Source organism: Phoenix dactylifera, chromosome 5 (genome assembly GCF_051530095.1).
Source record: "Phoenix dactylifera cultivar Ajwa chromosome 5, Ajwa_hap1_PhDact_Kaust_v1.1, whole genome shotgun sequence".
Classification (NCBI taxonomy): domain Eukaryota; kingdom Viridiplantae; phylum Streptophyta; class Magnoliopsida; order Arecales; family Arecaceae; genus Phoenix; species Phoenix dactylifera.
Window position 1 is genome coordinate 16,814,062 of NC_143194.1, and position 65,608 is coordinate 16,879,669.

The window sequence follows — 65,608 nt, forward strand, 5'->3', positions numbered from 1 at the left end:
TTATAAATTAATTTGGGGTCATAAAATTTAAAAAATCCCATTCACCCTCCCTCTTGGGTTGTCACCTTGGGCAACAATGGTGAAGAAGGCAAATAGGAAGTGCAAAATCTTCATTGACTTCACCAACCTCAAAAAGGCCTGCCTAAAGAATGGCAACAAGCCATAATCAAGAGGTGGTTAAGCTTCTTCGAGCTAGCTTATCTGGGAGGTTTACTACCTAGACTAGCTGGCCAACATGGTGATGGTGAAGAAGGCAAATGAGAAGTGTAAAATCTGCATTAACTTCACCGATCTCAACAAAACCTGCCTAAAGGACAACTCTCTGCTCTAGAGGATAGATCAACTAGTGGATGCTACCTCAGGGCACGAGCTGCTCAGTTTCATGGATGCCTTCTCTAAATATAATCAAATCAAGATGCACCAGAGGATGAGGAGAAAACATCTTTCATCATGGAGGGAGTGTTGTATTGTTATAAGGTTACCCTTTAGCTTGGGAGACATCAGACAGACTGGTTTCAGTGGCCACAGGAAGGGCCAGGGTGCGTGCCACGGACCTACAGGCGGTGATGGGATAGGAAGTTGTTCGGCAGATGGACAGTGGTTGGATTTGGAGGATGCAGGTTTACCCTCGTGTTGCCTTGTTCATATGGAATGTGGCTTAGGGCTGTCTACCAACCAGGAGCATGTTGGCTAGTAGGAGTGTTAGGATCACCCCGATCTATGGTAGGTGTCTTGACATAGAGGAGTCCATTAGCCATGTTCTGCTTAGGTGCCCACAGGCAGCACAGATCTAGAGGAGGGCCTCATTTCTCTTGCCTCGGTCCATCTGATCTGCTGATGATCTGCTACGCCAGATGAGGAAAGTCATGTGGAGCCCAAGGATGATTGAGTGGAGCATCACCTGTGCCTATTTGGCGTATCATATATAGTTGGACAGGAACACTTAGGTCTTTGAAGACAAGTGGGCTCCTTTGAGGAGTGTAGTGGAGAGAGCTCTTCTTCAGGCTGTTGAAATCACTAAGGCTACCATGATGACCACATCTAAAATGGCCAGGGATATCGAGGACCCCTACTTTGCTATAATAGCGCCCAGGATCGTTTTCGTTTCTTGAGAGCCTCCACCCCCGGCCATCTTAAGGTGAACTTCAACGGTAGCGCTTCCGATAATGGAGACAAAGATGTTATGGACTTTGTGATCAGGAGTCATGACTCAGGCTAATTGCTGCTGAAGGGTGATACATCGTTGGATTGACAGCCATAGGGGTTGAGATCAGGGCAGCATAGGAGAGTATTACCTATGCGAGAGAAGTACTGAGGGCTGAGCGCATCCTCCTTAAAGGGCACTCAACCATGGTGATCAAGTGGATACGGGATGAGGGGCAGAGGGGAGATAGAAACCCTCTACTCTACGGCATTCATTGGATGATGGGGGATTGTAGCGCCTTTCAGGCCGTACATATATACCGGAAGATGATAGTCAACTTTAAAGACCACGCAATAGCACGTATCTGGTAGGATAGTGATTACGGGTATCGATCCACAGGGATTGGGGTATAGTTGTTTTTCTTAAAATAAAAATATTTAAAATGATGAATTTGTGAAGACTATTGAACTAAACAATTCAATAAAAGAAAATGCAATTAAAGGGATATCAGTTTAGGAGAACCTAGGGCAAGGAATTCACCACTAACATCAGAACAAGGGTTATTTATATTTTATTTTATTCTTGGATTATCATGCAAATTGGCTACAAGCCTAATAAGCATTTAAGTAAAAATTCACAAAAGTAATTTGGGCATAATCCATCTTCAGTTTAGCATGAAATGTCTACCCTAATCTAAGGTGGTAGCACATCGCATCTTCCTTAAGCATGGATTATCTTATTTTTACTTAGTGATCATGAAGAACAGTTGTATAAACTTAATATTTAAAATCACAGAAATTAAATATGAGATGAAATAAAATATTCATTAGAAGCAGAATAAGGTTTATACAACTCCAAGAATAGAAATTAAAAATATAAAAACCCTTGGCCCTTTGTTAGGGCTACATCCAGCCCTAGAGAGGAGATCAAGCTTCCATGGAGTTGTGGATGGCAGTAGCAGCACAGCAGCGGGCTCCCATTTGCATCATGATCAGCTTCCTTTCTTCCTCCCTCAGCACTACATTCTTATTTTTTTGTATACATGGGAAGTTATTCCCAAAATATCCAAAATGTTTCTCTCTCCCTCTATTTTTTATTTCTTCTTCTCCCGTGGGACTTGCCTCCCAGAGCTAGGAATGATGGGAGAAGCCTCCCTCCCCCGGTGGGGGAAGAGGAGGAATCAGTCCAAGAGAAGAGAACTCCCCTCCTTTTATAGCTTCAGCATCCCCTCTCTCTCTTCCTCTCTAGTTGTTCCGATAAGGATGAAGACGTGAGCTGATCCGTTGTCGATGGAGGAGGCTTTGGAGAGGATCTCGGACGGTTGCTGGCTTCCAGAAGCTCGGAATGGTTGTTGTAGAGCTGTGGATGCTGCGGATGTGAAGCAGGGGAAGTGCACCAGACGCGTACGGTTGCTTTCGGAATGGATACGGGAGCTGGGAGATCCGAAAGAAGGTTCTGGTTTTCATCCGATGAAACAGGGGATTTGATGTGGTCATGGGGTGTTTCCGTGAAGTCTGGGAAGTAGCTGAACCGAGGAAGCAGGGGGGTTCAGGTGAGAGAAATCCGGAAGAATGGGGAGATGGAGTGCGGAATGGGATGAAGTTAATCTCGGACGGGAGGAATCCGGAAGAAGACGTGGCTTACAGGCGCGAGGGGGGAGCTGAGAAGATCTCGGATGAGAGAAATCTGGAAGGGCTTCAACGTGGAGAAGATCTTGAACGGGATACTCGGGAGGAGATGTTCCGGAAGCCTTGGAGATGAAGACGTGTGAAACAGGGAAGGAATGGATTCGGTTGGTTTTGTTTTGAAACTAAAACAGGGGATGTGGAACTGTGAACGCGACGTTTGAGTTCATCCCGTGAAGATGGAGGAGATACAGTTGGTTCGGTCGCTGGGACTTGGCTGGGAGATCTTTGGAAGAATCCCTTCGCTGGGGATTTAGTGGGAGGATTGAATGGTTGAGATGCTCACGGGATGAGGATGAAGAAGCTGGGAGGTCGTCCTTGAATCGCGGACGGGAGAGAAGCTGGAAGACGTGATGAAGATGGCCTGAGCTTATGGGTGGTTAGCTGGGTTCGGAAGAGGGATGAGCGTGGGATTTGTGTTCATCCCACGGGCAAAAAGGAGGGGAGATAAGCTGGGGTGGACTTGGAGCTCGGATGACGGATTTAGAGGGAGTTTGGTGGAACCGTGGAGCTCGGAAAATCTGGTATGTTGGCAGTTGGGATATAACGGAGGGTAAGCTCGGTATGGGATGCAGGGGATTGCATACGGAAGAATTGGAATGTTGGCACCTGGGCTTAAGATGCAGAAGAAGCTGGGATTGATTTGGGAGAAAAGATTTTGAGACATGACGGTCGGCTGGGAAGTCTTGGGACGACCCTGTTCTTTGGTCATGAAACAGGGGAGATTAGGACTGGACCTGGGTGCGTGTTATTCGGGTTCAGGGATCATCCCAAATAAGTTTGACTTGACCTGCATTCATTAGGCTTAATCATTAAATAATCAAATCAAACTTGAATTACCTTTGATATTAAAATGCACTGGTAAAGGTAATACATTTTTTAGTTGAATTTACAAAATATATGAATTAAAATAATGATAAGTGCTATGAATAAAAGGTTAATTTATGCATTATTTAGCACTTATCACACCCCCCAACCTACATTTTGCTAGTCCTCAAGCAAAATAAAAGCTAACTCACTTTCGCAGGAATCGCGATTGCATTTACCGTATGCAATAAGGCTTTAAACCCCTAGGTGGCCCTAGTGGACGAGTTTTGTCTCGTGAGGGTTTCCGGCTCAGATACCCACAAACTGTGTCGAAAAAAATTTATTTTATTGTTTTATAAAATCTAATTTCAAATGCATTAATGCCAAGAATTTCAAAAGCACACAAAGTTTTAATTACTAAGTCAGCCCGAATTCTAAGTTAGTATGCAACTTAAGTTGAAATTATTAAGCTTCCGTTAGAGAGTTGTAAGATTTATTTATACTTGGGTGCTTGGTGATATATGGACCATACACAAGCTAAGGTTTTAGATTTTCCAAAATACTGCTAAAGCTAGTAGTTTCCAAGAATTGGTCAAATAAGACCTATTCGCTGATTCAAAATCATCCTACCTTGCAGGATTTTGAGAGTTGTGGATATTTACTTTAATACCTTATGGGCTTTATCTGTAATATTCCAGTTTACTCGAATTTTTACAACGACGGCTTTCACACTATCATCTTTTTCAAGGTCAATATTATTTTATTATTTTTTTTCTTTTTCTCTTTTTTTATTGTTTTTTTTTGTTTTTTTTTTTTTTTGAGATTTATAAATTACGCACTTTTACTCTTGTAATGATTCCTCCATGTAGCGAGCACTCAGTCAACACTCCCACACCAGATGACGTAAGGTGTTGGGCATCAAGACTCCCCTACGGACCTATGCTCGGATTCATCATTGCAAGCCCGCTGACCTTTGACAATAGGTAGCCCTTTTCGATGTACCTGACTAAATTCACTTTTTTTTTTTTTTTAAATAGTGAATTAGATAGGTATGATTCATCAGGACTCAAGGTTGCTACCAGACTTAACAACATAATGTTGAACCTAACCCTTAGAAGTGCAGGCCATGTGTGTTGTGAAATTTCAAAGTAAAAATTATCTTACAACTCGCTAAAAGAATATTTAATAAAAAGAACCCAAATTGACTTACTCCTGACTAGTTATTGGGCTTTTTAGATTTTATATACTTTGTGTGATTATCATTTCAGCACTAAGGCATAGAAATTAGGTTTTTTTTTTTTTTTTTTTTTAATATGAGATGAAATACTTATTCCCAAAATCAAAAATTTCGAAACAAAAATTTTTTTTCAAAAATTCGAATCTTATACCCCCCAACCTAGACCAGACATTGTCCTCAATGTTTTTTTTTTTTTTTTTGATGAATTTTTTTTTTTGAATATTATATTATTATTTTTATTGTTTATATATTTTTTTTTATTTTGGACGAAAATATGATGCATATGGAGGATAGAAGCATTTTACCGTAGTTGCATCAATAATATGAGGACTCCTAAAAAATGCGATAAATAAATGTGCAAAAATATCATATGAGAATTGGGTTGCCTCCCAACAAGCGCTAAGTTTAACGTCTTCAGCCAGACGCATCAGGTGCAGTTAAGCATGCATTAAAAGAAAAACACATCAATTCCTCATGTTTGCCCTAAAATCACTAGACAGCTCCTAACTGGTTTGAAGAGGGCACCTAAGCCTCCAATCCGGTCTAATGAACTGAGTTGACCAGGTAAGCTCCCAGGTAAGTGGAGGGATCACGATGCGTTTGCAAAGGTCCCACTTAAAACTCACTTGCCTCGAACAGATGAACTGTCTCCCTTAAAGGGACAAAGCTTGCCTAGACATCAACTGAGCCATAGAGCGAAATTGGTGCAACTTTCGGTGATCTTCGTCCTATTGAGCTCGAATGTCCCTAGGGGCCAACGTCTAATTGATTTTATTTAACGTGATAGCTATGTGAGAATTGATTCACCTAATTTGGGCAAGAATCTGGTGATGAAATCCAGTTCTTATCTTGTTGGGGTGATTGCCCTTACTATGTGCGGATTAATTGTGTATGTGTATCAGGCATGCATTCACACTTTTGCTGAATTTAAAATCAAACAATCACCACAATTTTTTTTTTTTTTTTTTTTTTTTGCTAATTGGGAATCAATCTAAATAAGAAAGGTTTAGAGGTTACCAAAGAGACTTTTTCCAGCAATTTTTTTTAAAAGCAAACCTCTACAGCATTCCTTTTCCAGCAATTCCCTGTTTGATCGTCCCAGACTTTTTTTCTTTGATTCCTGATCAAATAATATCAAAAGAAAAATCAAAAATTAGTGAGAGGTAAAAGAGATAAGGAAAGTAAAAATAGAAACTATATATTTTTTTTTATTTCTTTTTTTTTTATTTTTCGATTTTTTTTTTTTGAAAATTTTTTTAATAAAAAGAAAAACAACTATGCTACCAATCCCCGGCAACGGCGCCAAAAATTGATAGTCAACTTTAAAGACCACGCAATAGTACGTATCTGGTAGGATAGTGATTACGGGTATCGATCCACAGAGATTGGGGTATAGTTGTTTTTCTTAAAATAAAAATATTTAAAATGATGAATTTGTGAAGACTATTGAACTAAACAATTCAATAAAAGAAAATGCAATTAAAGGGATATCAGTTTAGGAGAACCTAGGGCAAGGAATTCACCACTAACATCAGAACAAGGGTTATTTATATTTTATTTTATTCTTGGATTATCATGCAAATTGGCTACAAGCCTAATAAGCATTTAAGTAAAAATTCACAAAAGTAATTTGGGCATAATCCATCTTCAGTTTAGCATGAAATGTCTACCCTAATCTAAGGTGGTAGCACATCGCATCTTCCTTAAGCATGGACTATCTTATTTTTACTTAGTGATCATGAAGAACAGTTGTATAAACTTAATATTTAAAATCACAGAAATTAAATATGAGATGAAATAAAATATTCATTAGAAGCAGAATAAGGTTTATACAACTCGAAGAATAGAAATTAAAAATATAAAAACCCTTGGCCCTTTGTTAGGGCTACATCCAGCCCTAGAGAGGAGATCAAGCTTCCATGGAGTTGTGGATGGCAGTAGCAGCACAGCAGCGGGCTCCCATTTGCATCATGATCAGCTTCCTTTCTTCCTCCCTCAGCACTACATTCTTATTTTTTTGTATACATGGGAAGTTATTCCCAAAATATCCAAAATGTTTCTCTCTCCCTCTATTTTTTATTTCTTCTTCTCCCGTGGGACTTGCCTCCCAGAGCTAGGAATGATGGGAGAAGCCTCCCTCCCCCGGTGGGGGAAGAGGAGGAATCAGTCCAAGAGAAGAGAACTCCCCTCCTTTTATAGCTTCAGCATCCCCTCTCTCTCTTCCTCTCTAGTTGTTCCGATAAGGATGAAGACGTGAGCTGATCCGTTGTCGATGGAGGAGGCTTTGGAGAGGATCTCGGACGGTTGCTGGCTTCCAGAAGCTCGGAATGGTTGTTGTAGAGCTGTGGATGCTGCGGATGTGAAGCAGGGGAAGTGCACCAGACGCGTACGGTTGCTTTCGGAATGGGATACGGGAGCTGGGAGATCCGAAAGAAGGTTCTGGTTTTCATCCGATGAAACAGGGGATTTGATGTGGTCATGGGGTGTTTCCGTGAAGTCTGGGAAGTAGCTGAACCGAGGAAGCAGGGGGGTTCAGGTGAGAGAAATCCGGAAGAATGGGGAGATGGAGTGCGGAATGGGATGAAGTTAATCTCGGACGGGAGGAATCCGGAAGAAGACGTGGCTTACAGGCGCGAGGGGGGAGCTGAGAAGATCTCGGATGAGAGAAATCTGGAAGGGCTTCAACGTGGAGAAGATCTTGAACGGGATACTCGGGAGGAGATGTTCCGGAAGCCTTGGAGATGAAGACGTGTGAAACAGGGAAGGAATGGATTCGGTTGGTTTTGTTTTGAAACTAAAACAGGGGATGTGGAACTGTGAACGCGACGTTTGAGTTCATCCCGTGAAGATGGAGGAGATACAGTTGGTTCGGTCGCTGGGACTTGGCTGGGAGATCTTTGGAAGAATCCCTTCGCTGGGGATTTAGTGGGAGGATTGAATGGTTGAGATGCTCACGGGATGAGGATGAAGAAGCTGGGAGGTCGTCCTTGAATCGCGGACGGGAGAGAAGCTGGAAGACGTGATGAAGATGGCCTGAGCTTATGGGTGGTTAGCTGGGTTCGGAAGAGGGATGAGCGTGGGATTTGTGTTCATCCCACGGGCAAAAAGGAGGGGAGATAAGCTGGGGTGGACTTGGAGCTCGGATGACGGATTTAGAGGGAGTTTGGTGGAACCGTGGAGCTCGGAAAATCTGGTATGTTGGCAGTTGGGATATAACGGAGGATAAGCTCGGTATGGGATGCAGGGGATTGCATACGGAAGAATTGGAATGTTGGCACCTGGGCTTAAGATGCAGAAGAAGCTGGGATTGATTTGGGAGAAAAGATTTTGAGACATGACGGTCGGCTGGGAAGTCTTGGGACGACCCTGTTCTTTGGTCATGAAACAGGGGAGATTGGGACTGGACCTGGGTGCGTGTTATTCGGGTTCAGGGATCATCCCAAATAAGTTTGACTTGACCTGCATTCATTAGGCTTAATCATTAAATAATCAAATCAAACTTGAATTACCTTTGATATTAAAATGCACTGGTAAAGGTAATACATTTTTTAGTTGAATTTACAAAATATATGAATTAAAATAATGATAAGTGCTATGAATAAAAGGTTAATTTATGCATTATTTAGCACTTATCAGAAGACGAACAGGATTGCCGACTAGGTTGCCTTCTTTGCTGCCCAACACTCCAGAAAGGTCCTCTAGACTCACCAGGGGGCCGCTCCTCCACCTCTTCGTCATTTTTTTCTCTTGATTATGCTGGCTGTACCCACACTAGAGTAGTGGGAGCAGCTATTGTACCAAAAAAAAAAAAAAAAAAAATGACACGGAAAGGTTGAAATCTTCAATGCTCAATTAGTAGCAATAGGTTATAAGCATATCTAGGTTTCGACTACACCGAAACCTTGTCGACTTTTACTATGATAAAGTCCACTAGGATTCAATTTGCCATTGTAGCTTACTATGACTATGATATTTAATATATGGATATCAAGACTACATTTCTTAATAAGATAATATAGGAAGATATTTACATGGTTCAAATGGAGGGTTTCATCTCTTAAAGGCAAGAACATATATACAAGCTAGTATATATCATTTCTTAAGTAAATATTATGATCTAGCTGACCTGAAGTAAATTATATCATTTCTTAATCTTACTCTGTTGCGTCAAATATTATATCATTAAAGTAAGCTAGTATTCTTAAATCCTTGACATTTTTCCATCTTTTTCTCAATGTTTTTCTGTTAATCTTTTAAAATCTTTCTGAACAGCCTTGGAGAGGGTTGAATGGGTATGGCGTTCGGAAGAAAAGCCAGTACCAATGCAAGTATGTCAATTTCATGACTTAACAATGGGAAAAGAAGATTGAATTATTTTGTGGTTATTAAGAATGCAACTTTTGTCACCCAAAAGTCAAAAACAATCAATGTAATGATGTTTTTTTTTTGTTTGTTTTTTTAATGAAGTATCTTGGTTCTTGTTGGGGGAAAACCCAAGTCGTGCCAGTCCGAAGGCGCTCGGCCAGGGAGCGCCGACCAGAGAGGCGCTCGACCAAAGAGCGCCGACCAGAGAGGCGCTCGACCAAAGAGCGCCGACCAGAAAGGCGCTCGGCCAGGGAGCGCCGACCATAGAGGCGCTCGGCCAGGGAGCGCCGACCAGAGAGGCGCTCGGCCAGGGAGCGCCGACCAGAGAGGCGCTCGACCAAAGAGCGCCGACCAGAGAGGCGCTCGACCAAAGAGCACCGACCAGCGGTCAACCAGAAAAACGCCCGACCCCACAACGAGACACCCCGCCGAGCAACCGGCTCGGCTCGGCACCCGTGCCGAGCCCGTGCCTTAGCCAAATATCCAACCTCCGCCTAATCCTCTAGAGGATCTGACAACCAAATACACGACTCCACCGTACTCTGTTACCATCCTTAAGCCATTAAGGCACGTGACCTCCGCAGGCCTTCGGCACGCCCTATCATTAATGTGTGTGACCCCTGCGGGCCTCTGATGCACTCAACCATTAAATGAACACGGCTCAAGATGATCTCCGGATCACTGGACCATCAAAGCATATGGCTCTCCCTGATCACCGGTTCACTCAGCAATCAATGCACTTGCCATCTACGAACCCCAGGCCCACCACGGCCGGCGGTTCAACCACTCCAACAGGTCCGATCAACCATGACAGTTCGCTGACTCCGGTCTGATCCGGTCTTATTCTCCACAACGCCATTAATGAGCATGGTCGTGCCCAATTATCACGAAAAAGACAATTTGCCCTGTCACCTCCCAGGTAACATAATATCTTTCTATAAAAGAGAACCTGGGGGGAGAAAAAGAGGGGAGGGACAAGAGCAAACACTCTCCTCCTTTACTCCACCCATATACTAGCCCCCTCTGACTTAAGCTTCGGAGGGCCGGCGCCGGAGAATCCGGCCACCGGCTTTCTTGCAGGATTCTCTACGAGGACGCCACCAGCCGACGCGCCGCCACCTACTATTCCAGCAGCGAAGCTCCTCCCCTCCTCGGTTCGCGGCCGCCCCCGGGTCCAATTTCCAGCAACAGTTGGTGCTAGAGGAAGGGCCCGAGTTGCGGCCATGAAACTGAGAAGTAAGGGGGCCTCCAATACCTCTCGACGTCCTCCACCCAGTCCTGGACACTCTGTCCAGAACTCGCCGCCTCCGGCCGAGTCAACTCCTCAAGTTCGGCTGGAACAGTTCGATACCCTGGTGCAACAGGTGCAGGCCTTGGCCACCGCTGTCCAAGGCTTGCAACCCAGGGGCATCCCGACGGTACCGCTCCCTCCGGCCCCAGTTCAACCGGTGCCTCCTACAAGCGGACTTTCCCTTCGAGGTCAGGACTCTCAAGTCCAGGCCTCCCTCTGGAGAGAACATCCAATTAGAGGCCCTGGTGGCTGGCCACAGCCCTCGGAGGCTGAGTCAGTTCCAGGGCAACCTGCACCGGAGCGAACCGCTGCGGCGATCCCCCAGAATGATGAGCTCGACAAGAAGGTCGAGAAGCTGGAGCGCCAGATTCAGGCACTCCACGGAAGGAAATCGGGACGTGACGGTGACTTCGAGTTCACCATGAAGTCCCCCTTCTCCCAGCAGATTGAAGACGAGCCAGTCCCGCCACGGTTCAAGATGCCCCAGGTGGAGCCTTACAACGGCAGGACTGACCCCCTTGACCACCTGGAAAGTTATCGGGCCTTAATGGCCCTACAAGGAGCCTCGGAGGCCATGCTGTGCAAAGCTTTTCCAGCAACGCTCCGAGGACCAGCCCGGCTTTGGTTTACCGGGCTGAAGCCGAGTGCTGTTTCCTCCTTTGAGCAGCTCGGCAGGCAGTTTGCCAGTAACTTTGCCGCTAGCCAGCCCCAGCGGCGGACATCGGACTCCCTCCTTGATATCAAACAAAAGGAGGGAGAGTCCCTCAGGGAGTATTTGGACCGATTTACCGCCGCGACATGGAAAGTCCGGGAGCTTGACCAGTCAATTGCCATGTCAGCACTAAAGACTGGAGCCCGGTCTTACAGGTTCCTCTTCTCCATCGAGAAGAATTTCCCTGCGGACCTCACTGAAATGCTTGTGCGGGCGCGGAAGTACGCCAAGGCTGAGGAAGCCGTGGCTGTTAGGCGGAGCGGGGCCGAGCAGACTCCCAAGAAACAGAAAAGACGCCGCGAGGAGCGTGGCCAGCCCAGAAGCCCGTCCCCGCGCCGAGCCAAAAATCCGCCCCGCCTGAAGAGTCCACCCCGATTACGGGGACCGCCCCAGCAGAGGCCACCACTCCGCTCGAGGTTTCCACCACGGGCCCATGCGCCCGAAGGGAGGTATGAAAACTACACTCCCCTTACTGCTCATCGGGCCGAAATCCTCATGGAAATTGAGGGTCGGGATTATTTCCGGCTCCCACCCCCGAAACGAGATTCCGGAGCCCGCCGTGATCCCCGAAAGTACTGCCGTTTCCATCGGGATCATGGCCATGATACTGAGGACTGCTACCAGCTCCGGAACGAGATCGAAGCGCTCATCCGCCGAGGGGTGCTCGATCGATTTGTGCGAGGCCGGCGTGAAGAAAAGAGGCCAGCAGAGGGAGCCGCACAGCTTGAAGGTTCAAACGCCAACAAGCCCATTGCCGGCACCATCAACACCATCCGAGGCGGGCCCTCGGTTGGAGAAGCTCCAGGAGAAGGAACCTCCTCGAAGCGCCTACGCGCCTCGGAAGCCATCTCGTTCTCAGATGATGATTTGGAGGGAGTCGAAACTCCCCACGATGATGCTGTGGTCATCTCCATGGTTATAAATAAATTTGATGTAAAACGCATCTTAATCGATAATGGAAGCTCGGCGAACGTTTTGTATTTTGATGCCTATTGTAAAATGGGGATGACAGAAGAGCAACTACGGAGGATGAATGCTCCGTTGGTCGGATTTACTGGGGATTCGGTCCCAGTAGAGGGCGAGGTCGACCTCCTGGTCACGGTCGGGCTCGCCCCCCGCGAAAGTACTGTGAGGATGAGCTTTCTTGTGATACGCCTGCTCTCGGCCTATAATGCCATCCTTGGAAGACCAGGTCTCAACGCCCTTCGAGCAGTGGTCTCAACTCGCCACCTGCTCATGCGATTCCCCACCAGCCAAGGAGTTGGCAAAGTTCGTGGGGACCAGGCGGTAGCAAGACGATGCTACATGGCGACCCATGAGGCGAAGCAACCAGCCAAGGCGCCGGTCCCAGCAATCGACCAGCCTTCAGCTAAAATCCTGGAGGCACGGGTCGGCCCTCAGAAGAAGCGGGTAGAGCCTGGTGAGCTACTAATCCAAGTTCCTTTGCGCGAAAACTTTTCCGAGCTAACCGTACAGGTCGGCTCTGGCCTCAATGAGCGCGAAAGGGATCGCCTCGTCAACTTCTTGCGAGACAACATGGATGTCTTCGCATGGTCGCCCGCGGATATGCCGGGGATAGACCCAGAGATCATGGTCCACCGGCTCCAAGTAAAGCCAACCTGCAAGCCCGTGCGACAAAAGAAGCGAGGCGCCGCCCCTGAACGACAACGAGCAGCAGCCGAGGAGGTTCACAAGCTTCTTGAGGCTGGCTTCATTCGGAAGATATCCTACCCGGAGTGGCTCGCCAACGTGGTCCTCGTCAAAAAAGCTAGCGGGAAATGGCGTATGTGCGTGGACTACACCGACCTGAATAAAGCTTGCCCAAAGGATAGCTTCCCACTCCCCAGCATCGACCAGCTCGTGGACTCCACCTCGGGGCACGAGCTGTTGGCATTCATGGACGCCTTCTCCGGATACAACCAGATCCGTATGGCGCCAGAAGATGAAGAAAAGACGGCCTTCATCACTGACGAGGGTACCTACTGCTATAAAGTAATGCCATTCGGCTTAAAGAATGCCGGGGCAACTTATCAGAGGCTGGTCAGCCGGATCTTTAAAAACCAAATAGGCCGAAACATGGAGGTCTATGTTGATGACATGCTGGTGAAAAGCAAGGTGGCGCAAGACCATGTGACCGACCTTGATGAAGCATTCTCCACACTCCGAAGGTACCAAATGAAGCTCAACCCGGCCAAATGTGCATTCGGGGTCACCTCGGGCAAATTCCTCGGCTTCATCATTACACAGCGAGGAATCGAGGCCAATCCCGAAAAGATCCGAGCGCTCCAGGAGATGACGCCACCGAAGACAGTCAAGGAGGTACAACGGCTTACGGGCCGAGTTGCAGCTCTCGGGAGATTCATCTCCCGCTCAGCCGAGCGCTGCCGTCCATTTTTTGCGACTCTTAAGAAGCCAAAAAACTTCCTATGGTCGGACGAGTGCCAACAGTCTTTTGAAGAGCTCAAACACCTTCTTGCTTCCCCTCCCCTGCTCACAAAGCCTCAACAGGGTGAACTCCTCTACCTTTATTTAGCTGTTTCCCCTGTAGCAGTGAGCTCGGTCCTGGTCCGGGAGGAGGGTAAGCTCCAAAAACCAGTATACTATACTAGCCGGGTCTTGAGGAATGCTGAGACCCGATACTCCAAGCTGGAGAAGACTGTTTATGCCTTGGTCATCTCAGCTCGGAGGCTCCGACCTTATTTTCAAGCCCACACAATGGCCGTGCTGACCGACCAGCCAGTAAAGCAGATCCTGCAAAGATCAGACCGCGCGGGCCGGATTACTAAATGGGCCGTCGAGCTCGGAGAATTTGACCTCGAGTACCAACCCAGACCGGCGATCAAAGCGCAAGCACTCGCCGACTTCATAGTCGAGTGCACCATACCGGACGAGGTCAAGCCCGAACCTGAGCCTACGTCAACAGAGCAGACCCCGAGTTTGGCGTGGACTTTACATGTCGATGGCTCTTCAAACTCGGGGGGTAGCGGAGCAGGTCTCATCCTCACCAGCCCGGAAGGGGTGGTTGCTGAACAAGCCTTACGCCTCGAGTTTCCTGCTTCCAACAACATGGCGGAATACGAAGCACTCGTCGCCGGGCTCAAGTTAGCCAGAGAGCTAGAAGTGAAGGACCTGAAGGCCTTCAGCGATTCTCAGCTCATCGTCAACCAAATCCTGGGTGACTTCGAAGCCCGAGACCCCACAATGCAGGAATATCTCCGGAAGGTACTGGATCTCACCTCGACCTTGAATTCTTTCCACATCCAACATGTTGCCAGGTCAGAGAATCTTAGGGCCGACCAGCTGTCAAAGCTGGCGTCCTCTTGCATGAGCGAGCTCCCCAAAACGGCGGCACTGGAGTATCTCCAAAAGCCCAGTACGGAGGAGCCCGAGCAGGCCCTTTGCATTGAGTTCGAGCCAAGCTGGATGGACGAGCTCATCGACTATCTGCAAGACGAAGTCCTCCCCAGTGAGGAACGTGCGGCTCGCCGAGTAAAGCGTTCCGCCATCTGGTACAACTGCATGAGGGAAAGCTTTATCGGAGATCTTTCACCTCTCCCCTCCTCAGATGTCTCCGCCCGACAGAGGCTGACTATGCAATGCGTGAAGTCCATGAAGGAATTTGTGAAAATCATCTGGGAGGACGAGCATTGGCCCATAAGATTTTGCGCCAAGGGTACTACTTGCCAACACTCCAGAAGGATGCTGTGGACTTCGTCCGAAGATGTGACCGATGCCAGAGAAACGCCAATATTCAACGCCGACCCTCAGTTCCGTTAACTTCTATCAGCTCCCCTTGGCCTTTTGCCCAGTGGGGAATTGACATTCTGGGACCATTCCCTCTGGCTACCGGGCAAAGGAAATTCCTGGTCGTCTCCATCGACTATTTCACTAAGTGGGTGGAAGCCGAGCCACTTGCCCGGATCACTGAGCAGAAGATGCGGGATTTTGTCTGGAAGTCAATAATCTGCAGATTTGGGCTCCCCCGCATCCTCATATCAGATAACGGCCGCCAGTTCGACAACCTCCGCTTTAGGGAATTCTGCTCCGAGCTTGGCATCGACCACCGCTTCACCTCGGTCGCGCACCCTCAGACGAACGGAGAAACCGAGGTAACAAATCGTACTATTTTGCAGGGGCTCAAAGCCAGGCTCGATAAATCCAAAGGACAGTGGGTCGAAGACCTATACAATGTCCTGTGGGCTTACCGGACTACATTCTGTATCCCCACCGGCGAGACTCCCTTCAATTTAACGTATGGAAAGGAAGTTGTCATCCCGTTGGAAATTGGACTCCCTTCTCCGAAGGTAGAGCATCATGATGCCAGCTCCAACTCCTCACAGCTCAGGAACAACCTCGACCTGATCGAGGAAACAAGGGAGGCCGCCCGAGTTCGCATGGCGAGATACCAGCAAAAGACAGCACAATACTTCAACGCCAGGGTCAAAGTTAAATCCTTCAAAGCAGGGGACCTCGTCCTCAGAAGAGCCGAGGCCTCCCGACCAACTGAGCAAGGAAAACTGGCTCCAAATTGGGAAGGACCCTACCGAGTCACACGCATCCGGCAGCCCGGAACTTACAAGCTGGAGTCTCTCGATGGGACTCCCATTCCACGAAGCTGGAGTTCTGAAAATCTCCGCGTGTACTACCAGTAGAACCCCGAGGGGTTCCCCACTCTTTAATCATCAATTTCATTTTATAACAGCTTATATACACTTGTTCAAACTTATCAATTCTCCTAATTATCTCATGGTACCAGACTTCGTTCGGCTCGTTCTCCATCGGCCAACGAGCTCGGCTCGTTCTCCATCGGCCAACCGAGCTCGGCTCGTTCTCCATCGACCAATGAGCTCGGCTCGTTCTCCATCAACCAACGAGCTCGGCTCGTTCTCCTACCCCGACCACGGTCGGGATGCCCCGATACTTCGGGATGACGGAGTACCTACGTGGTCTCCCTGAAGATGTTCGTGAGTTTGTGATGCGGTCTCCACCAAACGAGCTCGGCTCGTTCTCCATCGGCCAACGAGCTCGGCTCGTTCTCCATCGGCCAACGAGCTCGGCTCGTTCTCCATCGGCCAACGAGCTCGGCTCGTTCTCCATCGACCAAACGAGCTCGGCTCGTTCTCCATCGACCAACGAGCTCGGCTCGTTCTCCTACCCCGACCACGGTCGGGATGCCCCGATACTTCAGGATGACGGAGTACCTACGTGGTCTCCCTGAAGATGTTCGTGAGTTTGTGATGCGGTCTCCATCGACCAACGAGCTCGGCTCGTTCTCCATCGACCAACGAGCTCGGCTCGTTCTCCTACCCCGACCACGGTCGGGATGCCCCGATACTTCGGGATGACGGAGTACCTACGTGGTCTCCCTGAAGATGTTCGTGAGTTCGTGATGCGGTCTCCACCAAACGAGCTCGGCTCGTTCTCCATCGGCCAACGAGCTCGGCTCGTTCTCCATCGGCCAACGAGCTCGGCTCGTTCTCCTACCCCGATCACGGTCGGGATGCCCCGATACTTCGGGATGACGGAGTACCTACGTGGTCTCCCTGAAGATGTTCGTGAGTTCGTGATGCGGTCTCCACCAAACGAGCTCGGCTCGTTCTCCATCGACCAACGAGCTCGGCTCGTTCTCCATCGACCAACGAGCTCGGCTCGTTCTCCTACCCCGACCATGGTCGGGATGCCCCGATACTTCGGGATGACGGAGTACCTACGTGGTCTCCCTGAAGATGTTCGTGAGTTCGTGATGCGGTCTCCACCAAACGAGCTCGGCTCGTTCTCCATCGACCAACGAGCTCGGCTCGTTCTCCATCGACCAACGAGCTCGGCTCGTTCTTCATCGACCAACGAGCTCGGCTCGTTCTCCTACCCCGACCACGGTCGGGATGCCCCGATACTTCGGGATGACGGAGTACCTACGTGGTCTCCCTGAAGATGTTCGTGAGTTTGTGATGCGGTCTCCACCGAACATCAAGCTCGGCTCGATCTCCATCGACCATCGAGCTCGGCTCGGTCTCCTGTTCGTGATCAGCGAAACGTCCATGGTTGGCGACAAACGTCTTTAACGATAACTAGATTCTTCTATTATGCTGGCGTCCCCAAAGAACGGACCCCGAGCAGAAGAGCGTCCTCAAAATCGCCAGGCAAAGTTCACAGCCTCGGCGTAAGATGCTCATGGTACCAGGTACCCATTCAATTAATGTCTTTACATTATTTCATTTATTTTCATTCTTGGTTAATTAATTACCTGAATGAAACCCCGACCAGCGTTGAGGTACCTGGTCGGGCCAATCATTGCTCGGCCTCACCCGTCCAACATGCACCGTTCAATAGCGAGCTATAGCCTAGTTTATACCGGCAGCTCGATGAATCCCCATCACGAGCTGCCGGACATCTAACCCGGTTGTCGGAAGAAGTCCAATCATCCGCCTCGGCAACCTAAGGTCCAGGTTCGAAGTCTGACTAAAAGTTCGAGTCTAGTGACCCTCGGTCCTAGGGCTCGGCCGAATTCTGAGCTAAGCTCGAAAAGACCTCCCGAGCCTAAGCGTATTCTAGACATAAGCATCGCGATATCACTGGTCGAAGGTCCGAGCAACGGAAACTCGGACCTAAGCTCGGACCGGATAAATACGCCGAGCCTAAACTCAAGTCTAACCATGTAGCGAACGAAGTTGGGACCGCAGAGCCCAAGTCCTTGGAACCTAAAGCGGACCAAGTGAAGAAACCTAGGTCTACCGAAAATCAAAGCGCAAGTCAGTTGCAGATTACAAAAAATATATATTCATTTAAAGAAGCCCGTAGGCTAAGTACAAAGCTCGGGCTCGGCCTTAACAGTATGGAGGCCATCCCGATTTACAAAAAGAAAAAAAAAAAAGAAGAGAGGGACCTGTGAAGGACGCCGGAGATAAGAAACTTCGGACTGAGAAAAGCTGGAGAAAGGAGACAATAAGAAAGTAGCAGGAGGCCAGGTGAGGATTTATATAAATCCCTCCAACGGCCCAGATCAGCGAGGAAAAACGCTGCTCCTCGTCCAGATCACGACGCGTATTGGCCCGAAAGACGGAGCGCCACATTCAATTCGGGCTGACGCCTCGAACACAGAAGCGCCTCGTCGGATCGTGCGGCCCTATCATGAGCCCACGACGCGAGGACGCTTCGGAGAAGGTACCCTAATAATGAGACGTTTCGGGAAAGAAGAGACGCCGCCTATTAAAAGCACCTCGAAACGCGCGATAATTCGAAACGCGCGATAATTCAAAATTTCCTTTAACTCATAATGGCCCGACTAAAACTACTTCCCGCGCTCAAGCTGGTGGCCAGCTGGAACTCGGAAGTCGGAGGGTAGTGTTGGGGGGAAAACCCAAGTCGTGCCAGTCCGAAGGCGCTCGGCCAGGGAGCGCCGACCAGAGAGGCGCTCGGCCAGGGAGCGCCGACCAGAGAGGCGCTCGACCAAAGAGCGCCGACCAGAAAGGCACCCAACCAAGGAGCACCGACCAGCGGTCAACCAGAAAAACGCCCGACCCCACAACGAGACACCCCGCCGAGCAACCGGCTCGGCTCGGCACCCGTGCCGAGCCCGTGCCTTAGCCAGATATCCAACCTCCGCCTAATCCTCTAGAGGATCTGACAACCAAATACACGACTCCACCGTACTCTGTTACCATCCTTAAGCCATTAAGGCACGTGACCTCCGCAGGCCTTCGGCACGCCCTATCATTAATGTGTGTGACCCCTGCGGGCCTCCGATGCACTCAACCATTAAATGAACACGGCTCAAGATGATCTCCGGATCACTGGACCATCAAAGCATATGGCTCTCCCTGATCACCGGTTCACTCAGCAATCAATGCACTTGCCATCTACGAACCCCAGGCCCACCACAGCCGGCGGTTCAACCACTCCAACAGGTCCGATCAACCATGACAGTTCGCTGACTCCGGTCTGATCCGGTCTTATTCTCCACAACGCCATTAATGAGCATGGTCGTGCCCAATTATCACGAAAAAGACAATTTGCCCTGTCACCTCCCAGGTAACATAATATCTTTCTATAAAAGAGAACCTGGGGGGAGAAAAAGAGGGGAGGGACAAGAGCAAACACTCTCCTCCTTTACTCCACCCATATACTAGCCCCCTCTGACTTAAGCTTCGGAGGGCCGGCGCCGGGGAATCCGGCCACCGGCTTTCTTGCAGGATTCTCTAGGAGGACGCCACCAGCCGACGCGCCGCCACCTACTGTTCCAGCAGCGGAGCTCCTCCCCTCCTCGGTTCGCGGCCGCCCCCGGGTCCAATTTCCAGCAACAGTTCTTATCTTCTACGTATGTCTAAATTATACTTCAAATGTTTATGTGCATAGAAGGGAAGATGCACGGTAACACTTGGTCCGAAATAGAATATATGGTCCCCTAGCAGGTGTAGGTGTGATTTATACTAGTTTTTGGCATGTCCATCATATGTCAACCCATCGAGCAGATTAGACGGGGGGAAATTTGAGTCTCGATTCAATAAAATTTTGAGTTTGCATGACAAAAACAATGATAATAGGAATTTTAAGTTTCATTATAGGAATTAAGACTCATGACATGTCATTAAATCTAGGTTTGCATGTTCTAAACAACCATGCCACACAAGATAAAAGCCAGTATTGAAAATGAAAGAACAATTTTTTATTGATAGTTGAAGTATTTTATAGATTGATTTGCCAAAGATCTATAAGCATAAACAACCTCCATTGAAACCCCAATTGACCATACCCTCCAAGGTGGCTTGGCTCATCCGGCAAGTTCAGTAGGCGGGCATGCGCATCCACGTTGCTTTTAGACCAGAAACCCACAAGCACGAGCAATATATATTCACATGAAACAAAAAAGATGAGTTTTAACTCAATAAATATATATATTATAAAGCTTTGACCGGATACAAATTCAACATAGAACAGAAATACAAGATGCTAGTTCAAACCTGAGAATCATTGGATCAATCATTGAGAAAAAGAAAAAAAAATGCCATTGTCAGGTGAAGATTCTGTATGTGTGCATGCGCGTGCAGGCATGTGTGCGTACATATAGGAAATTTAGGGTAGTGATTATTTCTAAATATGCTCCTGCAGAAGCCATATTTGAAATGCTTTGAGAGAAGAAGACCACAAAACATATCAAGCCCATGAAAAGAATGAAAGAGACAACCTAATGCCGAATATAAAGCCAAGTTGAAAAGTTTAATAAATAACTAACTACATTCTCATCAATAAATGGACAAATTGAGCAAAAACTTCTTATTGTCTGACTAAGAATGCAATACAAGAATAGCGGTTGCAATGTCCCCTAGTTTACTAACGGGGCAGTTAAATATGGCATTATGGCAGGCAAATGGAGGAATACCCTGACTCCCTCTCCACCATCGTCCAATCTACAGAGCATGGAAACTCCCAATGGATGCCATAGAACAGCTAATAGTGAGATATGCACACCTTTCCCCAAATCTCATCCAAAATGTGGATTGCAAATTCTAGCCATGCTCAATGAGATATCTTTCAGCTACTGCAGCATGAACGGCAGCACCAATTGGAAGAACATCTTCATCAATCATGAAATAGGGAGAATGGCCTGTGTAGGTGGATCCTAATGTTTCATTTCTTATACCTATATAAAAAAAGGCTGCTGGGATGACTTCAGAATAGAAAGAGAAATCTTCAGCACCCATCATCGGCGGGACAATCTTGTAGTTCTCGGGACCCAAAAGATCAATTGCCACCTTCTTTACATGTTCATTCATAAATTCATCATTAACTGTGGGCGGGTAGAATCGCTCCTGTTCAAAAAAGTCCACGGAAGTTGTGCATCTGTAAACACTAGACTGCTGTATGATTACCTGTTCATAGATGCTGTTTATTAGATAACAACCTAGTAAAGTGCTACATTTAACAGAATATATGAAGGCACGAGCTATAATTTAAACTTAGAAAGTGCCTGAGCACCAACCTCTTCTATCCTCTGCCGAAGCTGGTAAAAGCTTGCATTAGAGAATGCTCTGAAAGTTCCAGCAATGATGACAGAGTCAGGAATCAAGTCAAGATCATCGCCTCCATTAAATGATGCCACTGAGACAACCTGAAAGCATCAGGACAAAAAATAAGAAGAGAAGGGGAAAAGGGAAAACTTCACGGACTAACTCGCTGCAAAAAGGAAAGTTATTCATCAAATTAAATTATATGATAAAATTGATATTTGAGATTATAAGATACCATATATGTTTTGGCTTTGAGATATAGACATTGGCAGAGACAATGCAGGGAACAAGGGAAATTTACCCCATAAAAATTTCATGTTTGATGAATGGGGTAATTTAATTCAACCTCCCACCAACCCCTCCTCTCCTCCCCCAGGGAGCAAAGGGAAAAAGAACAAAAAAAAAAAAAAACAGAGGAAAAGGCCTCTTGTAGATTTTCAAACTTTCTAAACTATAAAGCCTATCACATAACATGGAGTTTTATTTCCTAAATACAATCTAAGGCTCCCACTCTAGACCTTGACCATGTAAACATGGTAAATAAGCAAATACCATCAAACATGAAAACTTTTAAAATAAAAAATAATAATAATTCTTATTGTTACCTCAAATCCTTCCAGTATCTGGATTAAACAAGAGCTTTCATTAGGCACCAAACTAAGAGTGAGAAAATCGGGTAGCTAAGCATCCCTTCCCTGAATCATTGATTAGCTTTTATTCTTTTCCCTTCTCCTTGCATCCATGTATAATCCACAGATGCATAGCTGAAGGTGATTTCTCCATAAATTTCATTATATCTTTTATTTAACTTTTTTTAGTTTTGGGTACAAAAGACTACTCTCTTATAAACTCGTATATTTGTTACATGCTTAGTTGATTATTTCTTCAGGAAAATACATCAACTTTTCTTCATTATCACTGCTAGAATATATGACACAGATCATATTATATCACATACATCCATTAATGTTAAGATTGCAAATGATGGAAATATGAAATTAAATTTTATAAAATTTTACTGTGAATGAATTGATAACCAGGAAAGCACATGATAGATCACGTTGTTGAACTGATAGTACTTAAATGACTACTGTTTTAATTTGTGCTAGCACACAAAGTGAAACAAAGAGAATTCTCTCCATAACTGTCTATAATATTTCATCACTTTAAGTGAAATCAAGTTTTTTTTTAAAAAAAAAATCTGGTCTGTTCTTTCCACTGCTGGCCACAACAACCATATTTATCTAAGAAAGCACACATTCCTTTAATATGTTAGAAGGAACATAAAACGTCCAATATCTCAACTATACTAGTGGGTGGCTGAAAATAAGATACAGATTGTACTCTAGTCTTCATTGAAACAAAAAGCTGGAGAAATTTCAAAATAAGACATTCCAATGTCTGTGCCAACAAATGGCAATTGTATAACAATATATCAAGAAAATGATCCACTATGTTTTATGATTTTAACTTTAGTACTCAATGATTTTAAAAAAAATCATATTAACTTTATGATTAACATATCTTGCAGATGCAAAGATATCATATCAATTGATATTATGGAGCATATCAGTAAGTACGAAATAACTTTTTAGGTATATAAATTACAAAATTGGTGGGTGCCCAATAACATTACCCACAAATATCTCAGTCAGGATCTATCATGTCATGCGATATGACATGCACTGAAAGATAGATTCTGCTGGCAATTTTATGAGGCTTATCATGCTCATGGTAATGCATGAAGCAATAAAATGGTCTAGATCCATCAAAAATACCTATATTTAGAAGGTTTGCTATAGTCATGTTCCTAACCAGTAGTAAGAAAGGAAAATGAACTAAGTAGGCATTTACTCATAATGGGAAAGCTTAGAAGCGAAAAAGTACAGCTTCCAAAATTCAAATTTTCAATTATAAGACGTAGGCCAAGGAAGTTACTTGTAGTATTGAGATACAAACATACTGGTTTTACTGACTTAATTTTTTGGTTTTTCTATACTATAATAAGATACCAACATTGTCCTGGAGTTAATTAAAAAATCAAGATTAAAGACATCAACAACAACACTGGAATTTAGTATTTGTGTCTTTGTGAGGTGAACTGGTAATATTAATCGTATAACACTTCTAATACAAGTATTTGCATTAGTTTTGACTTGAATATTTTAGTGTTTCTATAGCATAATAAGCTACCAACATTCTCGAGTTAAGTAAAAGCCATATGAAAGACATCTTTAATAACACTGGCATTTAGTATTTTGCAGTGAAATGATAATATTGATTCTTAACTTCTCGTAACACTTCTAAATACTGTAAATACAAGTATTTGTCATCTTTCTCTGCATCAGAAATTTCACTAGTATCTTAAATTTCTTAGGGGCAGTTTAGAAGTCCAACTCTTCTTTCCATGTGAAACTCTACCCATGTGGGAAGAGCTGAGGAGGCAGAGGGATAACCATGCAGGTAACCAAATTTTACCAATATTAGCGTCCTAAAAAGCATATCAGGATCATGGGACCAATAGACCTCTAACTCAGCATATCTCTTCCTCTCCTACTCTCCTCAACACTTCCCACCTTGTCAGATTTGTCACCTAGACATGGGATCCAGGTCCACCATATTCTCAAATAATTCCCATAAGGTAGAATTCTAGTAAGGAGAGAAAGGTGACGGAAACGAGATTGGGATGGTGGACGAGGCTGATTAATTCCACTATCCCCTAATGTTTTAAGACAGTAAAGAAAATCATCTTTCCGAATGAATTTTAGTATCTGTAAACTTTTGGGATTGGAGAGCCCATGGACTACCCTTGTTCTCCTACATCCTCTTCCTTATTCGTTCTACTCTCAGCCAACTCTCATTCTCGCATGAGTTATCCTCAGGTCCATTTAAGAAGAAGTTCTCATGAACCCTTACAGTTTTCAATATCTTTTACTTTGTTTGTCCCATTCAAAATTTGTGATCTTTGCTCCATCAGAATTGTATCTCAATCTGATTCTAATTTCATTGTAAGGAAGCTGTCCAACCACTTGTAAATGTTTTCCATCCAATCTCATTAAAGCAAATCCATATGGATGATCCAATATAATACCACCAAACCTCATTCTGCTTTTCTCCCAAATCCAGAGAAAAATTATTGGAGATCAGAATCTTGCCATGGGAAGGGTATATAATGATTAGATCATCAAATCTTAAGCTTGATCAGAGAGTTCACCTTGCAAGGTCACTGATCGAAGGATCCACAGAAAGATCAATTCTGATCAAAGAAATCATCCATATCAGGCAACTTATCAACATTTTTGACAAAGATTAGATGTTCCAATCTTCTCAGATCACCTGATCGATGGCAGGATACACAGGCAGGAATTTACCGAACTTCTCAATGTGATTCAATGCTCATGTTCATGCTCAAATATGTGGATTTGGGAGTAACCCCAAAACTAACGCTAGAAAATATGTTCAATCTGAAACTAATCCAATCAAATGGTGTTTTTCGCAATTGACTTTTAAAAATTAATTTTATTGAAAGATAAATTTAAAAATGATAAATATAAAAATGAAAAAAAATTGAAACATGTTCGCACTTTTGACATGCAATATATGCTACCAAATTCTAAAAATAATGGGGTTAATTTTTAGGTGATTGACCAGAATGTCTGTAAATATGTAAGGCACTTATTGGAGGTAAGTATGAAGTTTGAACAAATAAGATTTTGTTATTGAATGGCACAATATATATATATATATATATATATATATATATATATATATATATATATATATATATATATATGATTCTTTTATTGCACATTGATCCTTCTATACAGATTTACAGTTACAAGAAATCTAATTTCTTTTCAAATGCTCATCTTAACATCTATAATATATGTGTAATTTAGATTCTTATCATGTATTATATGTGCAAAAGCCTCCATACGCATAGAAAAACCATAGGTAGGGTATTTAACTTGATTATCACACCTCTTCCTTGCAAAATATAGTATTTAGACAACAGAAACCCAAGTTCGGAGGCCAAAAAAGGCCCTACCAAGGCTGTTTGGGGCATACCTATGCATACCCATTTATACCATTTACAGGTATGATCCTCGGTTCCAGTGTACTGAACCCACCCTTGGTTAGTAGGGTTTGAGCCTTGGTATTTCAATCGTTGTTATATACCTCATTTGCATTAAAAAATATAAAGTGGAAATGTGAAATAATATTCTACTTATCGACATTATATTAATCAATTTATATCCCTATTTATATTTGTATTGTTAACACCTAATTTGTATCCATATCCTACAAACAAATACTGATATCAAATTTTATCATCCAATGACGTATGCATCCATATGCATATTCATCAAATAAAAGTGGATACAGATATGGATGTACTAATATCTGATGCATCTTCACCCCTATTCACAATAGTGCAAGTAACCAGCCATAGACTTCTCTATTTTCAGTATTAGATTTTCTCTTGGTTCTTTTGATTTTCTCATTTATTCTTCACTTCCTCTTCCCTATGTTATTCGGTAGATGTAGATCATTAAATACATTAGGGTTGACCTACAATTTTCTGTGATCAATTTGTGCAGCCCTACAATCCATCAGCTCCTAAGAAAATAGGACTTAACCCTAATTTAGACTGTATATCCCTAGACCCTTAGACTAATTAGTAGGAGTAGCACCCTAATGGGCCCCTCATTCTGTGCACCATATCATAATTCTTTTGGTGCTCAAGACAAACTCCAAGCATACTTCATAAGTGATAACTGATAAGTGAATAAGAAAGAAGATCCCATCTGTTTCACTTGTCCAATAATTGAACCACAGGATTTTTATACTGAGAAATGGAAAAAGAAAAGAAAATGTCAATTTTGGTGCTTATGAGGAGGACTAGACAAGAATCCTCAGCCAAGACAACTTGAGATCCTTTAGAACACTCTATAAAGTTGAATTTTGGTACTCTAAGGAAAAACATTATGGATGAAATTAAGAAAGCAAAAATGTCAATTTTGCGACATAGGGCATAAGTGGAAATTTCTGTTTCACCTTTTCTTATGGACCCGGATAAAACTTAATCTCACACTTCAAGAAAGTGCAATAACCAATAAGCATTAAATTCTGAATGTTCCATGATGTTAGATTCATGCATAACTAAATCAACTTCATAATTAATACCCTATATAGACTGGAACAAATTTTTACAATAGATTTGAACAATTTAGTCATAATGTTTTTAGTTGCAGAAAAACTTTAGTAGGGGGTCATAATCAGCCATACTTGAGCCAGATCATATAATTTCAAGTTCAACCCTACCTGCTTATGAATAAGCTTGTTCAATTATTGTAAAACAAAATCTTTATATAAGGAATATAAACAATGATTGAACTCCAAGTTGGCTTTCTGTCAAATCATCAAACATATGCCCTTTTTCACTATGTGATAAAGAAGTGACACCAAGAAATAACCTGTGAGTCTAGAGGATTGGCTTCACGGGACACAATGTTCTGCAGACTGATGACTGCAGCAGAGGCGGCCAAAATGGGATCAACTGAATGGTGTGGATTTCCAGCATGCCCCTCTCGTCCCCTTATAACTGCCTTAAAAAAGCCACATCCAGCAAGCAAAGGACCGGCTCGTGAGCCGATGACAGAAGTTGGATGCTCATGTGATACATGAACAGCGAATATAGCCTCCACATCCATCAGAGCACCATCTTCAATCATTCGCTTAGCACCAATTCCAGCTTCCTCTGCTGGCTGAAAGAGCAGTTTAACAGTTCCCTGCAGTCATAAAGTGAATCAGTACTTACACAAATCCAATTGCAGCTAGTAGTATCTCTAACTTCTGTTCAATTCTGTCATGCATCATCATATGAAATGAGTTTCAAAAGCACTTCTAGGTTTCATATGAAACTGAAAAAAGGAATTTGTATCTTCATCAAGTTTCCTTCTTGAGTAGCAAGAACAGGTAATAGCTGATTGTCCATGTGCTGAACTGCCACAATATGTTTTTCTTGCAGCAGCCTAAACTAGATGCAGCAGATCTAGGGGATTTGTTAATACAAGAAAGAATTATATCTTGAAAGCATTCACAGACCTAGGTTTACTTTCACAAGTTCTAAGAATAATAATTCTGAAAGAAAATGTATAAAATAGTGAAAATTTATGAAAGCATTGAAATGCTGTTATAAATCAAATTGATTGTTTTAGGTTTACCCCATTTGGCATTGCTTTAACATCTATTTAGTATCAAGAAATAATTGCATAGTGCTTTCAATTATCTAATTGTTTATACCATCAAAAATTGTTATTATAAAGTATTTTTAATCTATAAATTAACTATTTTAATATTTTAATATAAACAATATAATAAATAATATTTTTTATATTTACTATAAAAACATAATAAGATTTTTATAATATGAGTATAGTATAATAATATTATAATATAAAAATAAGATACTATTTTTTAAATTTTTTATATTACATATATTGTTATTAGATTGTACATTATTATAAATTTTAGTAATTTAAAATATACTTTTTGTATTTTAATCTAAATAATATAATAAATAAAATAATATTTTTCATGAGTGATTACCAAGTAATATAGAATATCATAAGGTCAAATCTCAATATCCTCAATTGAATGATGATGGAAATAAAAAGACAAATTGAAATTGCTATGGAAATAAAAGTATTTTAAATTAATTTAAAAGCTTTTCCTGGGTAAGCTTCTCAATACATCTAAGTAGAGCTTTTTTTCCCAAAAGCTACAAATTGTAACTTTCCCTAGTAGACTTCTTTCAGCTTTTGGAGGACGTAAAATGCTGTTTCAAAATTTCTACCAAACATTACAAAATCACCCAGAAGGGCTTATGGCCCTCCAAAAGTAATACCCAACAATGTTAAGATTGTTAATGGCTGGATTACTAGGACATCGCAAGTTTCTGACAATCAAGTATTCACAGAATTTATGTGCTGTTAACAATAAAGAACTTTCAAAAAATTGACGCTAACTAAAGAAATTGAATGGTAAACTGCAAGGTCCTGAAAATCAGAAACAGAAGATTAACATAATTTATAGCAGGTTAAAATTAAAAATTATTCTCAAGTTACAGGGCTATAACTTAGCAACCAGACCTGAAACAAACATGATCTGGACCCAGTCTATAAATATAGATTTTCAATTCAGGCAAAGGTTCAAACTCAAATCTGCACAGTTCAAATACGAAAAAAAAAAAATCACAAGTCAAATGCTAGATCAAAATCAGATGCCCAAACCACAATTTATATTTCTCAAACTCTTCTATTTCACATAGCTCCACATCTTCCTATGAAGTTTCACTCAAGGTTTCAAATACCACCAAAATAGGAAAGTAGGAAATTACGAATGGTTTATGTACCATTTCTAATAGGTTTCTGGTATCGGTATACAATGTGTCGGTACTGTACTGTATCATTTCGACAAGAAACCAATATGAGGTCTCGTACCCATATTTGAAACTTTTTCACTTATACCTCAAAGTCATAAAAATCATGGCTATAGAAAAAGCAACATAATATCCTCTCAAGTAAATTGGATGAGGCCATATGAATCCTTATAGATGAACCAATAAACCGGTTGAGACCACATAAATCCTCTCTACTCATGTAAATGAGGCCTTATAGGCCTACATACCCCACTCGGCCAAGGATCCACTTAAGTCCTCATGGATATCAAGAATGAGGCCATATATACCATACAGCTAAAGGTAACACAGTTGAAAAAATATAGAGTCCACGAGAGACTCAGTTTCCCTAACTAAATGAACTAAGTGCTACTTTGGTTAGACAGGTGCCACACTGCCCTCTTAATATCAAGCCACCCCACCTCTTCTTACCCCATTGTTATTTCTGCATCTTTCACATCGCTCTCTCTCTTTCTCTCTCTCACATGCATAAGTAGCCCAGCAACACTGTACTCTCTCCTTCTTCCAGCCGAACATTGAGCCTTACATTTCATAAGTTTTGACATAAATTTTCTTGTTTTATTTCAAACTCCCCATATCATTTTAATATTGGAACAAATTTTCTACTTAGGAATTATCTTGTTTAAGAAGAAGTCTATATAAAATTAGCTCCAGTGTAACAAAAATCCGTTTAATTTCTGAAAATTAATTTTCTAAAAACTATTTTCTGGTTTTTAAATATGATGAGAGTACAAAAGTACGATCTACATACTACTTAAATTAGTATTATTGCCAATGGATAACGATATTATCACTAATTTAATATTATATTTTTGATTGGGTGCAAGTGATCATAAATCAAAGTTACATTGCGCATTTAGTATATATTGGGCCTAGACAAATGCATAACTCAGACCACATACGCCCAACCTCGTCATGGTCTGATCGAACCCACCATTCATCAAGCACACTTGCACTCGAGGGATATATGGCAGCCATCCTAAGGCAACGCGCAATGGGACATCCGAGGGCTTAGATTTATCAAGCCGAGAAGATCCAAAAGGAAGAAAGTGGCCACATCAGCGATCATCCCGTGATCAACGAGTCTCCTCCACGGCGTCCGAGCTTCTTCTCCCACGTGCATCTCCAACATCCCGCGATCACCTCCCAGAGCTCAGGATCCCACGCTTCTCACGCAATCCATCCTGCGGCCAGCTCTTCAGCCATTCCTTTTCCGCGTGTGAGCCAGCGTCCATTCCCATTCTCGCGATCGTCCCGGCAGCCGCATCCCATGCTTCCGGACTCGTATCAGATCCCGCAGCATCCACGATCAGCTCCCGATTCGTCTGCGCATCCCAGCACAATCCGCATGTCGTCCTCAGCCAAGATCAGTGTCCGTTCTTTCCGGATCCGCCTCCCAGCTTCTTCCCGGCCGTCCGCTCATCCCGCAGGTCCCGTGATCAGCGTCCGCTTCCTCCTCCGTTCCAACGCTCGTGAGCATCTCGGCAACCATCCGCATCCCAGATTCCAGCGTCACAGCCGGAACTCGCGTCTGAGTATCCCGCGGCCAGCCGGGACGCGCATCCCGGATGACCGCTCCTCCCAGAAAAGTTCCAACATGCTTAGTTTGTTTTTTTTATTATTATTATTTTTTGGGAATGTTTCCTGGAATCAAAGGAACGGGGGGAAGATGGTTATAAGAGGAGCTCTCTCGGCTGGGAGGGGGGCTTATCTGGGAGATTTCAAAAAGACAAAAGAAAGAAAAAAATAGAGGAGGTAGGAGAGGAGAGAAACAGGGAATCCCCTGTTTCCGAAAAGAAAAAAAAAGAAAAAAAAAAGAGAGATGTTAATGTTTTTAATGAGAGGCTAAGTTCCTTGGTGAAGGGTGATGGAGGAACCTTTGATGTACTATTTTTTCTGAAGTAAACTCTGAACCTTTGCTCTTATTGATTTATATCTTTTGATGTGCTATGGATTCTTGCATAGTTAATTTACTGATAGTTCTTTAATGGTTTATGTCTACTGATGCATGAACTGCTTTAGTATTTGACTTATCGTAGACGTACAGGCACGATGAATGCTTAGAAGTTGAGTTCATGTATTCTCGAAACACATACCATGATTAGATCTATTCCACTGTTAACATTCAATCAAGAATCACAAAGTTTATTTCTTGAATACAGTATCATCAAAGGGGAACCCGGATCCCTAACCATCTCTCCTTTACTGAATTTTATTTATCTGCTTATTAATCTTTACTTCTAAACTTCTAAAAACCATCTGAAATCACATCTAAAATTACACTGATAATTCATAGACCGCTCCCTGAGGAATCGACCTTGGACTTCCGAGAATTTATTACTGGTACAACTCTCCTATACTTGGGAGATTAGTTTCGCGAAAGCATTTTTGCGAGCGCATCAAGTTTTTGGTGCCGTTGCCGGGGAACGGCTGAGTTATTAGTATAATTTTAGATTTAATTAGTACCTTAGTAGTTAGTTTTTTTCTTTCGAAAAAAAAAAATCTTTACTACTGTTTTTATTCCCTGCACAGTCTGCATCAAACTCTGATATCAGAGAAATTCACCGTCTGATTGGACTCAAATTTGGTCGACTGGTGCAAGACGCATTTTTCGATAATCTGAACGGTCTGATTGACATTCTGAGACTTTTAAGACCATTAGATTAATATGAAACCTTGCTGCTTTCTGTTTTGAATTTTCTGTGTTTAAATTTTCTTTTTTTTTAGAATCAAAATTTTATTATTATCATATCTCATTAACCCTTGTTGCTAATTGAAAATTGATAAAAAAAAACTTTAAGAAAAGATCAAGGGTGATCATTCAAAATAAAAAAAGAGGGAAGAACTCAAAATTTCAAATTTTAAATTTCAAATTTCAGAATTTAAATTTCAAATTTAAACTAATAAAAAAAAGAAATAAATAATTTGCTTGATCAACTATTCAATATAATTTAATGTCATGTCATAAAACATAAAAAAAAAATCTTTTGATTGTTGCATATAGTATAAGGCATCAGCATAAAATATTCTAAGGGCTGAACCCATTAAAAAAGATAAAGTCGGAATTTCATCACTCGTCCTTAGCCCAAAAATCATCCCAGTGCATAAATATCCTAAGCTTAACTAAAATCAACTAGACGTTGGCCCCTAGGGACATTCGAGCTCAATAGGACGAAGACCACCGAAAGTTGCACCAATTTCGCTCTATGGCCCAGTCGATGTCTAGGCAAGCTTTGTCCCTCTAAGAAAGACAGTCTCTGTTCGAGGAAAGTGGGTTTTAAGTGGGACCTTTGCTAAACGCATCGTGACCCCTCCACTTACCTGGGAGCATGGTCTGCCGTACCGGTCGGTACGGGCCGGTACCGGTCGGTACGGGCCGGTACCGGCCGATACATACCGGTACCGAATCCTACCGGTACGGTACAGCTACATATTTCGGTACCGAACCGTACCGGCCTGTACCGACCGGTACCGATGCGTACCGGCCCGTACCGACTGGTACCGACCCATACCGACTCGGTACCGGCCCGTACCAAACCGGTACCGGCCCGAACCGACCAGTCCGTACCGGCTCCAATTTTTTTTGGCTTTTAGCCCCATCGGTACCGTACCGGTTCGGCTCGGTTTGGTTCGGTACCGTACCGGTACCGATGCCCACCGGTACGTCGGTACAGTCGGTACCGCGTACCTTGCCTGGGAGCTTACCTGGTCGACTAGGTTACTAGACCGGATTGGAGGCTTAGGTGTCCTCTTCAAACCAGTTAGGAGCTGTTTAGAAATTTAAGAAAAAACATTAGGAACTGAGGTGTAATGTTTTGATGTATGCTTGATTGTGAATAGATTTTTGTTTTACTGTATTAGGGTGTCGTTTTAGATATCTTTAGGTGGTACTTGTACTTGCACAAAAAAAAAGGGGGAAGAGAAATATTTTGCATGCTAAAGTGGAATAGGGACGACACCGGTTGATTAAGTCGTACAACTTTAGATCATCCCTTAGGACACACTCCTGAAATTCCTTCGCAGTATCTCACACCTTGTGAAATGGCTGATTTAAATGAAGATGCAGGGAGTCACCACGATCGAGAACATGAATCCCATGTTATGACTCTAAGACAATACCTACAACCGACTAGGACTAGTCAGCCTTCATGCATAATTTTTCCTGATAATGTAGGACATTTTGAAATCAAACCAGGGGTAATCCAATTGCCCAAGTTTCACGGGTTAGAGTTCGAGAGTCCGTATCTTCATTTAAAGGATTTTGAAGAATTGAGCATTACATTTAGAGTGCCTAACGTCACCGAGGATGTCCTTAAGCTGACGTTGTTCCCTTTCTCTCTAAAGGATAAGGCCAAAACATGGCTAAACTCCTTGCGACCTAGATCAATAAGAACTTGGCAAGATATGCAGAGAATTTTTGAAGAAGTTCTTTCCCGCACAAAGGACCAACTTTTTGAAAAGACATATCAGCAATTTCCAACAAAAAGACAATGAAACATTTTATGAATGTTGGGAAAGATTTAAAGACCTTCTCTCATGCCCTCATCATGGGTTCGAAACTTGGAGAACTATTAGCTTCTTTTATGAAGGTCTATCTCCACAGTTGAAACAGTTTGTAGAGACCATGTGCAATGGTAGATTTTTAGAAAAACAACCGGATGAGGCATGGGATTATTTGGATTCCCTTGCTGAGACTGCCCAACTTTGGGATAACGGGGATAGAAACAATAAGTCTTTGCCTAAGCCTACTAGCTCTATACAGGGAGGCCTTTACAACCTCAGAACTGAGGATGATCTTCATGCTAAAATGGCAGCCCTCACTAGGAAGGTAGAAGAAATTAAGCTTAGGAAGGTTGAGCCTGTCAAGACTATAGAGCTTAGAAAGTGTTGTGGTATCTGCGATATGTCTGGTCAACCACTACAGATTGCCCCACCATACCGGCATTCAAGGAAGTCTTGCACGATCAAGCAAATGCTATGAACTCCTACCAAAAGCCTTATAACGATCCATACTTGAATACCTATAACCCTGGTTGGAAGAATCATCCAAATTTTAGGTGGAGAAACGATCATCCTCAACAGTCACACCATTCAACTCCTCCACCTACACATCCGGCTTATGCACCACCACCTCCTCAAAAGCCGAGTATTGAGGGTACCTTGCAATCTATACAATCTTTTCTGCAGAGTCAAGCTGATATCAATGCTCAAAATACTCGAAATTTTGAAGACATAAGGAATCAATTGTCAATGTTGACTACCGTCCTAAGTACTCAGGAGAAGGGTAAGCTTCCAGCTCAACCCCAACCTAACCCACAAGTGCACGGTAGTAATAATATGGCTCCTAGTTCGTATACAGAACATGCAAAGAGCATCATGACTTTGCGTAATGGGAAAGTCATTGATCAGACCATCCCATTGAGACCGCAAGTCACTTCTAATTCTGATGTTCCCAAAGCCAATGAAAGAGACAAAGAAGAAGTTGAGGTCCCAACTTCTACCGAGAAAGTTGAATGTCCTTTTCCTCCACCTTTTCCACAACGGTTAAAGCCGTTGCAAAAGCTCGAACCTAATTCTGAAATTCTTGAGCTTTTTAAGCAAGTAAAGATCAACATACCTCTTCTTGATGCAATCAAACAAGTACCCTCATATGCCAAATTTTTGAAGGACTTGTGTACTGTCAAACGCCGATTAAATGTTAAGAAGAAGGCATTTTTAACTGAAAACGTAAGTGCTATTTTGCAGCACAACATTCTTCCTAAATATAAAGATCCAGGTTGCCCAACCATCTCATGCATCATAGGCGACTTTAGGATAGAGCGAGCATTGTTAGATTTAGGGGCGAGTGTGAATTTGTTATCATATTCTGTATATGAGCAACTTGGTTTAGGTGAGTTGAAGCCAACCTCCGTCACTTTGCAATTAGCTGACAGGTCAGTTAAAATTCCGAGAGGAATTATCGAGGATATATTAGTCCAAGTAGACAAGTTCTATTTTCCTGTCGATTTTATCGTGTTGGACACACATCCAGCTTCAAACTCACAGTCTCAGATTCCGGTCATTTTAGGATGTCCATTCCTTGCAACTTCTAATGCATTGATTAATTGTAGGAATGGCGTCATGAAGCTTCTTTTGGTAACATGACCTTAGAACTGAATATTTTTAATGTGTGCAAACAACCCAATGATCCCGAAGAGAGTAAGGAGGTTGATTGGGTTGAAACCATCATGGAAGAATATTTGTTAGCTGAAGCAATTAACAACCCATCCGATGATGGCTTAATTGATTGGTGTCCTAATGGCACCGATGATGATGATTTGTCAGTCACACCTATTGTGAATAGTCTGGATATCAAGATGGTCAATGGGTGGAGACTGAAAGTAGGAGAATTTGAGAGGTTGTCACCTCGAGAGGCGAAAATAGTACCATCCCATGAGCAAGCACCCAAGCTCGAATTGAAACCCTTACCAAAGGAACTTAAGTATGCCTTTTTTTGGACCCGAGGACACTTTTCCTGTAATCATCTCGTCTGGACTTGATCATACCTAAGAAAAAAAATTACTTGGTGTTCTAAAGAATCATAAAGGAGCCTTAGGATGGTCTATTGCCGACTTGAAGGGGATTAGCTCCTTAATTTGCACACACCGGATATATTTGGAGGACAATGCCAAAACCACAAGGCAAATGCAACGAAGGTTGAATCCTACGATGAGAGATGTGGTTAAGGCAGAAGTCCTCAAGTTGCTTGACGTGGATATTATTTACCCAATTTCCGACAGCAAGTGGGTAAGCCCTACTCAAGTCGTTCCTAAAAAGTCGGATTTGACAGTAGTAGAAAATGAACAAGGTGAACTAGTTCCAACTCATGTCCCGACGAGTTGGCGCATGTGTGTTGACTACCGAAAGCTGAATTTGGTCACACGAAAGGATCACTTTCCTCTACCCTTTCTAGACCAAGTGTTGGAGAGAGTTGCAGGGCATGATTTCTATTATTTTCTCGATAGCTATTCGGGATATTACCAAAATGAGATTTCACCAGAAGACCAAGAGAAGACTACATTTACTTGTCCTTTTGGCACATTTGCTTTCCGACGGATGCCATTTGGGTTGTGTAATGCACCTGCAACATTCCAAAGATGCATGCTCAGCATCTTTGAAGACATGAACGAGAAGTTTTTGGAGTGTTCATGGATGACTTCTCCGTTTTTGGTGACTCATTTGATGATTGCTTGTCACATTTACAAGCAGTCTTAGCTCGATGTATAGAAAAGATTTTGATACTGAATTGGAAGAAATGCCACTTCATGGTACCAAAGGAAATTGTCCTAGGACATTGTTTCATCGAAGGGCATGGAAGTAGATAGAGCTAAGATTGATTTAATTGCTAAGCTACCTGCACCCAAGACGGTTAGAGATGTTCGATCATTTTTGGGTCACGCCGGATTTTATAGGAGGTTCATCAAGGACTTTAGTGTCATAGCTCGACCATTATGTAACCTCCTGTCCCTTGACACACCGTTCAATTGGACTGAAACCTGTCAAGATGCATTCGAAAAGTTGAAGTCTATGCTTAGCACTGCACCCATCGTACGACCACCCGATTGGTCATGACCTTTTGAGATCATGTGCGACGCTAGCGACTATGCGATAGGAGCTGTCCTAGGACAACGCAAGGATAATAAGCCATATGTCATTTACTATGCAAGCAAAACCTTAAACGATGCTCAAATGAATTACACCACTACCGAAAAGGAATTGCTTGCAGTAGTTTTGCATTAGACAAATTTCGTTCTTATATCCTTGGTGCCCCTATTGTTATCTTCACGGACCATGCAGCGCTAAAATATTTGCTGGATAAGAAAGAGGCCAAACCACGCTTAATACGATGGATACTCCTACTCCAAGAATTTGACATCACTATCAAAGATAAAAAAGGAGTAGAGAATGTGGTTGCTGACCATTTATCACGGCTAGTTTTTTATGATTCGGTGCCAAAGTTTCCTATCAAGGACTCATTCCCTGAAGAGCAGTTGTTTGCACTCTCTACTGTGCCATGGTACGCTGACATTGTAAATTTTCTTGTTACGAACCGAATTCTGGAGCATTGGGGGTCGACAGATAGAAAAATTTTTTTGCACGAAGGAATTATTACTACGATGAACCCTATTTGTTTAAATATTGCAATGACCAAATTTTTAGACGATGCATGCCAGATCATGATATACAAAGCGTACTTTCTTTCTGCCACACTGATGCTTGCGGTGGATACTTTGCCTCTAAGAAAACTGTTGCAAAGGTTTTGCAATGTGGTTTCTATTGGCCCACTATGTTCAAAGATGCCCACGAGTTCTGCAGGACATGTGATCCATGTCAACGTATTGGAAGTCTAACTCGTAGGCAGATGATGCCTCTTCAGCCCATTACTATTATCGAAATTTTCGATTGTTGGGGCATCGATTTTATGGGCCCATTCCCACCGTCTTTTGGATATGAATATATTTTAGTTGGTGTCGAGTATGTGTCCAAATGGGTAGAAGCTGTCGCTTGTAGGACCAATGATCACAAACCTGTCCTGAAGTATTTAAAAAAAAATATTTTTTCACGATTTGGGATGCCTAAGATCATAATTAGTGACGGTGGAAAACACTTTTGTAATAAGCCTTTCGAGACCTTATTGAAAAAGTATGGTGTCACCCATAGAGTTGCTACCCCATATCATCCGCAAACTAGTGGCCAGGTAGAGTTAGCCAATAGGGAGATCAAGCGTATTTTAGAGAAAACGGTGAACCCATCACGAAAAGATTGGTCCTTGAAACTATCAGATGCATTATGGGCTTATCGTACTGCATACAAAACCATTTTTGGCATATCTCCCTACCAGCTAGTCTACGGAAAAGCATGTCATCTGCCTGTAGAAATAGAGCATAAATCGTATTGGGCAATAAGAAAATTGAATTTTGATTTACGTGATGCCGGTCTAGCTAGAAAATTGCAATTGAACGAGCTTAACGAGATTCGCTGAGATGCTTATGATAATGCAAAAATTTGCAAAGAACGAATGAAGATCTTACATGATAAATCAATTTTGAAAAAAACTTTTGAACCTTTGCAAAAAGTTCTTTTATACGACTTCCGCTTACATCTGTTTCCTGGTAAGTTGCGATCGAGATGGACAGGTCCCTACATTATAAAAACTATCTTTCCATATGGGGCTGTTGAGATTGAGAATCCATAGGATGGTACGATATTTAAGGTGAATGGACACAGACTTAAACCTTTCCTTGAGAATTTTGCAGATGAAGAAGACTCCTTTTCCTTGGGGGAGCCTTCTTATGACTGAGCATGAAGGCAAAGGTATGTGTATATTAGTTAGAATTATTTTTTTTCTAGTTTTGTAGGTCTTATTTTCTGGATATCAACAGCTCAAGGTATTCCTCTTCTCTCCAATATTATTTTCTCTACTGTCTCTCATATATAGTTTTCTTGTATCTATTACATTGAGGACAATGCAATGTTTAAGTTGGGGGGAGGAAAATATTTTGCCAAAAAAAAAAAAAAAATTTGTTTTTGCATTTGATTTATTTTATTACTTTCTTTTCTAAGCAAATCCACATGTATTTTCATATTGAGTTTGTGCAATTATTAAGGCAAGGAACACATGCATACTATGACTGATCAGAGACCTATTATTAGATCCCCGCACATGTACTTAATGATTATAGGAAGACCTCAGGAGTTCACATTTGTTTAATGCATTTTTATTAAGCCGTATCTGTAAAAGAAGTACGAGTATCCTTGTCTGTACTATAAGGTTCACGATTTGGTTTTCACATAAAGATAGAGGTTGAATACCCTGACTAGATCACCTAAGTACCTTACGATCCAACCTTGGTTGATCTATAGTCACGATGCAGTCACGTATATAATAAAAATATCTATATGGTTCAGTCTGCCTTCTCTTCTCTTGCAAAATTATTATTAAAAAAAAATCCTTATGATGACAAGTCTGGCCTCGTGGCGTAGTCTGGTTCGAGTAATTAAGTCCGAGGGATGTTTCACCTAATGTCTTGAGCCAACTGGATCGGGGATTATTGGCTGAAAGCTTGCTACATGGACCTTACTAGAGCCTAATGGGGTTGGACAGCTGTAGTCGTCATATGTATAAAAAAAAATAAAATAAAAATAAGCATGAATGAGTTGGTCAGGCTGAATCCAGTGACATGTGGTAATGGCTGGTTTGACTCCATTGTATTGGACCTCTGTGTACCTGGGTTGTTTAGTTGGGATTGATAGCTCCTTCTTTATATACGAACCATTCTTGACAAATTTAGACAACATGAGATATTCTGAAATTTGATGGATCAGGCTCTAATAAACTGTAGTAAACACTTGTGAACTTGAGTAGTGCACCTAAAATTCAAGCGGTACCATGTTGTGGTGGAGGTATTAGTGCTTTAAGAAAGTCATGCTATTTTATGCACACTACACTTTCATATTTTTTATGCTTTGATAGTTTCCATGCTTGAAAATATATATTAATTAATTACATGTGTATTAGCTTAGAATTTATTACACATTTTTATGTCATGATGTTTGTGGGTAACATCTCTGGCCCTCACGAGACAACACTCGTCCACTAGGGCAACTTAGGGGTTTAACGGCTTGTTGCACATGCTAAGTGCAATCGTGATTCCCTACGAAAGTGGGTACATATTTTAGTTTTACATCTTTAGCTTTAAAAAAAAGTCATAGGTTAAACATGATCAACTCTGTGTCAGTACAATAGTCTATTTCATTGAACCACTCTCGATTGCAGGTTGATGGCCCCTCCCATTCCTCTGAGGTTGGTGGAAAGCGTGAGATCCGAATCACTTTCTTATTTACACCCCTTTGCACTCTCATTTTATTATTTGCTCGTTGATTGCTAGAAACTAGCAATAAGCTAGTTGGGGGGTGTGATGAGAGTACAAAAGTACGATCTACATACTACTTAAATTAGTATTATTGCCAACGGATAACGATATTATCACTAATTTAATATTATATTTTTGATTGGGTGCAGGTGATCATAAATCAAAGTTACAATGCGCATTTAGTATATATTGGGCCTAGACAAATGCATAACTCAGACCACATACGCCCAACCTCGTCATGGTCTGATCGAACCCACCATTCATCAAGCACACTTGCACTCGAGGGATATATGGCAGCCATCCTAAGGCAACGCGCAATGGGACATCCGAGGGCTTAGATTTATCAAGCCGAGAAGATCCAAAAGGAAGAAAGTGGCCACATCAGCGATCATCCTATGATCAACGAGTCTCCTCCACGGCGTCCGAGCTTCTTCTCCCACGTGCATCTCCAGCATCCCGCGATCACCTCCCAGAGCTCAGGATCCCACGCTTCTCACGCAATCCATCCCGCGGCCAGCTCTTCAGCCATTCCTTTTCCGCGTGTGAGCCAGCGTCCATTCCCATTCTCGCGATCGTCCCGGCAGCCGCATCCCATGCTTCCGGACTCGTATCAGATCCCGCAGCATCCACGATCAGCTCCCGATTCATCTGCGCATCCCAGCACAATCCGCATGTCGTCCTCAGCCAAGATCAGTGTCCATTCTTTCCGGATCCGCCTCCCAGCTTCTTCCCGGCCGTCCGCTCATCCCGCAAGTCCCGTGATCAGCGTCCGCTTCCTCCTCCGTTCCAACGCTCGTGAGCATCTCGGCAACCATCCGCATCCCAGATTCCAGCGTCACAGCCGGAACTCGCATCCGAGTATCCCGCGGCCAGCCGGGACGCGCATCCCGGATGACCGCTCCTTCCAGAAAAGTTCCAACATGCTTAGTTTGTTTTTTTTTTTTGTTTTTATTTTTTGGGAATGTTTCCTGGAATCAAAGGAACGGGGGGAAGATGGTTATAAGAGGAGCTCTCTCGGCTGGGAGGGGGGCTTATCTGGGAGCTTTCAAAAAGACAAAAGAAAGAAAAAAACAGAGGAGGTAGGAGAGGAGAGAAACAGGGCATCCCCTGTTTCCGAAAAGAAAAAAAAAGAAAAAAAAAAGAGAGATGTTAATGTTTTTAATGAGAGGCTAAGTTCCTCGGTGAAGGGTGATGGAGGAACCTTTGATGTACTATTTTTTCTGAAGTAAACTCTGAACCTTTGCTCTTATTGATTTATATCTTTTGATGTGCTATGGACTCTTGCATAGTTAATTTACTAATAGTTCTTTAATGGTTTATGTCTACTGATGCATGAACTGCTTTAGTATTTGACTTATCGTAGACGTACAGGCACGATGAATGCTTAGAAGTTGAGTTCATGTATTCTCGAAACACATACCATGATTAGATCTATTCCACTGTTAACATTCAATCAAGAATCATAAAGTTTATTTCTTGAATACAGTATCATCAAAGGGGAACCCGGATCCCTAACCATCTCTCCTTTACTGAATTTTATTTATCTGCTTATTAATCTTTACTTCTAAACTTCTAAAAACCATCTGAAATCACATCTGAAATTACACTGATAATTCATAGACCGCTCCCTGAGGAATCGACCTCGGACTTCCGAGAATTTATTACTTGTACAACTCTCCTATACTTGGGAGATTAGTTTCGCGAAAACATTTTTGCGAGCGCATCAAAATATATGTAGTATATTTCTGTATATTAAATATTTGTAATTTAAATTTTCATAAGTAACATTTGTATGAATTAGTTTTGTTTAATAAGATAACAATAAAGTGAATATTATATTGGTAAAAATATATTTAAAACTAAATTTCGGAATACCGAAAATAATGTATATTAAATTTCTGTAGAATAAATTATAAAAGGAAATTTTTATTATTAAATATCTGTACATATTATATTTTAGCATCTTCAATTTTGTGTACTAAATTTTTGGGCATATTATATTTTAGTATTTCAATTATGTATATTAAACTTCTGGGACTTATTTTTTCTCAAATAAAAATTATGATGTTTCAGCTATTGCGAAGAAATATTTCTATAAAATAATAATCTAAAATCCAGAACTTAACAAGATGCTAGAATTTAATTTAGCATATCCTATGACATACTCATTTGTATAAATAAATATACAGAAATTGACATTTAGGTAATATTATTGAAGTTGGCTAATCACATGCACAATTAGGGATCTTGTTGGTGTCGGCCAATTGTTAGGCTCTATCAAGGTCCTAGGCGTTCGAAGACTTAAAATTTTATTTTAAAATTTATCATGACCATATTTTTATAAAAATAAAATTCTTGGAATAATAGATCTTGAATATTTATCAGGATTAGTTGGACTTGTTTACTTTGTGCTAGCAAGGTAACTAATGATTCACTTTTTCTAGAGCTTCTTGCTTATTTGCCTCTATATTTGATGTCCATAAGTTATAAATTAACTAATATGTAAAATTTGAATTTTATGGAATTTTGTTAAAAATATGTTTTCAATTGAAAATATATTTGTAAATCAAAAGTATTGCTTTTACTTTTATTACCAAATATTATGTATGTTTCTTTAGAAATCTTTTGTTAATTGCGTATACCAAATAAAGCAGAATCGATACCGACAAGCATGCCAATTGATGACTGATACGATACTTGTCCCTATAGTAACATACAATTGCATACCGAAACCAGGGGGAGGGAGAGGGAGAGGACCGAAGAGGAAGAAGGAGAGGAAGGGAGAGAGAGAGAGAGGTGGGAGAGGGATAAGGAGAGGGAGTCGGGGAGAGGATCAAAGCCATGCCCCTGACCGAAGCTCTCAAGGATCTGGGTTAGAGTTTTGCCTACCTGCTTCTTCTACTTCTAGAGTTTCAGAAGAGGGAGAGATAGAGAGAGGGGGGACTCACCTGGCTGGGAGGGCTTCAGGCATGTAACCGTTGGAGTTGGAAGCTTCAAGCTTTCATTTTAGAGTCGAGGGGGCCAGTAACGGGGTTCAAACATGGTGAGAGAGAGAGAGGGGGCGAGGGTGACTCACCTGGCCAGGATGGCTTTGAACAGGGCCGTTAGGAGAGTAGAAAGCTTCGAGCCTTCATTTCAGAGTTAAGGGGGCCAGTAACAAGCTTCGAATGTATTTATCTTGTTTCGACATGATGAACCATACCGATAACCAACCAATCCGATTCAATATGCCCCGAATCAGCCGGTTTAGCATAGTTTGAAAAATGCTAGTGCATGCATTATTTCGAATATGTCATAAAATTTAAATGATTTATGGATCATTTTAATATGTCATAAAATTTAAACTCTCATCCTAATTATGTTTTGGGCCCCGACCTATAGAAGTTCTAGATTGGCAGTTTGATTATTCCAAAACTCACTATTCTGGCACATTCTGCAAGGTACAAATATGGTATTCTAATCTCGGTACCAAACTCCGTACCAGTATCACACTAGCACAGTGTCGGTACAGTACGTTATGAAATTTTTTTGATGTACCAAGTGTCGATATGCCACCATACCCAATACCATTACTGAATCGGTATTGTACGGTACATTCCGTACTGTCCGGTTTGGGCCGATACGGTATACTTTGATTACAATGTTACCCTTAATGATCTTTGTCTCTCAGATTGCAGATTCCGTTAAGCCCATGAGGCCCAAGCCAATTTTTTCTTCTATCCATGATCATTTTGTAACTTTAAGACAAACTGAAACAAACAAAAGGAAAAATAGACGCATTTTGATTGCTGCTCTTCTCCTTCTATTGGATTCTCCACAGCAGACTCCCATATCAATTCATGCTAAGAAACCTTTACCCCAATTTTTTTTTCTTTTTAACTGATGTGTTCAATAATTTTGTAAAAACTGTCTTCACTTTCTGACACAAATGATATATGGAGATCTAGTAACCAAATATAACAAATCTATGCAGAACCAAAGAATCCAGTTCCCTTTCTAGGATAATCAACACTTTTTTGTTTACAGAAACCTGCAAAGATCATAGCCATAGTCTTATTTCTCAATGGTTTATGATTTCAGTGTCAACCAAGCGACACTGTTTTGAGATGCAAATGTGTTACAGTTAAACTTGTGTGATTTTAAGGTCCTTCAACATATGCATCTAATCCTCTCCCATGGCATAGATGACAGTCACCACCAAATCCTTCCTTGAAGCAAAATCATCCCAGATCGGGGAAGCTGAGTGTTGTCAGCAGGTAGCTCAGGTCTTCCATTCTTTTTTCATTTTTAAGTCAAAAGACTTGCAACAGTTGATAGTTTTCGAGCAACGTGAGGAATGTCAAAACTCAAAGTAGCCTAATATCCATCAAGCTTCTAGGAAATTAATATACGACCCTTACAAGGTGACAGCGGGCATGACCATGCATTCGATGCTTGAAGATATCCTCAATAACCTCCACACGCCTTGCACGACCTGTCCTTGATCACAATGTATCCATTATTTCTGATGGTCCTAGCTCACTTGACGAAAATCTTTGAGGCATTCCCATCAACTTTCAAAACTTTAACTCAAGGTTCGCCATCTCGATACCGGACTCCGTACCAATGCCACACTAGCACAATATCGATATGGTACGGTATGAAATTTTTATGGCATACCGACACCACCATCCGTTTTGAGTACCGGTATCGAACTGGTACGATACAGTATGTCCTGTACTGCCCGGTTCAGGCCGGTACGGCATACCATGCTCTAACTTGATGGTCATGATTTTCTCTTGGAAACCTTCAATTGCAACGTAAGCTCAATAAGGATAGGTTTATATCTTGAAGGCAAGGTCTGAGGAGAGGAAGCAAAGAAGTTTATGAAGGATATTCCTAGAACAATTTTTTGTTTGGTTTAAAAAAATTGGGAAAACAAGTTTTCCTCCCATAGCAAGCTGTCAATAGCCAAGCACGGCTGTCTAGCATCCCTCTACAAATTATACAGTCCTTTGGACCATAAAATCCAAATCAATTATGCTACTTAGGTATTAAATTATATGAGCTTATTAATTTATTTGATACATGGTTTTTCAGTAACATATCCTTAAGAAATCTTGAGTAATAAAATAAGCACGCTTCTTACTAAATTTGAGTAAAAAATAACAGGTGAATTTTTGTACTTTGCAACCATATGTTAAAATTTGAACTATGTTTTTCTCTAGAACATTCTAACTAAAGAATTGAATTGATACATTGCACATAAATATATTGGATAATCAAATACAATACTTTTTTCATTATACATGCTCCATATGCAGGCTTATGTTGGTGGAAACTAGACTTCTTACATGTATGGTTTTTTGTTGTCCATTCATCTACTCTATATTTGACTGTTTCAATTTTTTTAATTTCTTTTTATATTCTGTAATTCTTGAAAGGAATCAGGAAAATTTTGATCTGTGACGAAATCCATGATCTGATTTAAGCCTCAATCCAGATCTTAACAGCATTCACTAAGGTAATAATAACCTAGCCAAAACTAGTCAATCTATCAGGATTTCAAAGAACTTCGCTGTTTTAAAGATTCAATTTTTTAATTCCTTAAAGTATAATAATTTTTTAAGCTTGGGAATTCAGCAAGATGATCAGTCGATCCAAATGAAATTAGTCAAATTCCTAAATAACTTATTCATCTATTTTCTATGTCACTATCATATTTGTAAACTAATATATGACAATATTCAATCAAAATCTTGGAGATTGCATGCATTCTAGTTTCCAAGTAACCATTAACAAATTGATTATTATTTATGGATCCAATTTACACAACTATACTCACATATTGCCATTATGTTTGTTATTTCTTTATGTTCTTATCCTATTTATTTTCATATGGACTCATAATTATCCTTGTAACCAAGCTGAGTTCTGAGAATAAGATCAGTAATTAACACAGCTCCATATGTAGCAATGAAGGATATAGAAAAAATTTAAAATTTAGTACACTTATTGATTGTATTATATGTTTGGACAATTTAGATAATTTTTCAAACTCATGCAAGAAGACATTGGAATAGCCTGATTGTGCATAGGTGGACCTCAAATTCAGGCAAAACTAAGGTTTCGTATGCTCTGAATAAGGTTGTCCTGTTTTAGAAAATAAGACAATCAGAAAATAGTACAAAAGTACTAAGTTTCCAAAATATATGAGCAGCCAATGAACCCCGCAGGTTCTATGGTAATCAAAAGAGGTTTGATGTTCACCTATAAGAGAAACTTGGAAGAAAAAAAGTTAACTGCAATAAATCAGCAATTCAAAAAAGGAAGATAATAGGATAAAGAGAATGGAATAGATGAGAGCAGAGGGATGGAAATGGAGGAGACAGGAAAGGAAGTGCCAAACCTTGCCAACAAAAACCTTTCATTCGTTCAAATGATTCAAGTATCATCTTCTAATAGGCAGCCATAGAGCCCTTCTATAAATTTTTTACATGAATTTTACAGGTCAATTAGGATGCTTGAAAATTAAGTTCATTCCTAATATGGACAGACAACAAATTTTTTTTGCTAAAATGTAAAACTCAGAATCCCACATTGTCCCATATAGCAGAGCACCAAAAAGAGCCAAAAGTCAAATCCTAAAGACTTTATAACTTATCTAACTGAATGTGCCTAAAGTAGGACGTTTGTAGACCAATCCAACTTAAAGTAAGACTCTGAAACCAACATCTAAAGTTACCTAAATAAATGTCCAAAAATATCATAAATCTGAAAGGGAACTAGATTTTTAACCTTCTCTTCTCCACACACCCACAAGTGAACCTAGAGGTTTTATCTCATGAATGAACAAACAAAACTATATGTTGACAGTTATATACACCACTTTTTATTACACCTATTATGAATGTCATCTATTTGAGAGAGGGAGATAGTGAGGGTTGACTGCATGAAGTGAAAGCAAAAGTTCATTTGATAAACTCATGAATGAACAAAAACATTTTATCAGGGTGAAAATTCTTAGCACAAAGCAGTACAAAGGGTGTCCCGAGTACCAATCCAAATAAGTACAACCAGTACAAACCAGCACAAATCAGTACGTAAGACTCTAGATTGGTGTACTGATAACCTAGTCATAGCTAATCATTCAGTTACAATTTCAAATAACTCTGTGCACTTTCCTATAGTTTAATATCACTTTTCTGAAGCTTTGAAATCCAGTGAGGTGATTGATCAGTTGAGATCAAACTAACCAGACACCCAGTTAAATGTCATCAATTTGTTCTATATCCAGATGGCTATTGGATTTTAAAACATAATTACATGACAATACTTAATCGAAACCTTGATGGATTAAAGGTTGAGTCCTGTCTAGTTCCCAAGTTGACCCTAGCATGGTAATTTTAAGCTAAATATCTGATTCATTCAATTAGAGTCAAATGTTCTTTCAAGTTTCAATGTCTTGTTCTGTGCTTTTATTTCCTTTTTATTTTTCATCTAACAGCTATTCTGTTATTAGTTTGTATGCTTATTTTAAACCAAGTTTCTGTGACTTACATCAGTAGTTAATGTAGACAACCATATAGCTTATACAAATGCACCTAAAGCCTTAGTCTCATGAATGAACAGATAACATGTTACGGAGGATATCTCTTGACAGTTATAAACACAAATTTTGATCAAACCAGTCTATTTAGGATCAGGGTAAATAAGTAAGTGCATACTACAAATGGAAGTGCATTCAGTCCATTACCATTTTGCATCAATATGAATCTACAGTCTTCTAGAGCATGGCAACCACTCCAGGTCATATAAAGCCTTTCATGTCATATCCAATTGAGAGACATAAATTTATTGCATGACCATGGACAATTAAATTTTTACAACATGGATCAAAACATATATTCAAAACGTCTCAATGCAAACTGTATCAACTTGGATTTTTTATTTTCTAATGAAACTTTTTTGCTGAAATGTGTTACAAAGAGCCTTCTGCCATTTTAAGATTATATTTATCATCTTAAGGATGATATAAAATAATCTAGATCCAGCTTGTAAAAATCATGATAACAAGATAATTTTGAGCTTGTCTTAGGTTTTAGTATAGATCAAAGAGTCATGTATCAGTACTGAAGGATGACATGACAATGCATTGCTGAAACAGACAGCACATTTCACAGGGAATGAGCTTCACAAAGAGGACAACTGCATGGTCATCTCCATGGCAAAGAACTATCATATCAAAATCATAGAAATTAAGGGCTCTAGTATTATATCCACCTGTTTCTTCTCTACCCTGTGCTAATTAAATATGTTTAACATAGTTAAAGTAATTAGCAATGAAGCAACAAGGAAAGGCCCATTAAAGGGGTAAAAGTAACTTAGATTTATTGATGATCAACAGCATTATCAGTGAACAATACATGCAACCCGGATGAAGACATTGGAAAATGGAAATAAAACCACTGAGTGTTCATCAGTTGAATGATAACAGACTCTCTCTCTCTCTCTCTCTCTCTCTCTCTCTTCTCACTCCCATTCTTCTGAAATTTAACTATATTATCTTTTCTTCTATATGAACGTGTTCAATTACACATTCTTTGACCAAAATTATTCTCCAAGTAATGGAATTATTCTTGGTAGTATGCCAAACTTGGGCTTACACCATCTAGAACCAAAAGATAAGGGAAACTCACAAATCAATTTTGTGCATGCAGCATATACATCCTCATTGTACTATGTATAGATCTCCAAAATTACAGGATTTCTTGCCAACGAATCTTGTAAACTCAACCAGGAAGTTGTAGTTGTCAAACATAAGTACCTTAGAAATAATGATATGCAATATGTCTTAAAATTAACCAATGGTATCATCTATACTGTTATGGAATATATTAATGGTATAGTTAATGTTCAAAGCAGGACATTCAGGTCAAAATAACAGGTCTTCCTTGGAAACAAAGATGCCATGAGATTTTTTATTGAGTTCAAGCTCATAAATGGCATCTCCTTATTTCCTTGTTATGAAGCTCTAGAATTTATATTTGTATCGACCTTCTATCCTTACTCGATCCATATTCTATTGATGTGCACACACATGTGCACAAAAAAGACATACATGCACATAGAGAGAGAAAGAGAGAGTTATTTAAAATTGCAAGTTGTCATGAATATATCCTACAAGGTAACGTGTGTCTAGCATTTCCAGTTTCCTAGAGGATATTTCACCTGAGTGAAGAGAAGTAAACACAGACACACACACACACACACACATAGGCACACACGTACACACACAAGCACACGTGCGCACACACACAGACATAGGCGCACACGTGCGCACGCACACACACAAAGAGAGAGAGACTTATGTTGGACCACAAGTCCTCATGAATATTATCCTACTAGGTAGAGTTGTATATAGGATTTCAGGATCTCGGAAGATATTTAACCAGAGTGAAAACAACAAAAGAATTGCTGAAGTAAGAAATATAGGTATCTGTATCCAATAAATTCTAGCAAGGAACAGGTAAAAACCTTTAGATGATGTTCACGGATCTTTAATATCTTGGCTGCACCAAGAAGCATTGCGACATGCGCATCATGTCCACAAGCATGCATTTTACCAGGAACCTTACTTTTGTGTTTCCACTCAACAGCTTCCTGAAATGGAAAATTTATAAAAATAAAAAAGAATGAAAAAGAAAGAAAAAATGAACACCATTTTCACTCAATAATTGGTTTTTTGGTCATCACTGATGTAAAAGACTTCTCTAGAGAAATTGGCTACAGAGACCCAGAATAAGTTAATCAGCAGAAAACAAGCTACAAAATAATAGAGAACAACATGTTGGTAATATACAGTGTAAACATCTAATTCTCACAAAATGCAAAAGCTACAACCCCCATTGGCTGATTTGTACATTCATCTTCAACCTTGAAGCACGCCTTCGCACAATCTGCATGAGATAGAAACCTTGTCCAGATTTCCTTACACCTTTTTGGTAATAAGATCATTCTATGGAAGTTTCACCATCACTTACTGCCTTAAAATTTTTTTTAGGTATTCTATCCCACTAGCTCTCACCGAGTATGCCAAAAACATATTTCCTGGGAAACTAAAATATGGCCAATTGGGTCGCTGGCATGCCAGATCGATCCAATCAATCAATGGTTTCGATCTATCAGGAGACAAAGTTTGAACTTTCCTCAGTAAGTGGACTTCACAATTTCTAATAGAATGCGAATAACTCAAGGGTAGAAAGCACAAAGAGAAGTAACAACTTAAGTGACACAAACCAATAACATCGATTACAAAAGGATAATTGAGCAGAAGACAGGAGATTCTTCAGGTGGAATGGCAATCACACTGAAGACTCAAGATACAAGATATTCATGGAAGATTCACTCGATAAAAGCTCTCTGAAAAAAAGTTTCTTGGTAGTTGGAAAAGTTGGAGATCCCCTTGATCCTAGCTTCGCTTCCTTTTTTAATTCAGTAATTGCAAGAAATTGACTGCAGACAAATGCCTTGATAAACTGTCAAAGCCCAAATTGCAGCCTAAGCTACAATCAGTTTTGGGAATTGCTTCGCTGCGCATGCTAGTCTTCAGTTGTCTGTTCACACGGTCAGGGCAACCTGTCTTAACCCAAATTTCCGATCCTCGGCCTTTATAATAAAAGCTCAATAATTATTTGCCATGTATCCATATGTAAAAATTTTGGGTTAAACACTAGGATTCCCAGTGACTTTCCAAGTAGTAGCCAAGCGATGCAAGTCCATATAATCACTACGAGGCTTCTTCTTTTTTTTTTTTGATACAAAAGCATTTATTTTTTCTTCTATCAACTCAGAATAATAGGGAGCCAAAATTGAAGGGAGAAAAGAAAGAGGGCTACCTGAATGGGGAGCGCATCCATATCAGCCCTGATAGCAACAAAGGGAGGGCCTCCGGTGCCGATGGTGGCAACGAGCCCGGTCAGCGCCACCGGGAAACAGTATTCCACCCCCATGCCATCCAGCTGTTCCCGAATCAGCTTGCCCGTCTCAACCTCCTCGTACGCCAGCTCCGGGTTCTCGTGGATCCTCCTCCGCAGCCGCTTCAACCACTCCACCGTCTCTGGCCTCCTCGCCAGCCACAAAATCTCCTCCTTCCATCCACCCTCCCCCCACGAACTTTTGCTGCCGCTGCTGCCGTTGCGTTCCCTCCTCTGTGAAATCAAACCGGAGGCATCCCTGAAGGCGCTTCCAAGAAGGATGTCCTCATCGAAGAAAGAAGAAGCAGAGGAGGCTCTGCGGCCGCTGGAGACGAGGAAGAGCAACACCAACTGCATCAGCGCCGGCACCATCAACGCCATGACCGCAGGTGTGTTGAGAAAGAGATAAAAAAAGAATTGATGACCGGAGAGGTGAAGGAAAGATTAACGATCAAGAACAACGTGTGAATACACACGCCCAGGTAGTATAAATTAAAGAAGCAGTAAATAGGATGAATGGGGAGGATGGATGGACGGCAAATACTGCTTTACGCACCCGAGGAAAGGAAGGACAGAGAGAGGTGCGAAAGCGACGGAGCAGCAGGGGCATCATCTCTGTCAAGGCAACGGGAGGGGCGGCGGTATTCGACTAAACTAGTGCTCGAGGGTTATGTGAGTCCAACGACCAGGCCCACCTTGAACTCGTGACATAATTCGATGGAAGGGGGTGGACCGCGGGTGTCCCGGCCGGGTGCGGGGCATCCCTTCCATTGGATCCCGCAATCATGCGGTACTAATGACAACGTGGCGAGTGCAGACGCCACAGACGCCTGCCAGCGCTGCTGTTAATATCACCACGTGCGCCTATTCGATGAGATGTTATGAGAAGGAACCCCGTATCCAAGTCAAAAAAGCATGAGGGCCAAGATGACCCGTTCTCCCTGGTTTATCCTCTACCGTGGCACTCCACGCCGTTCCCTCGTTCGCGATATTAATGTGGTGTGTATGATTGTAGCTGATTGATAGATTTATTGATGTAACTCATAAGAATTAGTGTAATTTAGAAGATTTAGCTAAATCTTGGCATGCCAGATCTACGGACTTGGAGGCAAACAAGATAATAGATTTTATCTTTACTAGATTCTCTTTAGTTTCAACCTTATGCTCGAGTTTAAGTCTTACCACTACCAGATTATCGATAGATGTGATACCAACTACATTCCATCATTCTCCAAACCATCGACTGATGGAATATTGGAGGTATTGTTTACAACATATCTAAATTGATTGTGATCTTAAAACAGATATGCTAAGAGAAGAACAGACCTAAACACCAAGAGTATAGGCCAAATGAATATGGCGTAGATCTATGAAAAACAAAAGTTATCAGCATATGACGATGCTTTAGTAGAACAGAGTCCAAGATGAGTAGTGGAACTTATCTTACCAGTTATGAGGAGCCACTTATAAATATCAGATTATAATGTTGAGGAGAAAACTTTCCAACCCTTCAACTCATAAATGAAATTTATCTTTATTTTTTCTTTAAATTAAATTCATCACTCGTAGTTTAGTAGTACTTTAATCATAGCACTCACTATATCATATCCTATCTGTTGCCCATCTATGCAGCCCAAGAGGCGGTAAATTGGCCTTTTCACAAAACTTGAAGTAAAATTCAACAAAATAAAACTTGCTGAATGTGTGTGAGTTGCAACGAGCAACTAACAAAAATAAATATGTACAAGATCTAACCACACAAGTCATGCACCATAAACATAGCAAATTTATAGTGGTTTGATGCCAACTTTGCACCTACATCCACTCTCCAAGACACCATTCTCAAAAATTTTTACTATGATCTCTTCAAAATTACAATCCAATTGTTTTGACCGGGCTCACAATCAACCTAGTTGATTTTTACTAGTAATCAATGAAAAGCATACCTGAGTCTTTTTCCAAACTCAATACAATCTAATTCAAAGTTTGGATGGACCTTTTTCCAAGTTTCAAATCCTGAAACTAATCTCAGCAAATATAAGACATATATAAAGTAAACAAATCACAACTCCTAAAATTTAAGTACACAAAAATAAATGGAGCACTAAATTAGTTGGTTGCTCTTGATTAGACTTGAATGCTCTTCACCAACTCTCAGTAATCGAGGATGTGATCTTTCAATTCTTAATGAATGCACTTGAATGTTCTTCCTATTGAACTCCTTTTCTTTTCTTTAGTTATTCATTTTTTTCTCATTTATTTTCTTCACGTTCACTTTTTTGTTTCTTTTGGCATTCCCATGCATTTATACCACTAAGGAATGGTTGGGAACTACTTCTGGCTATTAGACATATCGAAAGAACCATTGTGAAACAAAAATAGCTATTTTAATTTATAGAAAAACTAGTCATTACTGTTGTCAGGTGCAGACGGGTCGACTCATCATTTATAGGGGTCGACTCATGCTTTTAAGAGTCAACTCATGATCTTCAGAGGTCGACTCGAATTACTTGTCGTTTTTGCTACGCTCTGTCTTTCATTTATAACCATTGAAGGGTCAATTCTTCTGGTCTAGGGGTTAACTCGTCCATTAACAAGGGTTAACTCATTATCTTTATAGGTTGACTCTCCAACAAACTGAATTTTGTTGCTTTCTATCTTTCATCTATGGTTATTCAGGAGTTTACTCATTTGCTTCTAGGGTTGACTCTTATCTGACTGGAGTCAGCTCGTGTTCCTTATGGGTCGACTCACCAATATGTTGATTTTTTCAACTCTGTGTCTTTTATCTATGGCTATTTAAGTGTCGACTTATTTGCTTTTGGAGTCGACTCTTGTTTGACTAGAGTCGACTCGTGTTCCTCATGGGTCGACTCACTAATATGCTGATTTTTACAACTCTTTGTCTTTTATCTAAGACTATTTTGAGGTTAGGCCTATTAACGAGCCGAGCTGCTCAGGCTCGGCTCGGGCTCGGCTTGTTAGTCAAATGAGCCGGAGCCCGAGCCCAAAATGAGGCCCGTTTAAACTCGAGCCCGAGCTCGAGCAGCTCACGAGCCTAAACAAAGTTCGTGACTTAACAAGACCAAATTAGTTCGGAATCCGATGGTTGAGATCAATCCCAAACCCTGCATTCGACAGTTAGCCCAACACCCTCCTCTCCTACCCGCTACCCCTCCTCTCCAACCATCCTCCTCCATCCTCCCTTGAGTCCCCGACTTGCTGCGGCGCTGCCCTAGCTCCTTCTTCCCTAGTCCCCACCTCCTTCTCTAGCTGCCCTAGCTTTCGCTCTCCCCTCCCTTTCCGGCAGGGGCGACAATTTTCCGATAGTTTAAGAAGAGTCAGAAGAGCTCGTTGGCGGGAAGCTCGACTGGCGGCACGGTGCTTCTCTTCTTTCTCATCATCCTCCTCCTCGGCGCCTTTATTTTAGCTCGCTGGATTGATGACTCGGTGAGTTCCCTCTTCTTTTCTCACTTCTCCTCATCGCGACGGCCTCCATCGCGATGGCAATTTGGTTCTCCTTTTTGCTCCTCTACCGTCACCTCTTTGCCTTTGGATGGGTTTTTGTTTCGATTCATTTCTCATAAAGTTTGGGGATTTCAGTCAATCTGGAATTTAGGGAATGTGGTTGTTGAAGCGTCATTTCCCCATTTTTATTCGAGTTTGATGGGGCTTTGATGTGGGGTTTGAATCTTGATGGGGCTTGCCGCGGAGAAAACTGAATGGCTTTGATGTGGGGTATGAAATGCTCTGTTAATGAGAGCTTCTCCACTTAGCAAATAGTATGGGTTGGAATTTATTTTTTTAATATGTTGAGGGCCAAGTTCCCTATAGGTATTTGTTGTTGTTGGCTTGCTGCTGCTGTTGTTGTTGAGGGCTTAGCTAGTTGCCTGTGGGCTGTGGGTAGGGGTGGCAAAATATGACCCGACCCGCCATAAACAGGTTTGGGTTTGGCCTAAACAGGTTTGGGTCGTAAACAGGTTGACCCGTTTAACCTGTTTATTAATTGGATTGGATACGGATTTTAGATGTCTGATCCGTATAACCCGTTTAACCTGTTTAACTATTGGGCTGATAGACAAGGGCCACAACCCACAAAGCTTAGGGCAGGCCCAACTCCCCGCCTCAGCCCAATTTCAGCGTGTCCGCACTCCACAGTCCGTGACTTCCCGTCTTCTCCTTAGTTAGGGACTTAGGGTTAGGGTTTGTGCTGCGTTGCCCGAGCTCTATTCGACTATTCCCTCCCTCAGTCTCTCTCGAGTCTCTCCCCTCTCCTCTCCTCCAGATTCTTCGCCTCCCGAGCCCTCTCCTCCGGACCTCCGCCTCCACCCTCTCCTCCTCCGTGCCGACAACTTCGGCCTCCCCGTCGACGGCGACCACGGTAGCTCGAGGACCACACTCCACCATCCGCAACTTCTCCTTAGTTAGGGACTTAGGGTTAGAGTTTGTGCGCCACTCGAGCTCTATTCCCTCCCTCAGTCTCTCTCAAGTCTCTCCCCTCTCCTCTCCTCCGGATTCTTCGCCTCCCGAGCCCTCTCCTCCGGACCTCCGCCTCTGCCCTCTCCTCCCCCGTGCGACAACTTCGGCCTCCCCGTCGACGGCGACCGCGGCGGCTCGACGGGTCCTGGGAACCAAGGTTGAACGGAAGAGCTCATAAAGAGGTCGGATCCTCTGCTCTACCGAGGTAAGAAAGATCCATCTTTTCTTCTTTCTTCCTTTGATCTTTCCTCTCTTCTTCTCTTTCTTTTTGAATGCTGGTAAAACCCCAAGATGCATGCCGTCATGTTATACAAAATACTGTAGCTTTCTTAGAATGAGAGTGTCATTTTTTTGGGAAAATAATAGTAAGTTTTATGCTTAAAGCTTTGATCCTCTTAGTTCACTGTCTTGATATGTTTCCTTCTTGATAAGTTCACTGTTGCCTTTTGTTCATTTGTAATTTTGTATACTTCAACACAAGGTGGGATTCACATATTTGAGGATCTAACTGCAGAAGCAAGTATCGCTAATGATGTCTATTTGAAGATCACAGACTTTCTAACTGTTATTGCTTAAATTTGATAAGAATTTCTGAAGATTCATGTTTTTAACATTATTATTTTGTTTTTTTGCAGTGCATTTATAGTTGTTGGTAAGCAGAAGCAGTTGAACATCTAAGTTTTAGAGATTATTTTGATAAATCTGACTCATCAAAAGTAAATGCTTTATAACCTAATGGTTTCAACCTCAATGCTTTATGTTTCTGTTCTCTTTTCAAATTGTTGAGTGATTGTTGTTCCCTTATTTGATTTTGAGCCCAAAACACTTGAGTATATTTTATATTATACTAATGAATTCAAGTGAGTGTTTCAGAAAATATACTGCTATATACATAAGAATGACTTAGAAAAGTGGTTCAGGATTAGAAAGATCAATTATTATAATGTTTGGAACCATTTTTATCTTGCCCTGAACTCGAGTTGACTTTAAGATTTCACGAGTCGACTTTGACACAAAAGATTGTATCTGGCACGACCTCGAGTCGACACCCAGGTTGGGCAAGTCGACTCCGGATAGATTGGCTGAAAGCAGAATTATCAAGTTCAGAGTGCGAGTCGACTCCACCTGAAATTGAGTCGACCCCAGAGAAAAGACAGAAGACTTATTTTTTAACCTAACTGATACCGAGCCGACTCCGACTATTACCGAGTCGACTCCAACAAAAAGACATAAGATCTATTTTTCAATTTCAACCTAACTGATACCGAGCCAACTCCAACAAAAAGATAGAAGATCTGTTTTTCTACGTAACTGATATCGAGTCGACACATAAAGATCGCGAGCCGCCTCTAACTTTTGGCGAGCCGACTCCAAATGACACGAGTCGACTCCAATAAGAAAAGGCAGAAAGATTAGTTTCTGGCATACTAAGATCGAGTCGATACTTAAAGATCGCGAGCCGTCTCCAATTTTTGGCGAGTCGACTCCAACAAGAAAAGACAGAACGATTAGTTTCTAGCACTCTGAGATTGAGCCGACACTTGAAAGACGTGAGCCGTCTCCCGCCTTTGGTGAGTCGACTTTGGAATGTCACGAGCCGACTCCTGGAGGATAGTCGGGTAAGTACTTTTAAAAGATAAAGTGGGGGAGTCATCACCTGAAGAACATGAGTCGACTCCAGTTATAGTCGAGCCGTCTCCAAGTCGTGTGAGTCAACTCCAATATCAACGATCATATTGTCAGGTTGTACGATTGAGTTAGAACGGCTCTTTCACCTTTTGTAACGGCTAGTTTTCAAAAAGGAGGCCTATGAAAAGTGTTTAAAAGGAGAAAGGAGACAAGAACAAAGTATCCATTGAAGAGCATTCAAGTCTATATCCACCAAAAAGGATTGAAGCCTTTCTCAAAGTTAAAAGAGGAGTAATTGCCCCAACATCAATTTCAAGAGTACTCCTCTCATTCAAGGCTCGGTTAACAAATCCTCAACCACCAGCATAGTCAAGAGAGGATCCAGAAAAGAAGAAGCCACATCCTACTTCAACATAAAATCTGTTTGAAAGCTTCTTCTCTTTAATATTGCTTTTATTGTGCTGTAACTATATAACTTTTATGTTTTGTTAGTACACTTGATTCAATCAGAGGATTGAATTAAGGGGAACAAGATTGGTTGGTGAACCAATGTAAAACTAGCAAGATAGGTTGTGGTTGGTGAACCAAGGAAAACCAACTGGGTTAGATTGTAATCTCGGGTAAAATAATTAGTTTGGTTGTAGTCGGTGATCCTATGAAAACCGACCGAGTTCGTTGTGATCTCATGAAAATAACAAGTTAAGTTGTGAGCTTGTAAAACAACTGACTGTAATCAGGAAGATTATAGTGAAATTTTCAAAAGGATTTGGGGAGTGGAGGGTTGGCTCTAAACCACTATAAAACTTATTGTGTTTGTGTTGTGGTTCCTTGAGTATCACGTTACTATTGCTTTCTTTATAGTTAAGATTTATCTCTTAGATTAAAATCAAGAAAGCTTTCATAATCTCATTTGATATTTCGAAAAGAAACTAAAGTTATTATTCATAACCCAATTCACCCCCCCTCTTGGGTTGTCTATTGGGCAACAAGTGGTATCAGAGCAGGTGCTCTCTTAGTGATTGTTGTTCCAATCATAACTAGAGTAAAAGACCATGACAACTCAATTTGGTTATATCCTTGCTGACGGACAGTCAGGCAATAGGCCCCCATTATTCAATGGTACAAATTACATCTATTAGAAGGCCAGAATGAGAATCTTCATTCAAGCACAAGATTATGATGTATGGAGCATCATTGAAAAAGGACCACATATCCCTACACACACTATAGATAACATCTCTATTCCTAAGCCTGAAAAAGATTGGGATGATCATGATAGGAGAAAAGCCCAACGGAATGCTAAGGCAATAAATGTCTTATATTGTGCCTTAGATCCTAATGAACTCAATAGGATCTCCTCTTGTGCTTCAGCTAAAGAAATATGGGATAGACTTGATGTTACCTATGAGGGAACTAATCAAGTAAAAGAGTCTAAAGTAAACATATTAGTACATAAATATGAACTCTTCAAAATGGAATCTACTAAAACCATTACTTGCATGTTTACAAGATTCACTGATATCATTAATGGGCTGAAATGTCTTGGCAAATCATATACTAACAGTGAACTTGTCAGGAAAGTGTTACGTTCTTTACCTCGAACATGGGAAGCTAAAATAACAGCAATCCAAGAAGCCAAGGATCTTAACACGCTTCCAATTGAAGAACTTCTTGGATCCCTGATGACTCACGAGCTGACTATGAAGGAACATACCGAGGATGAGAGCCAAAGAAGAAAGGTAATTGCACTTAAATCCACTGCTAAAGAAAATACTTACAGCAGCAGTAGTGAGAATGAAAATGAGGAAGATGAGGAAGAAGCCCTACTTGTAAAGAAGTTCAGAAAATTCATGAGCAAAAGGAGGCCTCCCTACAAAAAGAAGTTCACCCCTCATGCCTTCGACTGAGAGAAAGGTAAAGAAAAGGAAAGAGAGGCAGTCAAGTGCTATGAATGTAACAAATCAGGACACTTCAGAGCTGATTGCCCACTCGTAAAGAAGCTTGGGAAAATGAAGAAAAAGGCACTCCTCATAACCTTAAGCGAAAGTGAAAATTCATCACCAGAAGAAAAATCACAGGAAGAGGCAAATATCTGCCTTATGGCAAATGGAGAAGAGGTAAGACCTGAAACACATTTTGATTTTACTTTTGATGAATTATATGTTGCATTTAATGAATTAATGGATGCATGCAGAACTTTAACCCCAAAGAACAAAGATTTAAAACTCTCTAATCAATCACTCATGAAAAAAACTGAAATCTTAACAAAAGAAAGAGAGAGATTGATTAAAGAAGTTTCAAGATTAAAAATGACTAATCAATCTATAAAAAACTGCTTAACTAAAGACACAAATCTACTGAAAAATGAAAATCAACTTTTAAGTGAGGAAGTTAATAAATATAAACCTATTGTTGCAAAATTTACTCTTACTTTAGAAAAATTGAAGATGATTCTTGATAATCAAAGAGCTGTTTTTAATAAAGCTGGTTTAGGATACAAGCCTAATAACAAACAGAAATTACTTAAAAATTTCTTTATAAGAGCTAAATATATTCAAACAGAAAGTATTGCACATTTTAGTGATAAAGAAATTAGGGAGGAAAGGGGTTTGGGCATTAAGAACATGGTGACTTGGAATAGGGCAGCCATGACCAAACACTTATGGGCTCTCTGTAATGATGACGGTAACTCTCTTTGGTCTTCTTGGGTTCGCTCTTAACTTTTGCGAGGCAGAAGTATTTGGGAGATCAAATGCCCCAGGAATTGCTCTTGGAGTTGGCGGAAGATTCTTAGTCTTCGCAGCCTTGTCCGATGGAAGATGAGATATCGAGTGGGCAATGGGAGTAGTATTTCACTTTGGTTTGACCATTGGCATCCCCTTGGTTCTCTTATTGAGGTGTTTGGGAAAAGGTTTATCTATGATTCTGGCCTTGGGCAGAATGCCAAGGTGGAGGCTATTATTGACGGCCAGGAGTGGCACTAGCCTATCTCTCGCTCCCTGTATGGCTTGAGCTCATTAGTAGTACTCCTACTTCATTCCGGCCAGATAGCAGAAGGCCGGATGTCTTGCAGTAGATTGATGCTTCGAAGGGTTTCTTCTCTGTTCGTGGTGTTTGGGAGTCGTTGCGCCCGCATCATAGTAGAGTGGACTGGTGGAACCTTGTTTGGCATAGCCAAGCTATTCCAAGGATGTCCTTTATTCTTTGGTTAGCCATCCGGGATGCCTTGTATGGTCAAGCTAAGCTTATACGCTTTGGCATTATTCAGGTTGCCCAATGTGTTTTGTGTGGGGGTGGGCATGAGGATGTGGATCATTTATTTTTTGAGTGCCCATTCTCTCAGCGCATCTGGTCCGTTCTTTGTGCCAAGTGTAATATATCGTGGGCCTCGCGTAGATGGATGGATATGATCTCTTGGCTTTCCACATGGATGGTCGTTCACTCTTGGATCGAACTGCAAAGCTTATGGTGGCAGCTGCGGTCTACTACATTTGGAGGGAACGTAATGTTCGTTTGCATGACGATGGCCCTACACATGAGTGTGTTCTTCTGATAGAGATTACTTTTTGTATTGTGACTCGGATTAATCTCACACGGGGTGTGATTCCATCTCCTGCTAATAGATGGCTTCACAGTTCGTGGGGATTCTCTGATGATATCTTTTGATACTCTCATCATTTTGTTCTTACAAGCTTTGTAGTTAGTTGTTGTGGCTAGAGGGGTATGCCCTCCTAGCCTTTGATTTCTGGGGTATACCCCTGTGCATTTGTACGTCATTTCTTCAATTTGGATATATACACACTTACCTTTATTTTAAAAAAGGATGAACCAAACATAAAAAGAGAAAAGCAAAAGAAAGAAAAATTTATTTGGGTTCCAAAAGGGACCATCAATACTAACCATATAGGACCCAAGAAAGCTTGGGTACCTAAATCTATTTGATGTGTGCTTTTAGGAATGTCTTGCGGCCAAACGTAATGAAAGGAGTTGGCACCTAGACAGTGGCTGCTCAAGACATATGACAGGTGAAAAAGATCATTTCCGCACCCTTGAAGCAAAAGACGGTGGTGTAGTGACTTTCGGTGACAACAACCAAGGTGTCACGGCACCTCGAATCGGGGCTGGACCGGACACGGATCAAGCTATAAACCAGATCGGGTCGCTGGACGGGTTCGAGGTCTGACCATGCTTTCTAGAGATTTGGGCAACTTGGAGACCAAATCTGGACCCTAGGATCACCTAGGGAAACGTGTGCAAGATCTAGGAGGAATACCCAAGAGCATGGGGCCGGGGGCACGTGCTCCAAGGCGTGTATTGGCAAGAATACATGCTAGTTCATCCTTAGGAGGAAAGCTGCTGCAACAAGTCTGATTCAGTGTTGAGGACTTATCTTGAAGCATGGGCTGAATCCAAAAAATTAGGATGCATAGAAATGTGTGCCACTGATGGAGGTACGTGGCATAAGTCTCCAGAAGACAAGGGACACGTTTTTAACACATTGTCTAACTAAAAGATAAATGGTTAGAAAACGTGGCTGTAACGCTGTTTCCACATGTTCTCACGTTGAGGGACTTTTCGGGAACTTTACAGAAGTCCGTTCAAAGTGGGAAAGGTGCCATCTGGAAGGATTTTTCGTTTGAATCCAACAAATCCAGTTTCGTTGTAATCCGAGTTCGGTTGGGGCACGAACTTGGCCGTTTCAGCTGATTGCGCAGAATCCTGCGGGAATCGGGGTTCTCCTATCTTATCTAGAATTCATCCTTATCTTGTACATGAAAAGTTGAGTTCGTGAGGGACTTGTAATTGGAGGTTGCTCCTCTATAAGAGGACCCTCAAAAGGAAGGGATTGGTATCGGGTAGAGCTCGAGAGACCAGAGAGACCAGGAGAGCTTATTGTAATCAGTTGAGTGGTTATTCAACAAAGTTCTCTTCCACTGTATTTCTCTTTCTCCTTCATGGTATTTTCTGGTGTTGTGCTTCGCTGCATTATTATTGTTAGGCATGACCTAAGTCATAGAGACTAGGTTCCCACGCCAGGAAGGCTGATCGGTTATCTTCGGTAGATCGAGCCGCACGTTGTTGGGATCCGCTCTGAGATCCCTTCGTACGTGACACTTGGTATCAGAGCCATACCAGAAACGAAGGAGATGACCTCTATGGTAACTTCCATGGTGGGAATGGCGGATGCATCATCCTCGACCATGGATCCCAATCCAGCCTCAGGAGGAGGTACGGCGGTGGGTGGAGCACATCTAGTTGATGATTCCCTATATGGGTTACGCATTGCATCTCCGGTTATCTCCGCCAACAATCGATTACGGAGGTGCGAGGCCCAAATAGCTGAGGTTGAAGGACGGATGGAGGACCTTGAGGGTAGGGACGCAACCCTCCGAGGTGAGATCGCCGCTCAGCTGAACCAGATTTCCTTCGATATGGAGCAGCGCTATAAGGAAGTGCTGCGGCGTAACGAGGAGTTGGAGATCATGGTGAAGGCTCTCCAAAATCAGGTGGTTGATCTTTTAAAGGAGAGTACCACCACAGGCGTATCCTCTTCTCCATTGACAATGGAGGTCACAAGAGAGGCTACGCACCCCCTGCACAAGCTTGATGTTCCCAAGCCATAGGAGTTCTGCGGACGACGGTCCGCGAAGGAGGTGGATAACTTTCTTTTCGCTATGGAACAATATCTACAGGTTACCGGCGTGAGGGAGGAAGCCATGAAGGTGAGCACGGCGGCCATGTTCTTGAGGGATGTGGCGATGCTTTGGTGGCGACGTCGGGCTGACGATGTGAAGCGAGGGGCTGTTCCAATCACCACTTGGGCACAGTTCCAAACTGAACTTCGAAAGCAATTCTTCCCCACGTTCGCTAAGGATGATACTCGAGCATGACTACGACGACTCACGCAAAAGGATGATGTGCGTGAGTATGTGCGAGAGTTCAGCAAATTGTTGTTGGAGGTACCAGACCTCAGCAACGAAGACTCTCTCTTCACCTTCCTTGATGGGCTCAAACCGTGGGCCAAGATGGAACTGCAACGAAGAGGAGTCCAGAGTTTGAACGAGGTGATAGCTCAAGCGGAGGCTCTCACTGAGTTCAAGACTCAACCTACAGGTCCCAAAGCCCAAGCATCGAAACAGGGCAAAGGTGGGGGAGCGAAATCAGGTCACAAGGGAGGTGCAAAAGGCTCGAATCTGGGCTCCTCGAGTGGAGGGGCTTCGAGTGGAGGGGCTTTCCAAGCAAAGGGCAAAGGGGTGGCGCAAGGTACCAGCACTATCTCATGCTATATTTGCAATGGACCACACAAGGTGGAGGACTGTCCATTGAGGAGCAAGATAACATCTATGGCAGTGGAGGAGAAGCAAGAGACCGACCAAAGGATGGGCTCACTCAGTCTCAACGCCCTGAAGGCCAAGGGGCCACGAGGCCTACTCTATGCACCTATCAGCATTAGTGGTCACATCTTCCAGGCACTCATTGATACGGGTGCCACTGACTTCTTCGTGAGCTTAGCTACAGCAAAGAGGCTCAATCTGAAGATTGAACCTGATGAACACACATTCAAGGTGGTCAACTCCGCAGAGGTAGCTACAAGCGGAACGTCGAAGGATGTTGAGATCCAATTCGGCGCATGGATCGAACGAGTGACAGCAGTGGTTGCCCCGATTGACGACTACGAGGTGGTCATCGGTATGTCTTTGCTTACCCAGTTACAAGCCATGGTAAAGCCGGATTCAGATGTGGTGGTGGTCTTGAATTCGAGTGGAGCTTGCGTAGTTCTAGGGAAGCGAATTAAAGGGACTCCGCAGCGAGTCCTATCGGCGATGCAACTTGCTAAGAGGATGAAAGGGGACTTCCAACATATATTGCATCCCTTCAGGAGGAAGAACCACTGGAAAGAGAGGAGATTCTAGTGCCCATCGAGGGTGTTCTCACTGAATTTGGGGATGTGATGCCCCCCGAGTTACCCAAGCAATTGCCGCCAAAAAGAGAAATTGATCATCGGATTGATTTGGTGCATGGAGCACGTCCACCAGCTCAAGCACCACATAGGATGGCCCCACCTGAACTCCAGGAGCTGAGGAGGCAGCTAACGGAGTTGGTGGACAACGGGTTCATTCGACCTTCGAAGAGTCCGTATGGAGCACCAGTACTTTTTCAGAAGAAGCACGATGGTTTGTTGTGACTCTACATCGACTACAGGGCCCTCAACAAGCTCACGGTGAAGAACAAGTACCCCATTCCACGGATTGATGATTTGTTCAATCAACTTGGCAAGGCACGATGGATTTCCAAGTTGATCTTCGCAGCGGGTACTATCAGGTTCGCATGAAGAGGGAGAAGTGTGTGTTTGCACAGCAGAGAGTGCTGTTTCTTGGGCACATCATCGGGGATGGAAGGCTCATGATGGATCCCTTGAAAATTTCTGCCATAGCCGAGTGGAAGGTACCTACATGTGTTACACATTTACGCACTTTTCTTGGCTTGGCAAATTACTATAGGAGGTTCATCACTGGATATTCGAAGTTATGCACCCCATTGATGGATTTGTTAAAGAAGGATCGACCATGGCGGTGGTCAAACCAATGTCAGGAGGTGTTTGATCGTCTCAAGCAGGCGTCACAGAGGAACCGGTCCTCGTGCTACCGGACTTTTCCATTTCTTTTGAAGTCCACTCCGACGCATCGGATTTTGCCATTGGAGGGGTGCTCATGCAGGAAGGGCACCCAGTGGCCTACGAGGGCACCTAGTGGCCGACCACCTACAGGTTCGTGAGGGATCTGAAGGAGGATACAGATTTGGTTCTGGTCTTCTTGTTGAAGGCGACCAAACGGATGAAGAAGGGGGCTGACATAAAGCGGCGGGCAGCTGAATTTCAAGTTGGTGATTGGGTATTAGTGAAGCTTTACCATCACATGAAATTGAAGTCGGGCTACCACAAAGCACTCGTGAGGAGGTATGAAGGTCCCTTCATCATCACACATCGAATTGGAGAGACAGTGTACCGATTGTCCCTGCCTTCCAAGCTGAAAGTGCACCCGGTGTTCCTTGTGTCCCTGTTGAAATCGTTCAAAGAGGACACAACTGACCCTTCTCGGGCTCAAAGCGGGCGAGCTCCAGTGGCTGTATGAGTTCATTACACCAAGAAGGTTTCTGAAATCAAGGCGGATAGGAAAGGGTAACCGTGTGCAATACTTAGTCCGATGGAAAGGACTATCAGATTCAGAAGCAAGCTGGAAGTATGATGACGAACTATGGCAGTTCGAGAACATTATCAAGGAGTACCGCCTAGCCTCGTCAGGGGCGACTTCGGCTTAGGTGGGGGAGGGTGTCACGGCACCTTGAATCGGGGCTGGACCGGACACAGATCAAGGTATAAACCAGATCGGGTCGCTGGACGGGTTCGAGGTTTGACCGTGCTTTCTAGAGATTTGGGCAACTTGGAGACCAAATCTGGACCCTAGGATCACCTAGGGAAACGTGTGCAAGATCTAGGAGGAATACCCAAGAGCATGGGGCCAGGGGCACGTGCTCCAAGGTGTGTATTGGCAAGAATACATGCTAGTTCATCATTAAGAGGAAAGCTGCTGCAACGAGTCTGATTCAGTGTTGAGGGCTTATCTTGAAGCATGGGCTGAATCCGGAAAATTGGGATGCATAGAAATGTGTGCCACTGATGGAGGTACGTGGCATAAGTCTCCAAAAGACAAGGGACATGTTTTCTAACTAAAAGATAGATGGTTAGAAAATGTGGTTGTAACGCTGTTTCCACACGTTCTCACGTTGAGGGACTTTTCGGGAACTTTACAGAGGTCCGTTCAAAGTGGAAAAGGTGTCATCTAGAAGGATTTTTCATTGTGAATCCAACAAATCCATATGAACTTTGGGCTGAAGCAATTAACA

The 65,608-nt window shown here is 42.2% G+C and overlaps 1 protein-coding gene across 2 annotated transcripts; it reads right to left on the reverse strand.

The window, feature by feature from the left end:
• Positions 1-20,435: 20,435 nt before the first annotated feature.
• LOC103698139 (IAA-amino acid hydrolase ILR1-like 6) lies at positions 20,436-51,276 on the reverse strand. 2 transcript variants are annotated; one of them, XM_039116102.2, is made up of 6 exons: positions 51,153-51,276; positions 50,519-50,947; positions 49,158-49,283; positions 26,723-27,037; positions 21,218-21,346; positions 20,436-21,107 (listed from the first exon to the last, which is right to left on the reverse strand). In XM_039116102.2, exons 1-6 carry the CDS (start codon positions 51,207-51,209, stop codon positions 20,745-20,747), a joined length of 1,419 nt encoding a protein of 472 aa, XP_038972030.1. In that variant the 5' UTR covers positions 51,210-51,276; the 3' UTR covers positions 20,436-20,744. The 2 variants fall into 2 exon arrangements, with proteins under 2 accessions (XP_038972030.1, XP_038972031.1); XM_039116103.2 differs by lacking the exon at positions 51,153-51,276 and having other exon boundaries at positions 50,519-51,115.
• Positions 51,277-65,608: the final 14,332 nt, after the last annotated feature.

What these genes read in the sequence shown, in the direction of transcription:
- LOC103698139 (XM_039116102.2), bottom strand. Translation starts at nt 51,209, where the DNA reads ATGATGCCCCTGCTGCTCCGTCGCTTTCGCACCTCTCTCTGTCCTTCC. An exon ending in TCTGTCCTTCCTTTCCTCGG is followed by an intron (nt 50,948 to 51,152) that starts GTGCGTAAAGCA and finishes GCGCTGATGCAG; the next exon opens with TTGGTGTTGCTCTTCCTCGT. An exon ending in CCAATCCTCTAGACTCACAG is followed by an intron (nt 21,347 to 26,722) that starts GTTATTTCTTGG and finishes TGATGCTTTCAG; the next exon opens with GTTGTCTCAGTGGCATCATT.